The sequence below is a fragment of the Anabrus simplex genome, chromosome 13, assembly GCF_040414725.1.
Source record: "Anabrus simplex isolate iqAnaSimp1 chromosome 13, ASM4041472v1, whole genome shotgun sequence".
NCBI classification, from domain to species: domain Eukaryota; kingdom Metazoa; phylum Arthropoda; class Insecta; order Orthoptera; family Tettigoniidae; genus Anabrus; species Anabrus simplex.
The window spans coordinates 5545831-5617919 of record NC_090277.1 but is presented as its reverse complement, the minus strand read 5'-3'; the positions used below and the strand labels follow the sequence as shown (position 1 = coordinate 5617919).

The 72089-nt window shown below is 38.9% G+C and overlaps 1 protein-coding gene across 1 annotated transcript; it reads right to left on the bottom strand.

The window, feature by feature from the left end:
* Positions 1 to 33296: 33296 nt before the first annotated feature.
* LOC137502940 (uncharacterized) lies at positions 33297 to 70749 on the bottom strand. The gene is made up of 3 exons (XM_068230156.1): positions 70641 to 70749; positions 67452 to 67547; positions 33297 to 33554 (listed from the first exon to the last, which is right to left on the bottom strand). The coding sequence occupies exons 1-3, from the start codon at positions 70704 to 70706 to the stop codon at positions 33297 to 33299; spliced, it is 420 nt and encodes a 139-aa protein (XP_068086257.1). The 5' UTR covers positions 70707 to 70749.
* Positions 70750 to 72089: the final 1340 nt, after the last annotated feature.

Below are 72089 nucleotides of genomic sequence, written 5' to 3'. Positions count from 1 at the left end.
ATCATTAGACTATGTTTTTCTTGTTCCTGATACTGCGAACCTACGTATGAGGCGGAAAAATTTTGTCCGTTTTGCTCTACGATGCACCGTTTTCGAGATATTTAACATTTTGAATTTAAGCCCCGAATTTAATGAATCGAACCAGCACGGTACCTTATACTCTCTACCATAGCTAGACCTGATCATGTTACGAAGACTCGCTTCAATACAAACTAAAACAGAGCAAATGCCAAAGGGCGTAAGTAGGAACCGAACCGATGATCCCATCATTAGACTGTTTTCTTGTTCCTCATACTGCGTTCCTGGGTATTTGGGAGAAAAAATTTGTCCGTTTTGCTCTACGGTGCACCGTTTTTGAGATATTTAACATTTTGCATTTAAGCCCTAAATTTAATGAATCGAACTAGCACGACACGTTAGCCTCTAAGCTAGCTTTCTTCATAAGAGCGGCAGCCATCTTGCGCAAGCACCCTTAATTCGTCTCATAAGGAGTCGTGTATAGCCGCAATCTTTCGTCCGCCATCTTGCGCAAGCGTCCTTAGGCGTCTAAAGCCATCTTGTGCAAGGACCTTTAAGCCGCCTCATAAGAGCAAACGCCATCATGCGCAAGCATCCCAAGGGCCTCTCGTAAGAACCTATGTATAGTGGCCATATTGCATAAGCACTTTCAAGGAGTCATGTATAGCCACCATCTTGTGCAATCAGCGTCGAGAAATGGCTGCTGTAGAATTTTTCTTTTTAAATTATCCGCCAACATATTTCAACGATATCTAGCTAAAGAGGGCAGCACTGTGCTCTGTTGATTAAAGATGGCGGATGACAAAAAGCGCGTGAGTTTGTTTCCAAACAAGAGCACGTGGAATTTGCCACCGCCACAAAGAGGGCAGCACGGTGCTGTCTTGATTAAGGATGGCTGCTGTCACGTGGAATAGCCTGCCACCACATTTCATAGGTATCTAGCTAAAGAGGGCAGCACGGTGCTCTCTGGATTTAAGATGGCAGCTGTCAGAAAGCATTTTTCAAATTATCCGCCACCACATTTCAAAGGTGAGTAGCTAAAGAGGGCAGCACTGTGCTCTATAGATTAAAGATGGCGGATGACAATTGTAAAAAAAGCACGTGGGTTTGTTTACCGATTCAAACCTCGCGCTAGTGAGGTTAAGTTGGTAGCACTAAAGTTTAGGCCCGTTAAGATGGCAGCACTGCGGATGACAGGTGACGAATTTGCAGCTACTGCGATGAAGAGGGCAGCACGGTGCTCTGTTGATTAAAGATGGCGGATGTCAGCTGTCAAAAAACACGTGGATTTGTTTACCGATCAAATCTCGCGCTAGTTAGGTTGAGTTGGTACCACTAAGGTTTAGGCCCGTCAAGATGGTAGTACTGAGGTTTGCGATACGTTGTTGTCGATGATAGCTGTCAAAAAGCACGTGGCTTTGTTTACGAATTCAAATTTCCCGCGGGAGGAGGAGCAGGCCCCTGGGAAGTCTCCCGGGAGGAGGAGGCACGGGCCCCTGGGAAGGCCCCTTGGGAGGAGGAGTGGGCCCCTGGGAAGACCCTCGGGAGGAGGAGGCCGCAGAATCCCTGTATTATACTACTCACGACTACCCCTTTCATAGTAGCGGGGGAGGTGTATCTGAGGGTTCTTGGGTGATCCGGGGGACATCACCTGGGTATCGGCAGCGGCGGCCGCACTTGCGGTCAGATTTGAACTGTGTCTGTCAAACTTTTACGACTGCAAGAAGGCTTCAAACTACTTTTACAAGTTATTTTTCTAAGAATGGACCTTCAGGGAGTAATTTCTGATCTGTGAAATTCCAACATTCCTTCCTTTCAAAGTTCTGCTGTTTTACAGCTGGGAATAACCTTATGAGGAAGTCTGTACCGGGAGGTACGCTCTCTACACCGCACATTTAAAAGAAGCGCCTTAAAGAACGCTATCTACCGAACAAAACGTGAAACTGCTAATGCCAAGAAAATGTTACTACTGAAAAACTGAGTAATAGGTTATTTTAAAGTTTCCTAAACTGATTGGATTTATTTGTTTTGTTTTAGTGTACATCAAGAAGTTTGAACTTTTCTCCATAGATGTCTCTATAAAAACTGAGGTCTGGTTCAAGGTGGATTTAAAGATGTTTTGTGTTTATAGGTTTTCTCAAATAAATTAACTTTCATTTATTTTGGTACTTCCAGGTTTGCAACAGTTCCTTCCCATCCCGCCAGCTTATGAGTCTGGCCATTAAAAATTTTCTGTAATTATTTTTCAGCCAATCGTACGCTTCTTGTAGCTTCTTGTTTAGCCAATAAAAATGAGTGAGAGTGTCCGGATTTAATGCAGAGCCTCTGCGAACCCTCGTCTCGGGGATATAAGCTGCGGCTTTTCATGTTACCTTGTCTTATTGATCTTCGAATATCTGAGTGTGTGTGTTAAGAGAGGAGGCGGGGTGCCTCATTCTTCGGCAGGCAGAACATCAGCCCAGGTAATGGCCACCAATTTTCTATCTCTGCAGCTATCTCCGCAAATTACCCCGAGGAGAAGTTTCTAATTTTTTACTATGTAACCTTCTGGTTCCTAAAATGTAACCTTTTTCTTGCTAATGTAACATTTAATAAAGGCTTGAACTGTAAAACTGGGATAGAGAGTGCGTTACCCTCTGGAGTTCCCCTTCAATTTAACTTTAGGCGACTACGATTTTGTAACTGTTTCTCTTCCTGTAAAGCTTTAATTAACCTTTCTTTCTAGTCACCTCAGTGATGTGGGATTAGCCTCGGCATGATCGGGCCACAAGCTGTACTTAGCGCAATTAATTACATAATTACCCCAAGTGACAGCACAAATGCTCTGACCATACATGAAAAATATAAGTACAGATCAGAGTTGTGGAAACGTGTGAGACCAAACAAATATCAAATAAGGAAAATTAACAAGTACTCACCATTAAGTAAACCGATGACACAAGAGGGGGGGATAAAATGGAGACCTGGTCATGATTTTATAATACTTACCCACTTTCAAAAACAACAACCACAAAGGGAGATTTAATAATAGACTTTAAGAAGCTTACAATTTTAATAAAATAATCCTCACTGGAAATAAACCAAAAAATCTTAGTGCTCAAAGATTTAAAAAACTACGGTCGACCGTTTCATTAGAAAATAATTTAATTAATTAACAAAGACTACACGAAATTCTGAAACACCTATTTAACCTTTATATACTCTTTAAATACCAATAGATTTCATGGCAAGGTTCATACCACCATCATATACGTTATCAGATCGAGAAACAATTTTCACTTAATTGCTTTTTTAAATTCTGAAATGTTATTTGGAGTATATTCCAAGGAGCTTCTACCAGAAGGGTGGAATATCGCGATGAAGTTTCAAGAAAAGTTTACCCCAAAATAATAATAACCAGGTCCGCGACGCGGGTAGGAAAAAGTGCCATCAGGGAGAGGAAAAATGCCAAATTGAATTAAAAGAAAAGCAGGTTAAAGCAGCCACAGTACTAAATTACATCAACAATCAGCATCACCGCCAATCAACATTAGCATTCGCATGGCGACTCGGTCAGTCAAGGGAAAGAGCCAATCACAGGCCACCAATCAACAATACGCAAATACATATTAAGAGACAAAAGAAAACAGAACGCCGAATTACCACGAAAACACTAAGCACATAAATTTTCAAATATAATTAAGAAGGAAATGAAGTTAAAATTGAAATGGAATACGAACGTAAACCCCACACTCTTGTGGCAACTCGCTTGGTTAGTAACCTTGCCAAAACATTGTGTTAACTCCTACCTATTAGGCCTAGCAGGCCACAACCAAGTATTAAGTATTAAATATACCATTTCCAAGAAAAATAATTAATATTAATTTACAGTAAACAAAGGTGGTTTACATTATGTCTGGGTACGCACTTCACCTTTCGAAACATTCAGTTCACCACACGGAGAGTTGGAAAAACACTTACAGTGTACCATCTTGCCGTAGTCGAGAAGTAGCTTCAGCTTCATTTCCTTACTTACGTATGCTAGAGGAAATCCTTAGAAGGCAGTCAAAATTTCCAGGCGATGAAGATGAAATTATAATAAAAATTTAAAAAAACTTTCGAAGTTCACGAGGGCGTAAGCCTTATCAAACAAATTCACCCTGGGTCCATGATAATTACACTATCCATCCCGCCAAGCAGAGAAGCACGCCGCCCTTCCATCTCGCCTCACTCTCAGAACGATAATGGCGACTACCCAGAAGCCTGCAAGACAGTCCACAACCGCAATGATCACGTGCGCATACATGCCCAGTGGAGGGGAGCGAGTGGCGAGGTAGTTCATACGGACGAAAGTAGAATGCAGGAGAATACTGGAAAAAGGCACCGTCTGGCCATACACCACAGATGGGCACATTAATTACCTTTAAAGCCGGCGGAAATTCATGTTTATGAGTATTGAAAACCATGGTATGTGAGACCATGAATCACTTGATGAATAACGTAGCGGCAAACCAATTTAAAGACACAAATTTCAATAGCCATGCAGCCAGTACTCAAGTATTTACGGAGAGGGTATAAATTATTACGTCGGTAATAAGCCCAAATAGGGTTTTAAATCTTGGTTTTCCAGGAGCGCAAGTGTCGCATCCATACATTTTTGAGTTTGGGCCAGTAATTTAACCTGTTCTTCTTTTTCACGAAGGCCCGGTAGCATGGGTACTAGATACGCCTGTGTTAACTAAATTGTCAATAGTAGGTTGGGCCTAGAGAGGCCTAAAGTTGTAAGGTTTGTGTAAATTTCCCTTGAGTTGTCTGTAAGAAATTGGGAGCCTGGAGAGCACGTAAGCTCTTTTCTGAGATTTTTGTAATGATGAGTGGTGCCTTTGGAAGGCCGTAAATTGTAACGGTTGGAGCAAAGTGCTCTGGATAAAAATTATTTATTGGGATATATCCCGCCTTATATAACTAATCGCTGTATTAGTGACGTTGTAAAATTGTAAATTTGGAGCTTGAATCTCAATGAACCTGTAAATTATCTATTCTCGGGTTCTCTATTCTGGAGTCAAAATTGTCATTGTACCAGATTCCGTGTTCTTTCGCAAAGTGAAGAATTTTGTTTGTTAGCAATTCGATTTTCTGAAAAGAAATATAACCTTCATTCCTAAGTTTTAAAAGAATCTTTGACTTTCGTAGATAGACCCATTCAGCCCGCACCTTCTTTCACCTCTCAGATAACCCCGGAACAGGAAGATCCGACCCTGTAGGGTAAACGGGTTAGATAGGAGAAATAAATACATAAATAAATAAATAAAGAGAGAAAGAAAGAAAGAAAGAAAGAAAGAAAAGAAATAAATTTCGATTCTAATAAAGAAGAAATACAAATACTTGAAAAGAACCTGGCAGACTTTTGAACAGTAATGGAAAACACAGAACTGTAAAATGAAATGAAAAGTTTTCAGAAAAAACATTTGAGTTTAATTTATACCCAATGAAAGTAGCACATGGTTAGGTGAACATAAATACAGTCTTGAACACAGATATCTGAAAGGAAATCGCAAAGTAAGAGAACACATAGGGTACAATGTAGCAACTGTGTATATTAGATTATGTAGTGGCACCACAAGGGTGAAAGGTGTACACTCTTCAGTCTATGGCGACCAGTCACTGAACCGAACGGGGATTGTTCGAATTCAGAGGATATATGATAACTGTGCATAATACCTAAATATCTTACTAACAGTGTGATAGTGTTCTGGTACGTGGATAAACTGTGCTGTGGTTGATCGCCTTCAGCTAATCCTTGATTCTTTGGAAGTTAACTACCGACCACTGCCACAGATGTACATCAGGAAGTTTTTAGCCAATTCTTTAATCAGAATAATTCTACCTCTTCATATCCGGAAAACTCCATATTTGATGTATGCTACCGTGGTGCTTACACTTATCATAGGGTTATTCTATCTTTCCGGATAACTAATAACCGGATATTTTAAAACATCAACCCTTCCAAATTCTTGCGAGCACATATTGAACATTTTAACACACACATGAACAGGAAATGACGATTCCCTCCCTTAACGTGATTTATTTCTCCGTTCACAAACGAATATACTCAGGGCTACATTATTTTGTTCCAGGATGGTATTTGAATTTTACACGATAAGAATGGACAGATGATTGTGGAAGTAGTGAAACATCTCCAACATCTTGTACCCGCAATCATTCTCGCTACTTCTGTTACTTTTCGGGAAATAGAGGAGGCGGAGGAGGTAGGGGAGGAGGAGGAGGTACCCATAACAGCCACCGCCATCTTGGGTAGTAACCTCTAAGTAGTAATTAGCGTCAGGAGGGGCATCTTGTTGTAAACTAAGGATGGTCTCCTTCAAGATAGTAGATGAGAGGTTAGGTTCGCAAATGCATTAAAGTTAATAATAGCTAACGGAATACTTTTTTCAAATTATCCGCCACTACAATTCAAAAGTAGTGGCTAAAGATAGCATCACAGTACTCAGTGAATTAAAGATGGCAGCTAGATAGAATTTCAAATTGCCGCCACCACATGTTAAATGTAGCTAAAGATAGCAGCACGATGCTTTGTTGATTAAAGATGGCGGATGACAGCGGACGGAATTTTTTCAAATTACCCGCAGTGCCGTAAAGATAGCAGCACGGTGCTCTCGTGAATAATGATGGCGGATGATAGCTGTCAAAAAAGCACTGAGATTTTAAATTTCCCACCACCACCACGATAAGTTTTAGTACCGTAAAGATAGCAGCACTTAAGTAAGCGATGCAAGATGGCGGGTAACAGCTGACGGAATTTTTCAAATTATCCGCCACCACATTTCAAAGGTAATAGGTAAAGAGAGCAGTACTGAGGTTTGCGATGCAAAATGGAGGATAACAGCTGTACAGCGGAAAGGTAAGCGATGCAAGATGGCAGATGAGAGCTGTCACGTGGAAATTACCGCCACCACAGTTCAAAGGTAAGTAGCTAAAGAGGGCAGCACGATGCTCTGTTGACTAAAGATGGCTGCTGTCAAATAGAATTTTTCAACTTGCCCGCCATCACACTTCAAACGTAAGTAGCTAAAGAGGGCAGCACGATGCTCTGTTCATTAAAGATGGCTGCATGCCAAAAAAGTGCGTGGATTTGTTTCCAAACAAGAGAGATAAAGAGGGCAACACGATGCTCTGTTCATTAAAGATGGCTGCTGTCAGCTGTCAAAAAAGCACGTGGTTTTGTTTCCAAAGAAGAGCACGTGGAATTTTTCTAATTGCCGCCACCACTTTTGAAAGGTAGTAGCTAAAGAGTGCAGCACTGAGGTTTGCGAAGCAGGATGGCGGAAGACAGCTGTCAAAAAAGCACGTGGCTATGTTTATCGATTCAAATCTGGCGCTAGTAAGGTTTAGTTGGCAGCACTGGGGTTTAGGCCCGTCAAGATAGCAGCACTGAGGTTGGCGATGCGTTGTTTAAAGATAGCTGTCAAAAAGCACGTGGCTGTCAAAAAAGCACGTGGCTTTGTTTACCAATACAAATCTCGCGCTAGTGAAGTTTAGTTGCAGCAGTGTGGTTTAGGCCCGTCAAGATGGCAGCAGTGAGGTTAGCGATGCGTTGTTGTCGATGACAGCTGTCAAGAAGCACGTGGCTTTGTTTACAAATTCAAATCTCCCGCCAAAATTCAAATTTCCCACAGGAGGAGGAGGCATCTTCACTACATTAGACCAAGACATTGAAATTATCAGTACCCTAAACAAAGGCCCTCTTCTTGACATCATTGAAAATTGTTTAATACACCTTGATCAATATTTTAATCCTAACCAAAAACCTTAACGATTTGTCTGAGAAACCAAACATTCTTTTTGACTTCCTTATTTTAGTTTTCGAAAGCTTCAAGTTGACCAGTAGGCGTTCAATCTTCCACGTAATACACAACACATTCTCACGCTACTTGCTCTTACCACAACACCCCCCTGACCCACCTTAAACTACTCCCATTACTCCCTTACCCCCTCCAATCCCCTACCTATATTCAGTTTTCGGTGCTTACTTCCTCTTGTATTTCATGACAAGGCTAAATTAAATGTGAACCTCATAATAATACTTACCTTACCATTTTCACTTTTCTATTTCTTATTTTTATTTTCTTTCCTTTCCTTAGATATCAAAAAATCCATATCAGTACTAATAGTCTCATATTCTAAGAGTCTTTATATATACCACTATCCTCGTTTTGAAGTACTAAAACAAAATTATATCATTTGTTACCTAGCAACCAAAATTTTATTCCTTGAATAACAACAATTGTAAACTATACTACATCTTTTTAACCTCAAGATCAGCAAGAGTAGCAAGAGTGCTCAAGAACCTCTACATGAACAAGAAAAGTGTCATAAGTGCTACCATTGTGTTAACTTCTTGCCATTTTTTGTGTAGGCTGATGAGGACACGGACAGATGTCGAAACCAGTCCCTTAATACATTAAATTAAATATGTTGCTACATTGGTATTTTTCCTTTTTTAACATTGTTACTGGAGATCTCCCCAGTATGGCCACTCGCACAAAACGCAGCTTTGGAGTCAACATTGCCATTATATATTATTTATGTATGTGCTACAATTGCAAAATCTAGCAGGTAAAATGAGGTTTTTTCACTCAACATTTGTCTTTATCTAATAATAGTAATGGTGTATTGTTTTAGTGCCGGTAGTATCCGAGGACAAGTTCGGCTAGCCAGATGCAGGTCTTTTTGATTTGACCTGCATGTTATTATCTGGTAACCAGTGATAATTGAGTGGCTAAATATTAATTTCTAAGCATTATTTTATGACTACCAATGCGGTTTCCTACGTAATAAAAATATTATGAATGCAATGGTTGATATTTTGATTCAGCTGCAAGATGCCTTAAATAAAGATTATCTAGCCGTAGGCTTACTCACGAAAAGCTTGATACATTGAACCAGGAGTTGCTAATGGCATAACTGATCAAAATTGGTATATGTGGAACACCTGTAAGATGGTTTTTAAAACATAGGGCACAATATGTACATCTATAAAACCTATAAAGCTAGGAGTGTCCCAGGAATCTCTTCTGGACCTATACTAATTCTATAGGATAATTAGATCCAGGATGGAAGATGACACTAACCTCTTTCATACCTGAAAAATAGTGAGGTATTTACAGAATGATATCATGGATGGTTTTGGGATTTTTCTTCTTCTATCCCTCTATCCTTTACTCCTGAGCTCACCTAGGGTCGGTTCGTCCAATGCCATGGATTATTGTAATAATAATAGGCCCACTGTTTCTTAGAACTAATAGTTATCAAATTTCTGGAAACCAATCTTTACATCTGGTATGAAGTTGTGGTGATTGTTGATTTAAGAGGAAGTACAACTAGGCAACCATCCTATATATAACACTAATCAGTGGGGAAATGTGGAAGGTATCCAACATAACAAAAACGAAGACATCAGCCAATGAAAGGCAAGGGCCATGAAGGGCATGAAAATGAAAGAATTCATAGGCCTCGAGTGCTCTAATATGTCAGGCTTGTAGGAGAACAAGAATTGACCAAGGGAGGTCGGATAAGATAAATGAAAGTGAGGAGCCTGGCACAAGTGTGTGGAAGCAATGCCAGGACTCAGATCAGGACCCTGTGTCTGCCAACCCATGCTCCCAAGTTTAGAGCATCTGGGCCCCTTTTAATCGCTTTTTACAACAGGCAGGGAATACCATTGGTGTTATTCTATCGCCCATTCGCACAGAGGTATGAAATCTGGTAATAAAATCCACACAAAATTTTGTGTGATCTAAATCCCTTCAAAGCTTGTGACTGAACAAAAGAAATAATGGTTTGTCAAAATATAGCCTAAAGATGTGCAATTACTAGCACTTGTATAAACAAGGGTGGTGGTGAACTGGTCCGACCCCTGCTGTCGTACAAGACCACTAGCTTGTGGCAGCTTTCCTACCCAACCTTCACTATGTTCGCCGAGATGTCAGGATTTTGTCCCATAGAGGATCCTTTCTCTCTGACGTATGGGACTGGTGGTGGGGGTTGAGGTCCGCCACTTCCAAGAATGAAGATGTCGGCAAAACACCCTACGTTTCACAAACCGGACACTGTGAGTAGGTTGCAGTCTCAGCTACCCACAAAGTCTTCCAATGATGGTTGTGGACTCCTGGTACGTGATAACCCCTTTGCAACAGGACTTGTTTTATCTTCCGAGTAAGGCACCGCTGCGAAGTTAATCGTTGCCAGGCACAACGATCTCGTGAAAATTCAGTTCACTTCCACTGACGTGACCTTCATGAGAACCTACGGGCACTGAAATTGAACTTCAAATTTGCATTCAGAACAAGTCGACAGACACAACATTCTCGTACAAGAGCCGAAGACGAAGGTACAGTTTTGAGCCACTGGTCTACTTATAATTAACGGGACACACTAGTGAAATGTACTAAGCGGGAGCACAGGTGTGTTAAGTCTTCAGCAACAATTTATTATGACTTAATTCGGCACTTATTTATTCCCTTGAATTGTTTATTCTAACGTTTGAATATCTTTCTACTGCGTTTGTAGCCTTGTACCACTTACATTCATCTTTGTCGTATGATTCCTGTGTACATCCGGCTTACATTTTACCCTCGCATCTAGACGGCTCCTCAATAAGTGTTACTGACCACACTTCTACTAATGTCTGGAAGCAGAAAAGGGGTCGTCCTGGGCTGAGAAGAAGTGGATGTACATGATCAAGGATTGATCAGGAGAAAACTCAAGAAATGTCCTTTGCACTTTTCACAACACGGACCACGCATTTTTTCTGTCTGAAGATTCTACCGCAGAGAAAATACCTCGTAGGGACCAATCTCCGGTGTACATCATGCGGTGTGACGAGATGTTGCTGTCTGGCTGAAAAAAGAAATACTTCTACGCTGTGTGCGATCGCATGTACCTGGCTACATCTCTTGAGGTCTTGTGGGACTCAAAACCCTCGTATAGTAGTTAGTGATATATAAAAGAAAAAGAAAATTATTACATCGCGTGCGGCTTCAGCCTGGCATGAAGTGACGGTCGTGCGCACCGACAGCGTGGTGCTGCGGACAAACGATTTGCCACCAAATACGCAGCATTGCGGCATCCCTCCAGTGTGGTTCATACGTGCATGGTTAAGATACACGATGTTTTGAACATTTTGTCACATTACTGAGCCCTCGTTTACCATCACACGCATGTGCGTTCGGTAGTGCTCTGTTAGACTAACTTTCTAGCTTTAGACTTGCCACAGATATTTCAGCATTATGGCATCTCTTCTGCATGTGTTTCGAGAGTAGAATTCTCCCGCAAAATTGCTTACTACAGATAATACAGCGGTTAGGGTTATTACCCGTGTAGGTCAACATGTGACCTGCTAGAATGCCTTTCTCGTTGAAGGATTTGACACAGACAATGCACAGTGCGGCTTGTCGCACGCTTGAGTCCGTACGTGACGTACTAGGTGGGATTTTGTGCTAGCTTCTCGCCTTTGTGAGTGCGCAAGTTATTTCCTAGGTGTCCTCTCCAGCTGAAGGTTCTATCCTGTGTGAATCCGCCTATGAACTTTAAGACTGCCTGTACGGCCGAAGGATTTCCCACAGACATGGCAGCTGTATGGCTTCTCTCCTGTGTGAGTAAGGACGTGAAGTGAAAGATTGCCTTTTAGCCCGAAGCATTTGCCACAGACATTGCACCATAGCGACTTCTCGCCTGTGTGAATCTGCCTATGAACTTTAAGATTGAATGTATGGCTGAAGGATTTCTCACAAACATGGCAGCTGTATGGCTTATCCCCAGTGTGAGTACGCATGTGAACTGTAAGACTGCCTTTTTGCGCGAAGGATTTGCCACAGACGTTGCACCGTTGCGACTTCTCGCCTGTGTGATTCCGCCTATGAACACTAAGCCTGCCTGTACGGCTGAAGGATTTCCCACAAACATGGCACTTGTATGGCTTATCCCCAGTGTGAGTACGCATGTGAACTGTAAGACTGCCTTTTCGCCCGAAGGATTTCCCACAGACAACGCACCTGTATGGCTTCTCTCCAGTGTGAGTACGCATGTGATCTGTAAGATGGCGTTTTTGCCCGAAGGATTTGCCACAGACTATGCAACATAACTGCTTCTCGCCTGTGTGAATCCGCCAATGAACTGTAAGACTGCCCGTATGGCTGAAGGATTTCCCACAGACATGGCAGCTCTATGGCTTCTTGCCCGTGTGAGTACGCATGTGGCGTGCTAGACTGCCTTTCTGGCTGAAGTATTTGGCACAGACATCACATCTGAAAAAAGGTGCTCCGCCATCTGGAGGTCGATGATCCACGTAGCTCACGCCTGGTCTCGATCTACGGTAACAAATTAAAACGATGTAACCAATAGTTCCACTCCACTACAACTCTCACAGACTGGAAATGATACTGAACATTCCACTAACAGATATCCCATGCACAAAGCTCATTACACATCAACGTACTCAGCGAGATATGCTGAACAATGGGAACTCGTTTATAAATATTCAATACAGTCGCGCAAACATACGTATTGTATTTGTAATTTGTTATCATTTCAGTGTGGAATTCTATTACGTCACAGTTTGGTTATTTGTAATTACGTAGCTTTGATGTGGAAACAAACACAGCCGACCTATATATAGGACGGTAGGTTCATACAAGGAAGTTGATCCATACTACCATGTAATATATCAGTCTACGTCTTAATTGCTGTGTTTAACAGAGACCGTATGCAACACAGAAGCCACTAATCCTGATTATACCTTCGAAAAGCTGAAAGAGAGCATACAGATGACGGCACTTTCCATAACATAGATGCATTCATTTCACCTCCAAATACTGATGTCATAGACATTATGATGGCGACAAATAATATGGCTTGGTTTGAATCATGCTTATCGCATGTTTCACGATTTGTCATTTAATTATGCAAATGGCTTCCTTCAGCTTTGTCTTTCAATCTTTACATGTGTCAGTCTAATGACGTCCAGTAGGGAGCAGCACACGCTATGTTTTTATCTGTGAGGTCGTTCGTTTCGCTGGAGCGATAATTTGTACTCTGTGGAGTTCTTATGTTCTACGTGTGGCGGATACTAGCAATGGCTGCCGCTATGTTTGGAGTGGCATTTTTATGCTTTAAATATTCATTCAATGTGTTCAAGCCTGGACCTTTCACGTTAACTGCTATTCGATTTTACCATTGATAATCACAGGTATGTGATAGTTCGGTTTATATTTGGATTTGGTGACGAGTTATTCCCGTATGTTACGGTCGATGGCATACATCTTTCCGCTCCGTCGTACGATGTGCTTTGAATGAATGTGTTTGTGGTCTTGTTGTGATAATTGAAAAGGGTCTCTCTGGTTATGATTTGGTGCACTGCGTGCTTTAATACTGCGTGATCCTCATGATGTGCCCCTTGTCTCGACCGCAGGAGATACCAATCCATGTTGTACAAGGCGCTACATGCCAGTGGTGTGAATAAAGTAATGTTCAGTTCTGACCTTATGTGTAATTGCACGCCGCACGCAAACATTTGAGTACGTGAGACCCGCTGATAATGACCGAGGAGTCGTAATTTATGGTTTGTATTTGACTACGAAATCTGAACGGCCTTTCGTGTTTTATTTTCCCGATACCCTCATTGTGTGTGCGTGAATGTGGTACGCATGTGACTTTGGATGTGTGGGGGAGAAAAGGATGATATGTCGATCGACCTGTTGTATTTATCTTTCTAATTCTGCGCCTTGTTTGTTCTCAGCGCACAGCTATATATTTTATTTGTTATTCATGGCTGATGCTCAGCTTGAGTACCCGCCATGTTGGTTTCATATTTGCGCATGGGCGTACCTATTGTATTCTTTGATCTGTCTTGGCTTTGATTGGTCCATGGAGGCTGTGCTCAGTCTCATCTGTCGTTATTCTTATCTGCTTTTTGTTCTCCGGCGCGGCTTATTGTTGTGCTAACGTTTCACATTGTTAGTTGCCTGAGGTAATATGTGGTGCAGTGCCTTGGATATGTGAATCCTGGTAAAACGGGCGACCTGGTTGAATAGTTTATGATGAAAGGAAGCTGCTGGTAATGTAATAGCGATGTGTCGAGGGGCAGTGAGCATTTTAAATTACGTATCAATATTTTTTTGAAGAGTATCAGCTTGAGTTCACGCCATGTTTCATCTATGTGAAAAAGAACAAGGTATGTCCATGAGTATTACGATTAATTTCCTTATTTATTTTGTGTAATTTGTTTCTCTTGGTTGAAATTTTTCTCTCATATTTATTTAATAAAAACCCTGCTTTAAACCATTTCTTCTTTTATTTCATATAGATGTAGTCTTGCCCTTGTTACCTGATTACAAGGGGGGTTTACAGCTCAGGGTTATGTATGTGCCTCGCCCAGTCGACACGACCCGGGCCTCAAATATTGTTCCCCATGAATATTTCCCTAATGTAGTGATAGATGGGGTGGGTGTGGCTCAGTTTGTAATGTTTTATTACTATGTTTTGAAAACCTGAAATATCTGAACCGAAATGCAAGCTATCACGTTCTTGAATATTCGTACAAGTGTTCCTTTAACACTACAGCTAAAAGGAGCATGAAAATCAAGGTTTGAACGAAAATTCAACATAACAGGAGATTCAAACGCACTGTACCGGATTTCGCTGCTATATGAAGGAAGAAATGAGATAACGTTTATTACAAAACTTCAAGGAGCATGTGATAATGTTTAGGGATATGATAACATTGTTGGATATAATCGAAGTCTGTGTCTGTCTTCCCACCGCAAGGTGATTCTAGATACTAGGAAAGACGACCGAGAAATACAAATTTCATGGTTCAAGGTGAGATTCGCTTGCAATAGGAGCATCGGAAAACTCGATCAAGTAGGGAAAAATACATCATAATATGATGTGGTAATTTCCTATCGATGCTGTATGCACTGAATTCACATGGCCCGGTGGAATGCATGACTTCCTCACAATTAAAGTAGTGGGTTGCTCGACACCGTGTTGTTACTACACTCTTGGCACTAAATGAGTGGATAAGAAACGGAGATATTGATTCGAGATACAACAGGCTAGACCACTTTATCACCACACAAGATATTGATATTACCACCACAAAACAACAGACGGCAGAAAATAGGACACTTGCTTGTATACCATACGTTTCGTGGCATATCATGCTAAGCAAAGTTGCATTAGACTGTTGCAATTCTTCTTTATGGTATTACGTGATTTCTGTTAGAAGTGACTTAGCAGGTTCTCAATTAGTTTTCCAGTAAAATGGTATTTCGTTTTGTATTGATGAATATTTTCCAAGAACCAGTTACACTGCCGTAGTACGTGGCGTGTCCCAGGTGATGGATACGAGGTCCCCACCGCCGTGCCAGCAGACTTGAGCGGAATATAACTCTTGCGGACCAAACACGGCAGCTTGGCGGAGATGGAGACATCCGGTATGGAACAGTTGCTCTACCTTTCTGGAAGTTAATGCAGAAAAGAGCGTATCGTTCCTTCTCCAGAGGAGCGGTTACCAAATTCGTCTCTTCTTCGTGTCCGGAGCGTTGTAACTACCTGTTGTCACGAGCCCTAAAAGTCTTTTCAGGCCGGCCGTAAAAGAACACCGTCACATACTTACGGAAATATGTGTCAAGGAATCGGAACCAACGTTACGGCATCCTCTTGAAGGGAAGTGCGTTGGCAGGGTCCAGTCAGTATCAACAGTATGCAAGCGTTACCGTCGCACGAGGTTAGACGGCTAAGCAAACAAGTACCCCCATTCTCTATCGCATCACTGAAATACGTCTGGACGAAGTAGCGAAATAGGCATAGCACACGAGAGAAAGCACATAGGCATCTGTGAGGTGCAGGAAAAAATGCGAGTGGAGAAAATCAGCCGTATTGGGGTGCGGATACTAACTGAAATACTGCGGAAACATATGAAAAACTAATTGCGTTGGCATTGTTATATCAGCAAAATTTTGACCGTTGAGTCTCCGAGGTGCAAATGTATGACAATCACTTGATGTAACTTAGTAGTAGGGCTAGGTGCGCTCTAAATACGCTGAGTCAGCATTTTTGCTGCGTCAGCAACTGAGGTCATTGACCCCAGTCACCTGACCGTGACGTCACGACCACGTGCTTTTGTTTGTAAAAAAAGCCAAGTGGTTTCTTGACAGCGACGTGCTTCTTGACAGCTGTCAGCGGCCATCTTTAAACAACAGAGCTTTGCTAACCTTAGTGCTGCCAACTTTACGGCACTAAACCTCATAGTTGCCACCTTAGGCACGTAGTGGCTGGCAATCTGAAATTCCACGTGTTTTTGACAGCTGTCAGCGGCCATCTTTAAACAACAGAGCTTTGCTAACCTTAGTGCTGCCATCTTTACTGCACTAAACCTCATAGTTGCCATAGTGGCAGGTCAATTTGAAATTCCACGTGAATTTTGACAGCTCTCAGCTGCTGTAAACAAAGACACGTGCTTTTTGACAGCAGACGACTGCCATATTTAAACAACAGAGCATCGCTAACCTCAGTGCTGCCATCTTTACCACACTAAACCTCATTGTTGCCTCCTAAGCTACGTGGTGGCGGGCAATTTGAAATCATACATGGAATTTTGACGGCTGTCAGCGGCTATCTTTAAACAAGAGAGCATCATGCTGCTATAATGACGGGGCTAAATCCTCATGGGTGTCACCTTAGGCACATGGTGGCGGGCAATTTGAAACTGTACGTGCTCTTGTTTGTAAACAAAGCCAAGTGCTTTTTTACAGCTGCCATCTTTAAACAAGACTGTACCGTGCTGCAATATTTACGCCACTAAACATCTACGTTAGCCATGTGCTTTATGACAGCGGTCAGCGACCATCGTTAAAGAAGACACGATGTTCACATGGCCTACAGCTATCTTAGTAAACTTTATAGCGCGGAATTTAACGGGACAAGCAAGCAAGCTGCAACTTGTAGACACTCCGCCATCTTACAGCAAGGTGTCCTTCTCAACATACTATTATCTCAGAGAACGACCGGATACCCTTCCTGACGGTCCCCATCCGACAGAAAAATTTCTGACCTAGTAGGGATTCGAACTCACAGTACACGACGGGGGAGGCAAGCAGAAAACTAAACCTCTACAGCGACTGTTATTCTAGACTACTCGTATCCTCGAACTCGAGGTGTCTGGGACAAGTAGACATGCTTGCTTCTTGTGCGGCAACTGTAAGGATGCATTTTTGGTCTGCAAAATTTCTGACCTGGTAAGGAAACGAACTCAGGAGTCAAAGCATACACCCTAAACGACGGTAGATGCAAGTAAAAAACTAAACATCTACAGCCTTATACTTATATGTAAAAAGGAGTGGAGGTAAAAGGATAAATCATTATCATTTGCATGTAGTCCGCTACTAGTACTGCGAGTTTCTGCTACTGCTTGCCAAAACGTGAACGGAAGTAACATATCAAGTGAGCAAAATACACATTACTTTGTTCACACATACTCAAGTAAGACACTGGATACTGCAATTCACAATCCCAGTGACTTAATGTCCTGCTACGTGATTGACTTTAGGAAGGGCATCCGGCCGTAAACCAGATCCTTATGTTTCTAGTAATTACCTCTTATCGGTAAAACAGCATCTTTGATTTTGTTTTACGCTGCACCGACACAGATAGGTATTACGGCGACGATCGGGCTAGGGGCGGGATGGAAGCGGTCTTCGCCTTAATTAAGGTACAGTCCCTGGAGCTGGAAAGGTCTAGGAGCGGGAAGGAATCGGCCGTTAAAGTACAGCTCCAGCAATTGCCCGATGTAAAATAGGAAACTATTTTCAGGGCTGACGACAGAGTAGTTCGAACCAGCTATCTCCCGAATACTAGCCGCACTTAAGTGTAATGCATGCAGGTACAAACTTCTAGCTGTGTAAAAGACTACTGTACGCTTCTCCTAGGCTAATATAACAGAGCTTGTTGTTGATAGGAAAATTATCCAACGGTAAAACAGCATCTTTGGTGACTATGATCGTTAAGGCGCTGAAGTCTGACACCAAGGTTAGCCGGTTCGAGTCCCGCTAAATTTTCACCATCAGAATGTTAGCTGGCATGGTAGGCGAGGTGGAGGTATACAATTTATAAAAGTGTGCTTTAAATTCCAAACCTCTTCGTAGTGCTTGAGGGCATACGACGCTGTTTATGGTGATTCATCTGTTGGATGGGGATGTCAAGCCTTGTGCAGGCCCCTTGATGCTGGAGTAGGCTATGTCCCGGCATCGGGTTTTACCCTCTTTCTAAAGTGTTCTTAAGCGCCCCAAATCTTAAGTTCAGAAGAGACCTGGGGACTCTAGGCAGGGGGACACCGTCAACCGCCTCTAACCGCCTAGTTCAAGGCCCCAAGTGTCCATCCCAAGTTAACGGGCAGGGAACACGGTAGGCGTTGTTATACATGCTCTCTTAGAAGCCTCGTTTGATTCTACAAAACTAAGCGCTCAGCTCAAGGCCCCGAGGGTCGCTCCCAAGTTAACAGTGAGGTGTAGGCGTGGTTAAGAGACCCCAGATCCTCTCTTATACTAGGCTGGGTGATACCGACACGGGAAGCAAGAGCTAGGCGAAGGGCCTTAGTCTACGGCTGACCCTAAAGTCCTGTGCTTTAGTAGTTTTTAACTAGACATAGCACCGACCGCTTCCTTGAGGACACTTACCTGAAGGAAGTCAGTTCGTAAACATTTGTTACAACTGTAATGCAAACGTACGCACTTTCTGCCTTGCTCTCTAGCAACAAGTCCCAGTTCACCGGATGTACTCTGTGTGAAACGAACGGCAGTGTGTTAAGTACTGATTATATAAAATCGTATGTGCATATAAACGAATTGGCAATTTACTGTATTCCCTCACTTTCAACGAAGATCACCATCGTGATTGATATCTGCTAAAAAAGTAAGTTTAATTCTTTGATTATTATTATTATTTTGGATTTTTTACGGTTTCTTTTGTCCTTGTTTTTTTTAGAAAATCATCGTCTACTGTCAACATTATTCCAGTGAGATCTGCTAAAGCATTCTGCAGTTTTGCGGTCTTCATCTACATTGCACGTGCACATCCTAAGATGAGCTTAGTGTAAAACTGCTGCTTATTCGGTGGGTTAGTGCTTGCATTTATCGCAAGCAACTTCTACGCTAGCTGTTGACGATCCGACTAAATTTCGAGCCCTTTCCTATCCTATCGTCACTGTAAGACCTATGTGCGACGCAAGTAATTGCATTTTTCAGAAGCAGCCTCACTTTAGTAATAGCTGCTTCATAAAATAGCTACCTTTCTTTGTACGGCTAGGCTATCTTTCAAGATACAGACATACATTAATATTTCTTGTTTTCTAGGTACATCAAGAATTATCGCCGTCATCGTCATTCATTCGAGTCGCAGTTTGCAGTCTTCTCCTCCATTGCACGTGCACATCTCAAGGCATGTTTCGATCATTTTATCGATCTCATATGTTTAAATTTTTTTCTAAATTATAAAATATAGTATTTCGCCTTATTGTAGAACAATGGAGCACGTGGCTTTGTTTACAAACAAGAGCACGTGGTCAAGACGTCACGGTCACGCGACCGAGGTCAACGACCTCGGGTGCTGACGCAGCAAAAAATGCTGACTCAGCGTATTTAGAACGCACCTAGCCCTACTACATAACTTGTCTACATTGGTGATAGAAGGAAAATACAATTTTTCAGTGCAACTCTCCACAAACTGGCCTGGGCACAGAAACCGAAGATGCCTTCGGGGCATGGCATGACAAGAAACTGGACTATCTTATTGTTGCCGGCGATCTGAATGGACGTCGGACGGAGGAAGATAAGACCACAATGACACGTGGCTTCTGAATGACGATATTCAGGATGCAGTAACGTTGAAGAAACAGGTGATGTTTTGATGATTGGAGTAGATATAATGGACAGTTCGGCCGCCTCCGCCTCCGTCGGGCTCCCAGGAGCCTCCTACTCCGCCCACTCGCAAGGGGCCTTCCCACGGAGAGGCTCCTCCTCCCGCGGGAAATTTCAATTGGTAAACAAAGCCAGGTGCTTTTTGTCAGCTATCATCGACAACAACGCATCCCTAACCTCAGTGCTGCTATCTTAACGGGGCTAAACCTCAGTGCTGCCAACTTATCCTCACTAACGCGAGATTTGATTCGGTAAACAAATCCGCGTGCTTTTTGACAGCTGTCATCTACAACAACGCTTCGCTAACGTCAGTGCTGCTATCTTGACGGGCCTAAACCTCAATGGTGCCAACTTAACCTTACTGGCGCGAGATTTGAAGCAGCTACGTGCTTTTTGACAGCTGTCATCCGCCGTCTTTAATCAACAGAGCACCGTGCTGCTATCTTCCGAGCAATTTCGTCAGCTGTCATCCGTCATCTTTAATCAACAGAACACCGTGCTGCCCGCTTTATGGCTACTACCTTAAGCACGTAGTAGCGGGCAATTTGAAAAGTTCCATTAGCTATCATCCGCCATCTTGCATCACAAAACTCAGTGCTGCACACTTTAGCTTCTTACTTTTGAAATGTGGTGGCGGTAATTTCCACGCGACAGCTGCCATCCGCCATCTTTAATCAAGAGAGAACAGTGCTGCACTCCTTAGCTACTTACCTTTGAAATGTGGTGGCAGATAATTTGAAAAAATTCTACAGCAGCCATCTTTAATCAAGAGAACACCGTGCTGCACTCTTTACCTACATACCATTGAAATGTGGTGCCGGATAATTTGAAAAATTCTCCGTGTTCTTGTTTGGAAGCAAATCCACGTGCTCTTTTGACAGCTGTCATCCGCCATCTTTAATTAAGCGAGAGCCGTGCTATCTTTATCGTAGTAGTGGGCAATTTCTGTGTCACAGCTGTCATCCGCCACCTTGCATCGCTAACCTCTTTAGCTGCTTACCTTTGAAATATGGTGGAGGACAATTTGAAAAAATTCTACAGCAGCCAGCTTTAATCAAGAGAGCACCGTGCTGTTATCTTTATAACATTAAACTTTATTCTTTGACATGTGGTGATAGGTAATGTGCTTTTTTAACAGCTGTTATCCGTTATCTTTAATACCTTTGCAATGTGGTGGTAGGTAATTTTACAGCGACCATCAACGATGTGCTAGCTAAATCCGCATGTTTGCAACTTTACGCTAGTAATTTGTTAGACGCTTTGACGGTCCCTATCCAACAGATGTGTTTTAGGATTCGAGTTAAAGCTAATGCTGCTTAGCATGACTTGCACTTAACATGCTCTTGTACAGGAAGTGACTTAGCGAAAAAATAAATCCCGGTCCTCTTACGTCAGGAAGGGCAACTGGCTAAATCCCGGTCCATCGGCGTCAGAAAGGGCATTCAGCCGTAAAAGAATGGTTTATGATGTGAGACACTAGATGCTGTAATTTAAAATCCTAAACGAGTAACCGGCTGTAAAACAGATTATTGCTATTTAAAATCTTTGCATCAACAAGAGCTTCCGACGGTAAAACAGATCTTGCGATTTAAAATATTGCGTTAGGAAGGGCATCCGGCTGTAAAACAGGACTAAGAGTGGGGGAGCAGCAGCTAGCTGCTTCCTAGTGTAGTTCAGGTGTTATGCCTTGCGAGTAGGTATGTTTCGAATAAGCAGACTTTAGAGTTCCTGAACAAGAACAAATATCGGGGATGTGTTTTAGAGTAAGCTTGAAGCAAGCCTACACACACGAGCTACATCAGGCCGGCGAGCACATACACACTGCTAGAATGTGATGCTTCAGCTACTTTCGCTGAGTACGAAGTTCACAGCACACGTACAGTCCGCATCAGAATTATCAGCAGCAGCTTGTTAGACTGAGCTCAGAGGTGCAGGCCTTCTGGTTTAATACGCGGTACAAATACGTCTGCATGCAGAACGTCTATATTTCGGCACCTCAGTGTCTCGTGTTGTTCCTACCCTGGCTCAAAGGTCGCTAACAGGCAGGGGATACCGTAGATGTAGGCTTAGCTTAGTGCTCCCGAGGGTCCCTTCTCAGCCTAGCGCCTCTGTCTACCTACAGGTAAGGGATACCGTAGATGATGTTTTCTTATCTTCTTGCTTAGCTCAGCGCCCCATCAACTTACAGGGAGGGGATACCGTAAATGGCTCCTTCTCTTTTTGCTTAGCTCAGCACCCTGCTAGGTACAGGCAGGGGATACCGTAGATGTGGTCTTAGCTCAATGCCCCTGAGGATCGCTTCTCAGCCCAGCGCCCTTGTCTACTTATAGGCAAGGGATAACGTAGATGATGGCTCCTTCTCTTTTTGCTTAGCTTAGCACGCTGCGAAGTACAGGCAGGGGATACTGTAGATGTGGTCTTAGCTCAATGCTCCTGAGGATCGCTTCTCAGCCTAGCGCCCTATGTCTACCTACAGGCGAGGGATACCGTAGATGATGGCTCCTTCTCTTTTTACTCAGATCAGCGCTCCGTCTACTTACAGGCAGGGGATACCGTAGATGTTAGCTTAGCTCAGTGCCCCTGAGGATCACAACTCAGCTCAGCGCCCCTGTTTACCTACAGGTAGGGGATACCATAGATGATGGCTCTTTCTCTTTTTGCTTAGCTTAATGCCCCGTTTAAGTTCAGAGGTCGAGGATAGCGCGCTGGCCGTCCCAGGTTCGATCGGCTAGTATAATACATCAGCCTCCCGGAACTCCTAAATTCCGGCACCTCGGCATCTTCGAAAACAGCAGGTTCGATCCTGACTTAGTCCGATAGTGCTTATATAACGCTAGGCAATAAAGGTCTTTGACATAACTTAGTAACGAAGGCTAGGTTAGCTGACTTGCCCTTTCATATCATATCATCACTATGTATGAGGCAAGTTCTCCGTGTGTAAACATGAAAATGTGTTAACGCTACTTTTAGACAGTATCTGTTAACAAACTAACATACCCTTTCCTATATTATTATCACAACTGCTTCTATGCTAGGTAATAAACATCTTCAAGTTGCATGCCCCTTTCATATCCCATTATCACAAGTGCTTCAACGCTAGGCAATAAACATCTTTGAGTTGCACGTTTGTAAAGATAGCTAGGCTAGCTGACTACATTCATATATTCTTGTTCTTTTCTTAGGTACATCAAGAATATTATCGTCGACATTTCATCGAGCTACAGGCTTGAACGTGCACATTTTATTAATCCGAGTAACAGTTTGCATTCTGCAGCGCGTACATTTTAAGGTATGTTTCGAACTTTTTTATCGATCTTATAGTTTACATTGTTTTTAGCATTCTAGGATAGGAGGATTAGAAGGTATAGACATGGAAGAGGTTAATCTTGTAACTTCGAACTCACAACAATGTCTGACCTCTATTGGTTGAAACTTCGTTTCTTCCAAACATTGCAACTGTAGTCTAATCTCTACTGATAAATAGTTGTTCTCTTCAATCCTCATGCTGTTCGACCGTTATTAATTGAATTTTCGTTTTTTCTTTGCGACATGAGGGTAGGATATTGAGTTACTATATTTTCAACAACAAGAGTGCTACATTGTTAGGTATAGAACATTCATCTCTCTCTGCCTGCTTTTTAAATTTACGATAACATCTAACCTCTATAGGTTAAAACTTGTTTTTTCTGAACACTACAACTTTTGTCGAATCTCTATTGATAAATGGTTGTTCTCTTTTCAGAACATGAAGACAGCATGTTCCCCTACTCGCAGTGTGACATAACGTTCGCCAGACGGGATAACGTGACACGTCATTTAAAAATGAAATATAAACAGGTATCTGTTTTGTTCCCCTGCGAGCAGTGAGCTGTAACATTCGCAAGACAGGATACCCTCAAACGGCATTTAAAAACAAAGAACCCTAGCATAACATCTGCTTTATGTGAAGTTTGTGGGGTGTATTTCGCTAATGTACAGCAATACCAGGCTCACTTAGTAGAAGTACATCAGGTATCTACTTAAAACTATAACCCTCAGGTAGTAGGAAAAAAGCGTGTAAATACTGATGTAGCTGTAGAAAGTAGTAGTAGTAGTAGTAGTAGTAGTAGTAAAAACCAAGGAAAAATCAAGAACTTCAAACTATACACTGCAACACTAATGTACCATCTTCACATTTGCAGGGTCACTTATGGAGTACTGCGCATAAAAATATTGCCTGTAGAAGTGCTAGTAATAAAAACATCGAGGAAATTAATACTGCATTTAAAACTAGGATTTTTAGTTGCAGAATTCGTGCTAGTCAGAAGTCTCAAAGTACTGAAAACTTTGTAAATTGCGTTCAACCGGATGTGCAACAGCTTCTTGACAAAACTTTGTCTAATCATAATTTATTCAAAGTTAATTTCGAACTTTTTGCTTTGCATATTAAGAGCACAGATGCATCCGAAATAACGGAAATTAAACCATTTAATACAAAGAATTTTGTAGTAAGTGAGTCGACTAAATTTGGTGACGAATTTAGGGATGTCTCGAACATTATTTCAACTAAGAGCGAGGAATTTCAGGAAAAGGAATCAGGGTGGGCTTTAGTTGAATTTTTGTATCTAGAAGTTAACATCAATAAGTACAATCTCTTGCGAGGTTCATCGTACATTGAGCTGCCGACATGGACACAGCGAAAGGAAGCTGTTGTAAACATCCAAAACTATGACGAGGCTGTTTTGCATGCGCTGTGGTGTCGGCTTAAAATCCTGCGAAATCGAATGTAGCGAATAGAACATCATCGTATCCCCACTATTCAACACAACTAAATTTAGCTAGTATAGAATTTCCTATGCATAAAGGACATTAAGCGCTTTGAACAACTACATAATATTAGCATTAATGTGTATGGTGTAGACAAAAAGTCTGTATTAGGTCCTCTGATGTAATAAGAAGAGTAGTCATGTTAACTTACTCTATATCGAAAACAGTGAGAATAAACACTTTTGTTGGATTAAAAATTGGAGTAGACTTGTTGGTAGTCAGTTGTCAAAACATGATGGTAAAAAGTGGCTATATGATGGATGCTTGCAGTATTTTAGAACTGAAGATCAGTTAACAAACCATTCCAAGAATGACTGCAATCATGTATGTACAGAGATACCCGCTACAGGCAATAATGTTTTGAAATTTACAAATTATGACAAGCAGATGTGGGTGCCTTTCGTCATTTACGCAGACTTTGAAGCTATCCTCAAACCATGCAGCACATGCACGCCTAATCCTGACAACTCTTTCACTAATACTACACACATCCATGTCCCGTATAGTTTCGTGTATTATATCAAGTGTAGTTATGATAGTACCCGTAACAAGTTAGAGCTGTATCAAGGACCTGAAGCTGCTAAAGTATTTTTAGAAAGACTTGAAAGTGATGCAGTATGTCTTAGCAGTATTCTAAATACTAATATTCGTATGAAACCACTCACCAAAATTCAGTTACAAGAACATGAACGTGCTACAAAATGTAGTATGTGTGATGGGGAATTTTCCGAAAATGACCCTAAAGTTTTCGATCATGACCATTTAACTGGCTTGTATAGATGTCCTGCTCATAATAGCTGTAATCTTAAGTATAGAGTTCCAAAATTTACTCCTGTATTTTTTCATAACATATCTGGTTACGACTCGCATTTCATCATTTCACAATTTGGAGCATCAAATGAAAAAGTAGATATAATCCCTCAGAACAAAGAGCGGTACATTGCATTTACAAAGTGCGTAAAAGTAGATCAGAAGCATACTATAAAACTGAGATTTCTTGACTCGTTTCGCTTTATGGCGAGTAGCCTTGATAAACTTTCTAGTAATTTGCAGCCAGAACAATTTACAGAAATTCGACATGTTTTTCCTGAAGAAGCGCAGTTTAATTTACTTCGGCGTAAGGGTGTCTTTTGTTGTGAATAACTTGACTGCTTAGAACGCCTCGAAGAACGTGCCTTACCATCAAAACAATCATTTTACAGCTCGCTGAATTCAGCAGATATTAGTGATGATGACTATTTACATGCGCAACATATCTGGGAGCAGTTCCACATTCAAATGCTAGGTGAATACTCTGATTTGTATTTAAAGACGGATGTACTTCTGTTAGCTGATGTTTTCGAAAATTATCACTGTGTTTGCAAGAAAACCTACAGCCTTGATCCATGTCAGTATTTTACAGCACCTGGGTTAAGTTGGGATGCCATGTTAAAACACACGCGGGTGACTTTGGAACTGCTAACCGATATTGATATGTTGCACTTTATAAAAATCGTCGATTCGAGGTGGACTAAGTCAGCGTAGCGGGCGGTATTCTAAGGCAAATAATAAGTACATGCAGAGTTTTGACTAGTCAGGAATCTCAGTATATTGTTTATCTCGATGCAAACAATCAGTATGGATGGGTGATGAGTCAGCATCTACCAGTAAGTAGTTTCCACTGGCTAACGCAGTGCGAAATTGATGATTTACAACTGCACACCCTAGACGATGAAGCTAATAAAGGCTATTTCCTCAAAGTTGACTTACAGTATCCTAAAGAGTTACACACTTCTCATAATGACTTACCGTTCTGCCCTGAAAATATGAAGTCCCCGTACATCACATTAACAACAAAAATGCTAATTGCTCATTTGTGTGACAAATCTAAGTATGTCATTCATTATTGAAATTTAAAACAGTGTTTGCAGCATGTTTTGAAGTTAACCAAAATTCATCGCATACTAGAAAATAATCAGTCACCATGGCTAAAGCCATTTATCGATCTCAACAATAATTTAAGAACAAATACAGTTAACGAGTTTGAGAAAGATTTCTACAAGCTCATGAATAACAGTGTGTTTGGTAAGACTATGGAAAATGTTGACAAACGTGTTAATGTAAAACTGATTACAAACTGGGAAAATATTAAGGAAAGGTATGGTGCTAACCATTTAATAATTAAACCAAATTTCCATAGCTGTACTATCATACATGAAAATTTAGTTATTATACAGATGAATCGTGTTGAGGTTAAGTACGACAAACCTACCTACGTCGGCTTTGTAGTACTCGAATTAGCTAAAACACTCATGTATGAATTCCATTACGATTAGATGATGAAGAAGTACGCTCATAATGCGCAATTGCTCTACACAGATACCAATTCGTTTATTTACCAAATCAAAACTGATGACTATTACAATGATATAAAGCCAGACTTGGGTAGGTTTGATACTAGTAACTATCCCGAAAAAAATCAATATCATCGACCCCTACTGAACAAAAAGGTTCTAGGTAAAATGAAAGACGAATGTGGTGGAAATATTATCGATTCATTTGTAGGTACTAAATCCAAGTCATATTGCATAATGCTCTTAAATCAACTACAAATAAAGAAATTGAAAGGGATTAAAAAGATTGTAGTTCAGAATCAGTTAAGTTTAGAAAATTATAAAAATTGTATTAAGAGTAATCCACCTAGTTTACATAAGCAAATGTCTGTTATTAGAAGCAAGAAGCATCAGTTGTACACTCATTTAATTAGTAAGGTAGCCCTTAATAATGATGACCGCGAACTGTTTGTCATCAGAAATTCCACCAACACTCTAGCCTGGGGGCATAGTAGAATTGATAGGTACTACTTCACATAAAGCAGATATGTGTGTGTGTAAACATTATGCTAGAGGTGTGTACTTTGTAATATATATGTTAAGCTGTCTTACATCACAATTTACTGTACATATTGTATAAAGATAGAGTAGGAGGGAGAGGTACGCTGCGAGCGTAGTACAGCAAATGATTCAAGTTTGAACTTGTAAGATAAAGCATGACATACAAGAGATGTGTTGAGAAGGGAGAAGTACGCAAACATCACAACGGTAAAATGATTCGAGATAAAACTTTTACATACAAGATGTAAATAATGTAGAATTGGCATATTCTTTTATTTTAGATTAGGTATTACCTTGCCCCCTCACTCTCCTTTCTCTTGAAGATAAAGACGAGTAAGTATGTCAAGAAAGAAGGTGTTTAGCAGATTCGTATGTTATCGTCTAGCTCAGTAAGCATGTTGAGAAGAAATTTTTTTTCTAAGCAGTGTTTGATTCTGGTCTTGCAATGCAGTGTTCTACAACATCGGACTATAGTATGTATATGTTTTTGAATGGTAGTATGTGTTCACGTCTAATCATGCACACTCCTGCTTTTGCAATGCATGTTCGATAGAGATGTGCCGTGACAAAGAAGAGAGAGCTGCTTAGTAAGTATGTTGAGAAGGATTTTTTCTTTCTAAACAGTGTTTGATTTCAGGCTTGCAATGCAGTGTTCTACACCATTGAACTATAGTATGCAATTCTAGTTGTAATATGTCTTTAACAGCAGTGTGTGTTCAAGTCTAAACATGCATCACTGCAGCTATGCGATATGTGCACTGCCTTATGCATAAAATCGCGTTGTATGTTCGATAAAGCTATGCCTTGGCAGAGTAAGTAAAGGTAAAGGAAGTTAGAGTCGCTATCTTGCACAAGCTGTTCAGAATTCTAGTCTTTTTTCCTCTTAGAACATTTTTTTTTTTTTTTTTTGCTATTTGTTTTACGTCGCACCGACACAGATAGGTCTTTGGCGACGATGGGATAGGAAAGGCCTAGGAAGTGGAAGGAAGCGGCCGTGGCCTTAATTAAGGTACAGCCCCGGCATTTGCCTGCTGTGAAAATGGGAAACCACGGAAAACCATCTTCAGGGCTGCCGACAGTGGCCTCTTAGAACAAAGGTATACGCCAGATATGTTGTAATCACATCAATCATTGTTCTAATCACATGTTGTATCGAGTACAGTGTTCGATTATATTCATAATCACTTCTTTTGTAATATGATCTTAGAACAAAGGTATTCCTTGACATGTTCTTTTAAATTGTCCGCCACTACGATAAAGATAGTAGCACGGTGCTCTCTTCATTAAAGATAGCTGCTGTCAAAAAAGCACATTACTTACTACCACATCTCAAAGAATGAAGTTTAGTGTCATAAAGATGGCAGCACATTGCTCTGCTGATTAAAGATGACAGGTCATGAAATTGCTCGCAAGATAGCAGCACGGTGCTCTCTTGATTAAAGATGGCAGCTTGTCAAATAGAATGTTTCTAATTTTCTGCCACCACATTTCAAAGGTATGAAGGTAAAGAGGCCAGCACGGTGCTCTTTAGATTAAAGATAGCAGCTTGTCAAAAAGCATTTTTTAAATTGCCCAGAAGATAGCAGCATGGTGCTCTCTTGATTAAAGATGGCTGCTGTAGAAATTTTTTCAAATTGTCCGCCACCACATTTCAAAGGTGAGTAGCTAAAGAAGACAGCACTGAGGTTACCGATGCAAGATGGCGGATGACAGCTGTGACGTAGAAATCGCCTACTAATACGATAAAGATACCAGCACAGTGCTCTCTTGTTTAAAGAAGGCGGATGACAGCTGTCAAAAAAGCACGTGGATTCGCTTCCAAACAAGAGAACGTAGAATTTTTCAAATTATCCGCCACCACATTTCAAAGGTATGTAGGTAAAAAGGGCAGCACGGTGCTCTATTGATTAAAGATGGCTGCTGTAGAATTTTTTCAAATTGTCTGCCACCACATTTCAAAGGTAAGTAGCCAAAGAGTGCAGCACTGAGGTTAGTGAAGCAAGATGGCTGATAAAAAATCACGTGGCTTTGTTTACTGATTCAGCTAGTAGCTAAAGAGTGCAGCAGTGAGGTTTGTGATGCAAGATGGCGCATGACAGCTGTCAAAAAAGGACTTCGAATTTGCCGCCACACATTTCAAAGATAAGTAGCTAAGGTGTGCAGCACTGTGCTCTCTTGATTAAAGATGGCGGATGACAGCTAAGGGAACTTTCCAAATTGCCCGCTACCACGTGCTTAACATAGTATCCATAAAATGGGCAGCTCGGTGTTCTGTTGATTAAAGATGGCGGATGACAGCTGTCAAAAAAGCACGTAGCTTTGTTTACTGATTCAAATCTCGCGCTAGTGAGGTTAACTTGGCACCACTGAGGTTTAGGCCCGTCAAGATAGCAGCACTGGCGTTAGCAGTGCGTTGTTGTCGATGACAGCTGTAAAAAAGCATGTGGCTGTCAGAAAAGCACGTGGATTTATTTACCGATTTAAATCTCGCGCTAGTGAGGTCAAGTTGGCAGCAATGATGTTTAGGCCCGTTAAGATGGCAGCACTGAGGTTAGCGATGCGTTGTTGTCGATGATAGCTGTCAAAAAGCACATGGCTTTGTTTACCAATTCAAATTTCCCGCGGGAGGAGGAGCGGGCCCCTGGGAAGGCCTCCCGGGAGGAGGCGGAGGAGGCCCATGGGAGCCCGGCGGAGGCGGCCGAACTGTCCATTATATCTAATCATTCGAATGCCTAGAAAGCAGCCAGTAGTGAAGTGAAAGGGGTCAGTGTCATAACAAAACCAAACAGCTATGCAGCTCTACTATATATGAAACTTGAAATGCCACAAACAGGAGCAGGATATTTAACGGCTTGTCAAATCGGGGCATTGCTACATGGAAGAAAGCCAACGTATTTATGGCATCAATGAGGAAACACGATTTGCTACTCGACTGGTGGGAAGCGCGAAAGTGCTGGCGGAACTGCTTTGACAATTTCAATCTTGGAATTTCCGCATATACCGGTCCCTTTCCCCTGCGCAGTTGTCCCGTTCCATGGCTAAATGGTTGGCGTGCTGGACTTTCGTCACAGGGGTCCTGGATTCGATTCCTGGCAGATTCTGGAATTTTAACCATAATTGGTTAATTTCGCTGGCACGAGGGTTGGGTGTACGTGTTCTCTTCATCATCATTTCATTCTCATCATGACGCGCAGGTCACCTACGGGAGTCAAATAAAAAAGACCTGCATCTGGTGAGCCGAACATGTCCTTGGACACTCCCGGCACTAAAACCCATATGCCATTTCATTTTACCTCCGTTGTTGAAGGTCCCATGAAGCAAATTGACGGTACTGAAGTCCAGGCTCTGCTGAAGGAAATAAAACCAGGGAAAGCCATCGGTCCCGATGATTTCCGGCAAAGTTTTGTTTTGTGGAATGCAGGAGTTGCAGCTAAAACAAGCTTTTCAAGCGGATCTCAAAGAAGGCCAAAAACCAACAGATTGCCAAGGGTATCCATTAAAAAAAATAAAAAATAAGGGAAGACCTGCCGATTTTTATAATTACCGCCCGATTAGAATTTTGAGGTATAATATGTTAATTTTCGAACAAATCCTCGAAAACAGGACGAGGGATTTAGCCAAACATACAACAAAGCTGGATTTGTGTAAAATTGAGGCACAACAGGAGCAATCCTCGCTGCATGGCTGTTAGTTAAGAGACACTGAAAAGAATAAGAGGCTTCATCTCAGACTTTCTGGACCTTGAGAAAGCCTACCACGTGACCTTATCTGGCCAGAGCAACTTGCTGAGGGGGTAAAATAGCTCTACGTAGAACCAAGGAGCCCTGTTCAACCTGCGGCAGGAGCGCCTGAAAACTTCCATATAACTGTAGGAGTCCACCAAGGCCCTGCCTTATCACCACTGCTGTTCATTCTGGTGATGGACACCATTACATCAGCCCTCCACAAACCAATACCATGGACACTTCTCTATGCAAATGATGTCATACTGGCTGTAGAGAATAAGCTTGATCTCCAGCGCCAAACAGAAAAATGGAACAATCGACTAGGGCAATAATCCCCTCACTTCAACGAAAAGAAGACAGAATGCATGACATTACATCGTTGAGAAGTTGCGACCATGCATGTTGAGGTTGAAGATATAGCATGAGTAGATACATTTAGGTATCTTGGTTCCACAATATCTGGTGATGGCCTACTTACTGAAGAAGTCATCTTAAGGATATACAAAACCTGGTTGAAGTGGAGAATGACAAGGAGCGCCATTGCGATCGTCCAATGAAGGACTATCCCAAATCTAAGATACCGAAATATGATTCATCCTGTCGTTTTCTACCGCAACGAATGCTGGCCAGCTACAGGTAAAGTAAAACACCAACTAAGCGTCATGGATACGAAGATGCTAAGGTGGAAGGCTGGCATAACTAGACTGGATCACATTTCAAATTATGTTATTAGGAAATATTTAGGCGGTGCGACGTATCCAGAAAAAATTCAGGAAAGCCGTGTGTGCTGGCTTGGGAAAATCTTGCGTGCAGAGGGCGATATATTGTGAAAGTCAGCGTATGCACAGGAAGTCAGAAGAAAGAGGCGCAAAGGACGAACAATACAGCAAAGGGCAGATACAGAGGAAACCGACACGAAGGCTGTGAGACTACATACAGACATGGCCAGAGACCAATATAACTGGAGAGAACGTACCACAACACTGGACGCTACAAGAACATGCCATTCCAGAGCAACTTGCTGAGGGGGTAATACTGCTCTACGTAGAACCAAGGAGTCATGTTCAAGCTGCGGCAGGAGCGCCTGATGACTTCCACATAACAGTAGGAGTCCACCAAGGCCCTGCTGTTCATTTTTGTGGTGGACACCATTACATCACACGACATTTTAGCTTCAAAGATCTGCACAATCTCTGATGATCTGCAGCGCCAAACAGAAAATTGGAACAATCGACTAGCGCAATATTCCCGGGCCTCAATGGAAAGAAGAGAGAATGCATGACATTACATCGTTGAGAATTTGGAACCATGCATGTTGAGGTTGAAGATATAGCATGAGTAGAGAAATTTAGGTATCTTGGTTCCACATTCTCCGATGATGGCCAACTTACTGAAGAAGTCATCTTAAGGTTATACAAAACCTGGCTGAAGTGGAAAATGACAAGGAGTGCCGTTGCGACTGTCGGATGAAGGACCATCTCAAATCTACGATAGTGAAAACAACAAAGTACAAGCAATGACAATGAGCACTAAATTAAATAGTAGGAAATGGCAACAATCAGCAAGTGTGACCACAACACTGGAACAAGCATAAATTCAATACCATGATATTTTTATATGCTTATAACAATCTGGAAGTTTTATTAGAAAACTATGATATCAAAGATGTAGCACTAATGAACTGAACGTTTCCTTTCCATGACTCATTATCTGCTTTGGCGTTCACAAATAGAAAAATTCTACTTAACGCAATATAGGACTGCGGGCCCCGTGGTTGCTTAAAGTACTGTAAACAAAAACACTTCAGAAATATCTAGATCTACTGGAGATTTTTTGTAGATATATATTCAATAAAACTACATGAAGGAACAATGAATCTGATCTTAAAGTTTGTGAATATTTTAAGGCATTTTTAACCAATAGAATTTTAAAATATTAGTGTTTAAATGTAACCTTGTAAAGAAAGAATTAAACTGATAAAAATGGTCAGTTTCAGATGTCAAACAACCACTACTGAATACAACTGTATACAGGTACAAAATATTCCATATTGTACAGGCTTCACGGTGTACATACTTTGTTTCTTCCTTGATGTACGCCAGCAGCTGATCATCAGTATGTTGTTCTATGAATATTTCCTTCTTATTGTCTTTGGAAGGCTGTAAGCAAGAAATAAGAGAAGTAGAATAGAGAAGTAAAGGAATAAAAATATTAGTATATTGACCTAAACAAGAAACAGCTGAGAAAATGAACTTCAAAATCACTTTAATTACAAAAGAGGTGTCTACCTCGGTGGCAAATGGTACACAAAAATACATTATTATCAAGCACTATATTTTAAATTGACAAGAGCAGAAGACATTTTGCTAAAATAGAGTGTTATACAATTTACACTAACAATTTAATCACACAGCCCATCCTTAATGAATTTAAATTATTTACAAAATTCTACTCATAACATCTTGTGTACTTACAAACATAATCAACTCATATACAGTGTGTGGAATGACTTTAAATAATTCCATGCAAGTGCTAAAAGATTAAACTTTACATTGCATGTAAATTTTAGCATTGCATTTAAATTGCATTTATTTTCTTTTTTTAACCCTTTTTGTAACCTAAGAAGCATAACGACATGCTGCATATTAACCAGAGCCCTTTTGCACCATTTTTCAGAGAGTGATAAGAGAGACAAGAACATGAAAAGGTACATACAATAGGATGGCAGTAGACAAGGAAGTGATAGAAAAGGAGGAACATGAAAGGACAATTACTATCTCCAAATCCACACCCAATACTATTCCTTACTTCTCTTTCTCTATCTGTTGATCCCTGTTTCCACACTGACTAGCTATTTTATTTATCCTCTTTATTTCACATTCCCCTGTTCCCATCCTTCTATACATCACTTGACTTCTTATCTCTTTGTTAAATTCCCATGTTCCTATTGTCCCCTTCAAATTTGGCCCATACTATGCATTTTATTGTGTGTTCTTAACAGCTGATTACATTCTTTCATTGGGAGAGCAGTCTAAAGTTTTATTCGTGAATAGCTGTGTTCTCAGTCAAAAAGTGCTTCGACCGGTTTTGGGGAGTATGCAGACTATTGATTATTCCAGCCTGGCGATCGATAAACACATGGTAGTCATGTCTCGCTCGGAGCCCAGTAATTTCTAGAAGAATTACAGCCCATCGTGGAACGCCAGTGCCAAACGTCCACAGCTGAGGGAATATAAGCTCGGAAAAACGAATAAAATCTCTCTTTAACTCTGATTCTGTATTGCCACAGATTTTTGCGAGCTTCGCAGTTAAGTTTGTTCATCGAGCTATTTATTCGACGTGATCATACTCGATAAATTTTCTAAAGCTGTCTGTGTCCGCTTCAGCCACCATCGGAACTTCAAGAAAGAAGAGGACCTTTACAATTCAGAATAACCAGCTACACCAGGATGCCTCGCCTATCCTCAAGAGGAGCTAATCATTCACATATGGAAATGGACTTTGCTGTCATCATGCCGTGCTAAATGTAGGCACATTCTAACATGAGGGAGAAAACGACCAGGACGACCTGCGACATGTGAGCAGATTCAACCACCTGGGAAGGGATCGAGTCTCATCGCAAATTTAAGTAAACTTTTGTAACATAGTTACTGTCCATCTATGTGGAAGTAGTATGTGCCTCTTCATTTGCATTACTATTTCTATGAGATCAGTGCAATTTTGCAATAATTTCATACTTCATTCTTCTGGTGTCATGGTAGTGTTGGTACAGTGAGTGCAAATGTTATTTGGATTCTATTAGTGTAGTTGCCATTTAATGTCTTCCAAGATTATTTCTAATTCCCTTCAAATGTTTAAACTTAATATTTAAAATTAATGGAGCTCCCGGATAAAATATAATTTAATTAAACAATTCCAGATTTATGAACTTGTGTGGAAATAATTTTCGTTGTGCCTTATATGATAAATTTCACTGTGAATTTCATATTATGAATTTCTGTGTATTTGTCCAGGATAGTGTCATCAAATTCAGTATTATGTAGAATTAACAATCACCACTAATAATATTGATAATAATAGTCATAAATTTTAAAACCAGGTAAAGATTAATGGTCATGAGTGATAAATATTTGCTGGTCTTGTGAGATATTTGATGTGTGCCCTGTTGATGAATTATGAGCATGGAATACGGCAATCCTGTGGGATTAATTCGTGGATTATTTGGAGAAGTATGTGTCTTGCATTACAATGCGTTCTGCGAATTTCATGTGGCTATTTCTAGATGAGTACAGACCTTGCAAGGCAGACCCTCCGATGAGGGTGGGCAGCATCTGCCATGTGTAGGTAACTGCGTGTTATTGTGGTGGAGGATAGTATTATATGCGGTGTGTGAGTTGCAGGGATGTTGGGGACAGCACAAACACCCAGTCCCCAGGCCATTGGAATTAACCAATGAAGGTTAAAATCCCCGACCCGACTGGAATCAAACCCGGGACCCTCTGAACCGAAGGCCAGTACGCTGACCATTCAGCCAATGAGTCGGACGTTTCTAATAATAATTTATCGTGACTCAATGACCACATGTCCGGTGACATTGATGTTTAAGCTTAATAATGTGCATGATAATTGTCATCCATTTTATTCTGAATATCAATTTGCTTAATATCTGTGCTCGACGTTGTATTAATCCTGCTATTATCTCTTTAAACATGATTACCAATATTCAATCACGTGTCACTGATTGTCGGACGTAATGATTTACCAGGAACTGTCGTCTCACTATTCTATTTATAGGATTATGATAATCAGAATCTAAAATTAAATTCTAGAATTTGTTTGTAAATAATATAAATGAAATTTGTGTATCATATGTGTGAATGTGGAGAGAATGAATTAGTTAGGAATATTTTCTCTTGTGATTTATTAAAATGTGGTTTTGACCTGACCGCGTGTTCACCACGGTGGGCTCAGGTAATTCCGGCGTTGTTTGTGCTCATTTATCTTGTTGAAATAATTATGTTTAGTGAATCTCATTATGTATTTAAGTAATGTTCTACAATGACGTGCCATTAAAAATGAATAGGCCCGTACTATTTTAACCTCGCCCGAACAAAGTTTACAAAATTTTAGATATTGTAAAAAGTCATAAATTAATTTCAATCACATTTTGAAGGATTTTCAGGAAAAGAATGCTTCTCTAAGGTCATAATAATGCTTGTGAAGTCTTAAATCAAAATAATTATTTGAAATTATATTAATTAAAATAATTCTCGAGAATGCAATTTATTCAAGTTTTGGTCAGAAATTATTTCAATATTAGTGGAGTTTATCCATAATTAAGATAAAATTATGATGTAAAAATTCTCAGTGTTATTTTTGAGATTTTCACGACGCTATTATCATTTATTGTTTTATTAATATAAAATTTCTTCTTTTTCTAAGTTGAAAACATGCTGTCGCGATAGCCACTTTCTGTTAAGTTCATGGTTCAAAGAAGTTAAGAAGATTTTCACCCTCAACAATTTTGTTTTTTTCAAGCCAGATGAGGCTAATTTTCATTTTTTTTACATTTCAGTGTAATTCAGGTTTCGATGAGGAAGGACCAGAGAGTCCGAATTGTATAAAAGTGTCCTATGAGAAGAAAATGCATTACGACCTCAAGATTTTGTTGTTAAATTATGTTTAATTTTTGTTTAAAAGAGTGCTATTAACAATAAATGTCAAACCATGTTTTTAAATTGTTTGTTTTTTCCATTTTTGTCAGTCCATTTCCTATTAACCGCCCCTAAAAATCAGCCGACGCCAGTTAACGAACGGTCCACCTCTGGGACTCTCGTTCACCGGCTTAGCCTATCTGGGAAATAGAGGGCACTATATACCTTCATTCCCAAAACACTTCACTGTAATATCAAGTAATCCTACATTATTCCTACCTTTTTACCAACAATTGGACAATACTTAAATCATAACTACAGAAATATCCATCATCCTTCTCTGTACATCATATTAAGACCAAAAATTCACTCAATGTTTCAATCAATCAACCATAAAACGCATCAACACCCACTGGTGAGCACTTTGATTGTGTATCAGATGTTTATGTAGAAAAATATTGTGGAAATTTATGAAACAACTCACTTGGTAAATTATGTCTTCCTGTAAGTAAATATTAGCCAAAATTTGTCCCCTTGAATTCCAACTTATCTTCATGTTGTGACCTTTCCTACATATAAAGATGATGACTTAAATTTATTCATCAACTAATGTCATTCCACGCCATCCCTCGATGACATTTCAGAATATACTGCTTAGTCGAACAGCTTGTCTCATTTCTCCAAGCCTTTCCATCCCAAACTTTCCAACATCTCTGTAACACAACTCTTTTGTCAGAAATCACCCACAAGAAATGGAGCTGTTTCTGTAGATTATTTCCTGTTCTCTAATCAAGTAATCCTGGTGACGTTCCCATACTTTAATTGTGGCCTTGCTGGAGATTTACGTGCCCTCTCCTCTACAACCCCTCAATAACCTCAAAATCATATTAAGAGATATGTAAATTTTATTTTCCATCCTGTTTATCTGATTACCACAATGAAGATCTATCCTTATTATGAATGCCTAGGTACTTACATAGGAACTTTCACCCCTTCAACAGAATAATAAAACAGAGAAGACTATCTATTTGTGAAACACACAACCTCACAATATTGTCAAGGTCTTTCTGCAGTCACTCACAATCCATATCTCTGATTCCAGTTAATTATTCATATTGTGTACATATGAAAATAAACGTCCCATCATACTACCCTATGGGACCCAATCCCATAGTTTTTATAGGATCAAATAAAGCTTCACATACTCTAATGCTCTGAGTCCTATTTTCTAAAATTATAGCCACCCATACAGTCACTATTTTACCTTGACCAACTGCACTTATATTTGCCAGTAGTCTACCAAGATCTATCGTATCAAAAGCCTTAGATAAGTACATCATGACACACTTGACCTCCTGAATCTAAAATATCAGCTATATCTTGCAGGAATCTACAAGATGAGCTTCAGTGGAATAATGTTTTCTAAAACTAAACAACCTTCTATCGAACCTGTTAGTAATTTTTGTAATATGTGTATAATATAATCAGAAAGAATGAATTCCGAGAGCTTCCATGAAACACCAGCCAAGATGAAGTGTGTAATTATAGGCATTATGCTTATCACATTTCTTTATACACAGGGTCTACTACACCAATTCTTCATTCATTCGGTATAGCTGCTTCATACATACACTACACTAATCAATACATAAACATACAAACACTAGTCAATTAAGCACTAAAGATCTGGTTCTATATCTCAACCAACAGACTTTAGTATATCCCCAGAAATTTTACCAATCGCAGCAGCATTTCTAGTTTCAAATCTTCTGCTTTGAATCATCCTTAGCTATACTGCTAACAATAAGAGTTGGCGCATTACATTTCTTAGAGGGAGGTCCGTTCACTGCCTGCCGAGGAGGGATAAAGGGAGTGGCTGTGTGGTTGCCATGGAAACGAGTGTGGGGCGACTATGGTTGCCATGGAGATAAAACTTAAGGGCAGCTCGTCTTGCTGGGAGTGCCAAACCTGTCACTGTCACTGATAAGAACCTGATTGTTTGTATGAGAGTGATCGCAAATGGGACAACACCGCCTGGCCAGGTACTCTACAACAGATCACAGCGGTCAGAATGAGGGAGGGAACAAGTGAGCTGGAAGTGACGGGTAAGAGCATGTAGAAAGGAATGCTGGAATGTGGCAACACGTGCAGTGCTCCTCCCTCCAACCTTACCTGTCAGACGCCAACTTTAGTTAAGTCTTATGACGTCTTAAGCACAGGTACTTAGTGTCCCATAACCAAAATGAATAGAAATAAACATTTGAGAATTGCAATATTTCCTTAACGCTAAATGCGAATTTTGCCCTATTTTGAATTATGTGAAATCGAATATACAAATGCAATGCTCTTATCGAATAATTTTCGGGACTGGAAATTTCATCTGTTACTTGCGTGTTTATGCTAAATCGGGGTCACGCAAAATCGGGGTGGTACTGTAATATGAACTATGTTATTGCTTCGCTTACATCAGGAACAACGTATATCAATAGGCCTATAAGCTCTTCAAGATGTCAGAAGGTTATATTTGTAATACTTCAGCAAAATGCAAATTTCAATTATGTGTATTCCAGATTGGGTAACGCAATGAGAATTGCTCATGGACACACGAGATGCTCTTCAGAGGACAGGTGATTTCCAGATGTTGACAAGGAAGTTATTTGTCACTGATTAAGTGCTGGAAACCACTTTATAGGAACCAAATTGTGAAATGGAGACGGTTTTTGTACATAAAGAGAAAACCCACAAGCCCAATTCTCCAATAGAGCTTGAAGCATTTTCAGGTGCGGTATGTACAATTTACGCAATTTTATAACAGCAGCAGTTTCTGTTTGAGAATTATGGAATGAAGCAGATGGTCGTCCTATCCTTCGAGCTACAGTATCTCTTCAAGAGTTCCAAATAACCCAGTTTTGAGGTTTGTAATATGTAAGACAGACCAGCCCTAAGAAGTAATAACAAGTTAGCAGCAACAAGGAATGTCTTTGACATGTTCATTTCACAACTACCTGAAGTGTTTGTTCCATACGAAAATACTACTGTGGATGAACAGAAAGTTCGCTTTAGGGGAGAATGCCCTTAGGCAGTATTTATCTACCAAATGAAGAGGAAATTATGGTTACTCTTGGATTTGGACACGCTTATGTATGCGCCGCTGAAGTTTACAATGGCAAACCAGTAACCAGACAGAGAGAAGTGAACCCAGGAATGAATGTTTTATTGAGACTTGTCAAGCATACTGAGGGAACAGGGAGAAACGTCACTACAGACAATTTCTTCACCAACTTCACCCTCGCTAGCGAGATTCTGAAAAAGAACCAGTTTTAACTTTTACTGCATTGTTCTTTCTAAAATAACTGATCGTTACCTTTCCTAATGGAACATCCCTAGAGACTTGCTGATCCCATTTTCCACACTCCTCAATCAGACCAATTCCCAGGGACTCAACCTTTCATGCAGCATAAAATAATGGTTTGGAAAACTCAGGAAAACTAACCAGTTGTCCAAAACATAAAATTGAGATCACTCTGTGCTGGATAGGTTAGTATAATTAGTAACGATAGATAAAAGGTGACCGTCGAAGAGACATATGCAAGTGCTGGCCAACAAGGGATATACCGTGGATGGTACACAGGCGGAAGAAATAAATAATATACAAGAAGTCAGGAAGATACAAGGACACTAGTGGATGAACAAGAATTGGCTACTTATTGAAAGACAAGACACAACAAGTTACAAAGAGTACAGCACAAAAAATATCAAAACATATATCACAACAAATCACAAAGAAAATATTACAGAGATCAGTGAGAGTGACACTAATATTTAAAACTGGATTAATGAAAGAGCACAGACGTGCAATATCGTAGAAAACAAAGAGTAGGAGAAGGAATTAATGATCAGCATTTTCAATTACAAAATCTTGGCATACCGTAGGTAAGACTATTACACAGTTCAGGAATGTAAAGAAGTTTTTGAGAGAAATGACACACACAAAGTTCATGTATATAAATAAAATCTTAACGACAGTGTGTCTGTACATTGAATATTTTGGCAAAATTTCGGTACAGTTATCCGTTTCAGGTGTAATAATGACCATCTGCATATATTTTAGCTTTGGTGTCTGTTTGTTTGTTTATCCGTTTGTTTGCTTGTGTGTCTTTCTATAACTTGAAAACTACTGGATATATTTCCACCAAACTTCATATTTAGAATCCACTTGTCCTTGGGTAGGTTTTAGTTTAAATATTGTTTCTAAATCCCTGAACTGACTGGGGGTTTATACGAAACCGGAACCGTGATTATGCACTCCCTCGAAATATACACAACCAAACTTAATGGAAATCTACCTGCCTTCACGGAAATTAATTCTTAACCTTTTTCCTCATATGCATCATTTTGATACAAGGATTAATAAGGGAGATATCATTAATGGACCATGTTTCAGTGCAAGTCCCACCGGACTTAACGCAGGAGCGGATGCGTGTAAAGCGTATTTCTTACAACTTGAAAACTACTGAAGAAATTCGAACCAAATTTTATATTTAGCATCCACCTGTCCACGGTTAGGTTTTAAGGTGAATACCATTTCAAATTTCCGGAATGGACTGGGGTTTTATAGGGAACTGAAATGGTGATTTTACTCTCCCAAAATATATACAGTACAAGACCAACCTGACTGGAAATAGAACAAAATTGATGGAAATCAATTACAAAAATTTATTATCTCTTGTGCATTTTTTCAACAGGAGGATTAATAAAGGAGATATCATGAAAGGTCGGTTTCTCAGGCCAAGTCCGGCGGACATAGCCCAAAAGTAGTTGTACATGGAACAGATTCCTTATCTATCTATAAAAATCAAATCGTAATGACTGTGTGTCTGTTCACTGACTATTTCGGCGAAATTTTCGTACAGCTTTCCGTTTAAGGGGAAATAATGACCATCTACATACTTTTTAGCTACAGTTTCCTGAAAGCCCTAACTTTCATCCCCCTCGCCCAAAATCAGGATTGCCTCACAATCTGCCACACCAGCTGAAAAATTGAAATTAAGCAAATTTATATGTTTTAGCAAGTAACCTACGAAAACTTCAAAGATCTTTAAATTTTTCACTTTTCTGGCAAGGAATATCGAAATATGAGGCAATTTAAAGACAGTGCAGACCTTTGTTTCGAGGTATCTAGCGGCTAAACGGTAATTCCTATCACAAAACGGATGGCACAACCTATGTTCAATTTGGAGTGATCTACAACTTTGGTCCTGTAATATTTTGCCATCTTTCTCCCCACCCCCTACCCTCTCTCTCTCCCCCACCCTTATAGGGTAGATATGTCTGTATGTTTCGATTGTTCGTAAATGTTGTGCTTTTTACACGTACGTTACATAGTTTGACACACTTATAGGAACGATAGAGCTATTGAATTCGGCACGCACATTGACATGACCAATTGCTATATGAGCACCAAATTTCATGATTCTATCTTCCACATAAGTATGTGAAAAATAATGTAAAATGTTAAAAATGTACCCAAATTTCAACCCATTCAAATATCGTAACTCAATCCAACCCATAAATATGGGAAATATGAGAAAAGGTTTTAACACCAACATGTAGAGCGACAAAAGGGACATCTGAGGGTGTAAACTGTTTGTTGATATGTTTTACCGTTTAGGAGCAGTAAATCTCGAAATGAAGGTTTGCACTGACAAATATGCCCATGCTTATCTGTCAACTATATAAATATAATCCTAACCACCATGTGCCTGTACATTTACTATTTTGGCAGAATTTCCGTATAGTTATCTGTTTCAGGTATAATAATGACCATCTGCATATTTCTTAGCTTTGATGTCTGTGTGTCTGATCGTCTGTTTGATTGTATGTGTTCTTATAAATTGAGAACTACTGAATAAATTTCTACCAACCCTGATATTTAGAATCCACCTGTCCTTGAGTAGGTTTTAGGGCCAATATTATTTCTGAATACCTAAATTTACTGGGGGTCTATCTGAAACCGAAGTTTTGAACTCCCTCAGAATATGCACATCCGAAATTAATGGAAATCCATTTCTAAAACTTTCTTCTCATCTGCATTTTTCGACAGGAGGATTAACAGGTGAGATACCATGAATGGTCAATTTTGCAGGTTTAGTCCAGCGGACAATGCATAAAAGGTGTTGTACGTGGAGCAGATTTCATCTATCTACATACGAGTAAACAAAACCGTAATGACTGTGTGTGTCTGTACATTGACTATTTTGGTGAAATTTTCGAACAGCTACCCGTTTGAGGCGTAATAATGACCATATGCATATTTTTGGGGGTAGTTTCCTGAAATTCCTCATTTTTGACACACTCACCCAAATTCCAGATTGCGGCATAATCTGCCAGACGAGCAAGAAAATTAAATTTGTAAAAATTATATGTTTTAGCCTGTAACGGATGGAAAACTTCCAAGATCTTTAAATTTTTCACTTTTTATCCCCGAATAATATCGTTACATGGAGGCAATTTTAATGATGGTGCAAACCTTCGTTTTGAGGTATTTCGTGGGATAAATGGGAAGTCCTATCACATAACGGATGGCACCATCTCCTGTCAATTTGGAGTGATCTTCAACCTTGGTCTTATGATTTTTTGTTGTATCTGTACCCCTTATACGTTAGATTTGTCTCCATTTCTCGATTTTAATTAAATTTGAACTTTTACATGCATAATTCATACTTTCAATCACTTACTGGAAAGATAGAAACATTAAACTCTACACGAATATTGGCCCACCTAGTATCCATATGCGAGTCAAATGCTATGTCACATAATTATACGAAAAGCAATACAATGTAAGATACGAGGTAATCTTACACAAATTTCACCCTATTCAATGTTTCTAACTCAGTCTGATCCATGAATAGATGAGATGCGAGAAAATATAATAGGACCAGCCATTAGGCCACAAAATACTGCGGTTATGTTACAATCCTTTGACCATATACGTACCGTTTAGCAGCAGTTAATCTGATAATGAAGGTCTGCAATATTGCAACCATGCATATACTTCCGTATGTCGATCTATACATATTCATTGATGTCAATTTGTAGCGAACGAGAAAGTGTGCGTCAGCTATTGTAATCAGTACTGCCCACACCAAATTTGACTGGCAGTAGGAATGGTGTCCTTCTCCAATTCCTGTATAACTGGCATTAGTAAGGAGGGCCTACCATTATAATGAATAATTCACTTCTCGAGTTGACTTGTAGAAGGCAAGGGAGCGTACAATTTTGTTCAGAACTCCCGTATCTGATGGTGTTTGGCTGTAGGCCAGGGTGCCCTCCATTATAAACTAATGTAGCCATATAAAGTGTGACTAGCATTAGGCATAGTGGCCTGCTATTTTGCTGGAAACTCACCAACTGTGTATGACGGGCAGTAAGCTGGCATCGGCAGGAAAAAGGGCTTGTCATTATAATGATAACTGCACAACTCAATTTTGACTGGTAGTAGGAAAGTTGCCTGCGATTATAATAGTAACTCCTCAACTGTAATAGGTCTGGAAGTAGGAAAGGGGGCCTGGCATTGTAACAAAAACTCTCCAAATAGATTGTGACCGCGCAGTAGGCAATGGAGCCTGATATTATAACATAAACTTCCCAACTTGATTGCGAATGGCAGTAGGCAAGAGAGCCTGCCGTTATCACCAGAACTCTGCAACCCACACTTTACATTGGAAACAACGTATGGGGACCTCCCAATGCTATTTCTTGGATAACGCTAAGCGACATGCAATTTTAAAAAATCTTGTTTACTGCACGTACAGTATTTACTTCAATATCCACATACAATGTAGAATACCGTAACGAAGCACATTGTGCTCCATATTTGCTAACATCGAGTGAAATCATAATTATTTTGTATTCAGCGCTTTAAAGAACGCCACATCATTACGTATCAGGCAGTGTGCGGAGAAGCAGGATCCGCAAACACTGACGATGCCCACAATTGGCGAAAAAGCATGGTTCATATAATCAACTTGTACACAGCGAACAAAATTGTCAATGCCAATGAAACTGCATTTTTTATGCTGAGCTCAAACTGACTTACCGTTTAACAGGAGAGAGAAATTGTACAAAGGTGGGAGTCACTGTAATGTGTTGCAATGCACACGGAATCGAGAGACTTCATGGGAAAGTTCGGTAAGGCGAGGAGTTTTAAGGGCGTCGGGCACTTTCCTTGCACGTACAAAGCATCTAAAAATGGAAACAGTAGAGTAATCCAGAAAAGTGCTTTTTCTGCCTTTGCGTGAGGTTTTGTTTGCCAGTGATTTATTCAGGTGCATTATTTGAATAATGTAAATGCACCTTCGAAACAAACTTTCAATGTTTTAGGTCCTGTTACGTACATGTAGTCCGTGTTGAAGAAATGTTAAGTACAGAACAAAAATGGCCAGCCAGACACCAGTGGGATCCGAACCCACAACCTCCCGATTTCACGTCGGTTGCTCTACTAACTGAGCTATGGTGGCCTAGGCCATCTTTGTTCTGTTTGAAAGGATCTGAGCTACAGGTCTGGCACTACTGCTAGCACACTGTAGAGTGCGTTTAAGTCGCCCGTTGTGGGGAAATTCAATATTCATTAAATGCACCTTATTGGATACATTTCGGAAATAGTTTTTTCTATGACATTTGAAAGGTTTGAACTCTCCTTTAAACTCATGGATAAATGGGTCTTAGAATACCTCGTGACGGGCACGGGTTGGCATTTCTGAATTATGAGAGAAGTGCCATGGTGGGAAATTGTACAAGGATAGTTACTGTACGGTGTTGTAATGTAAACGGAAGCAAGAGGCTTTCTCTCAACGTCATAGGAAAGTTTGATAAGCCATGAAATTCTGAAGCGGATAATTTATTTTCTGTGCAAGTACAGGGCATCTAAAATGGAACAATACACTAATCCAGTGAATAAAGGGCTTGCACAGGCAAGCCAACATAGATTTCTCTTCGTCTTTGGATCATGCTTTTTTTTATTTCATTGCGGGAGTTTGTTTGTCAGCGAGTTATCCAAGTGCATTATTTGAATACTACATATGCACCTTGAATACATTTTTGGAATAGCTTAATCGATGGCATCTAAAAGGTTTAAATTGTGAATCATGGTTAATTCCATGCAGTAACGGGTCTTAGAATATTTTTTGACGCGTCAAGTGTTGGCATTTCTGAATTACGAGTTGACGGTAAATTCAAAATCACGTAATTTGAAGACAGATATTTGTGTCTCAACAACTTCGAATTAACGAGGTTTTACTGTAATTATGTAGAACAGCCAAAGAGGGGAGGTACAGGAGAAGACATGACATATGGCACTAGAACTGCTGAGAGCATCCATGAAGAGTGTACAATCTAAAATCGATGATGTCATCCATGTTTGACGCAGATAATCAGCTAACTGTAGTCCCGTAACTGTGGCAGTGTGCGCATATCAAATGCGGAGAAGAATGCAGCAGTAAATGACGAATGCGATGAAGGTGAGTTCACAATGTTAAAAAGTAGTCAGTTGTAGCTACATACTAACAAGAAAGGAAGATAAAAACTAAGGCTTATCAATTTCTATTCTTACGCCACCTATATAACGAAATTCAACTATTTTGGACAATAAAAGAGGAGGACAACACCAACGTAAAAAGAGTGTGAAGCAGACTTCCAGCAACACATGACGACAGACACGTCAGGCAGATACACTGTAGAACTCCCTATTAAGAAATACTTTGAACTTTGTTAATCTAAACAAATGGCAATGCAGCATGGTGAAAAACATAGGAAGTACTAGGCCATGAGTCTTCATATGACCGAATATAAACACAGTCTACATCAATAGAAAGGCAATTGACCATTCTATGAATATTACACAAAGGCAAATTAATGAATATAATTGAAAATATCTATATTGAGATTGATCAGAAACGAAATCAAAGCCAGAATATTAATGAAATCATGGAAAATATCAATATATTATTTAAAAAGGCTACCAAATTAGACTCATCTAGAAAAACCATCAAAAAGGAACCCAAGAAATAACCGATTAGCTCCACCCTACACAACATTCCCCCTACTTTCCCTTCCGTTTCCCCTAGCCTATCACAGCGCCACTCCTCAGTTAGTTCCACCCTACACAACATTTCACCCGCTTTCCTCACTTCACCTACCTCTCCTTCCGATATTCCCCACCCACCGCAAGTGCTCACACACATACACAGAACTCAGTCAACGACACGGTGTAAGGGAGGACGTCAAATACATCACGATCGACTATAAGGTAATCAACTCCATGAACATACATTTTTTCAAGGTTTTCTCCTTTAAAATACCCTCCTTTTCACTCATTCCCTTCTCGTCTTAGACTCATTTTAATACTCCAACAGCAACTCAACTTCAACTACAGTTGTTTTATCAAGAGTTTCCCAATAACTATACGTTAAGAAAATCTTGTATATCTCTAATTTTATCTTCAAGACTAACAAATATACACATCTCCAACATAAAAGAAGAACCCTATCGCCGATTTTACTTCGTCACTTGGACACTGACTTGTTGAAATTTTAACCAGCATGAATGAACATTTTATTTTATCATCATAACTATCACATGTGTTTTAAACGTCTTGCCATTTTGTCAAATCTTTCAGCTGAAGATGTTCCATAATCAGAACAAAATATGTCCTAGAGATTAAGCTGGTTTATATCATGTAATTAATAAAACTATTACATAGAACTGATGAGTATTGGAAGGTGGGAACCTACTTATAAATTAACCTTAGTTGTGTTGAGCCAATACGGGATAAAATATGAGATTATAAGTCACAATCAAGACTGTGGCACAATTTGCTAGACGAGCTAGAAAATTGAAAATGGGAACAATTAAACATTTCAGCCTGTAACTGATGGAAAACTTCCAAGATCTATAAATTTTTGACTTTTTATTAGCAAAGAATATCAAAATATGGAGGCAATTTTAAGAACGGGGGTAGACAACCGTTTCGAGAAATTTCACGGCTAAATGGTAAATCATATAACAAACCGAATGGCACAATCTCAGTTCAATTTGGAGTGATCTACAACTTTGGTCCTATGACTTATTGTCGTAATTCTATCCCTTATGTGTTAAATTTGGCTCTATTTCTGGATTTTCCTAAATTTTACACTTTGTACACATATAATTAATGGTTTGATTCACTTATAGGAAAGATGGGATCATCAAATTCTACATGAATATTGGCCTACTCAGTAGCCATATGTGAGCCAAATTCTATGTTTGAACCTGTCGCATAAGTATCTGAAAATAATTCACTGTGTGTAAACCTCACACAAATTTCCCCCCATCGAACGTTTCTAAAACAATCTTACCTTTAAATAGATGAGATACGATGAAATATCATAGGGTCAGCCATTTTGATCGCTAAATGAGGCCGGAAGCGTCTTATCGTACAATCCGTTTTTCGATATGAGGCACCGTTTAGAAGCAGTTGTTCTGTAAATACAGGTGAACATGCATATACTTCCGTATGTCGATCTACATTTAAGTCGATCTAGAATGGGTGTGTCTGACATTGTAAAGAATACTTTACAAATCAATAGTGACTGTCAGCAGGAGCGCGTCTGCTGTTGTAATCAGTACTCCCCACATCGCCTTTAACTGGCAGTAGGAACGGGGTCCTCCTCCAACGCCTGTGTACCAATGTTATGAATAATTCCCTTCACGATTTGACTAGCAGAAGGCAAGGGGGTGTGCATTTCATTCAAAACTCTTTTTACCTGATTCTCTTTATCATCAGGTATAGGTGCCCCCTTGCAAGGGTGCCCCCGATTATAAAAAAATTTACCCATCAAAATGCAACTTACATTACGCATAGTGAATTGCGGTAGACAAGTGGACCTGTCATTATCATGACAACTCTGCAACTGGCACCTTACATTGGAAAAAATGTCTGCGGATCTCCCTGTGCTTTTTCTTGGATAACGCCAAGAGACATGCAATTTAAAAAAATATACCCGTATACAACGTATAATACCGTAGCGAAGCACGGGTACATTTGCTAGTTATAACTGAAAGCGAGCTATACTAGGGTTGAATCCATACTTTTCGGGACTACAGGAGAGAGATCAACCAAACTTGGTACACTTATGACTTACTATCAGGCGACAAATTCCGTGGAGGTATGACGAGCGTAGCACCCCTACCAGGAGGTGAGATGTAGATATAAGTGAAAATAGTGTCAAATCCATTCTTTTGGAGGTCCCTGAAATGAACAGTGATGGTCTAGAATTTTTTTAAGTCCAAGTTCAGCCTCCTTACACACAGGGGTGAGAAAAAGTGAAAAGAAAAATATCCAAAATGACCGACATAATGGACGTATGTGTGTATGTTCCAGCAAAAGTCTCAACCAAAATTGGACTTATTGTCTGGAAAAAATTATTTAGAGGTTGGAGACCCCTAGCCCCCAAAAGACTGATATTTCCATAGCAGTGATTTTACTCTCCTACAATAGATACAAGACCAACCTCACTGGAAACTGAATACACTTGATGGAAATCCATTCTTAAAACTTTTTTCCTCATGGGCATTTTTTCAACAAGAGAATGGTCATAGCTCAAAATGTGTTGTACAAGGAGCAGATCCTTATCTATCTATATAAATAAAATCATAACGACCGTGCGTCTGGGCATTGATTATTTTTGCAAAATTTTCACGCACCTATCCGTTTAACAGGTACTAATGACCATCTGCACAATATTTAGCTTTAGTTTCCTGAAAGTCCTAAGTTTCCCCCTTCACCCAAATTCAAGATTCCGGCACAATCTGCCATACGAGCTAGAAAATTGAAATTAAAAGTTTTAGCTGGTAACCGACGGAAAACTTCCAAGATCTTTAAATGTTTCACTTGTTATCCCTGAAGAATGTCGAAATATACAGACAATTTAAATAACAGAGCAGACCTTTGTTTCGAGTATTTCACAGCTAAGTGGAAAGTCCTATCACAAAAGGGATGGCACAATCTTGGTTCAATTTGGAGTGATCTACAACTTTGGGCCTATGACATTTTGTCAAATTTCTCTCTCCCTTATATGTTGGATTTGGCTGCATTTCTAGACTGTTAGTAAGTTTTGTGCATTTTACAATATATTACATAGTTTGACACACTCAGAAGAAAGATAGAGTGACTGAATTTGGCGCACATATGGACACGACCAACGGCTGTATGTGAACAAAATTTCATGATCCTAGCTTCCACACAAGTATGTGAAAAATAATATAAAATGTTAAAAATGTACCCAAATTCACCGCATTCAAACAACACAACTCCATCGAACCCATAAATAAGGCAGATACGAGAAAGTGTTTTCAGACCAAACACATAGACCAGTGCAAACCGTTTGTTGATATCATCAACTGTTCAGGAGCAGTAAATCACTAAATGAAGGGCTGCACGTACAAACTTGCCCGTGCTCACCTGTCATCTATTGTAATGACCGTGTGCCACCACATTGACCATCTTGGCGAAATTTCCCTACAGTTATGTGTTTCAGGTGTAAACATGACCATCTGCATATCTTTTAGCTATGGTGTCTGTTTGTCTATAACTTGAAAACTACTGGACATATTTACACGACACATCATATTTAGAATTCACCTGTCCTTGGGTAGGTTTTAGGGCCAATATTGTTTCTAAATTCCTAAACTGACTGGGGGTTTATACGAAACCAAAACCATGATTTTGCACTCTCGCAAAATATACTCAGCCAAACTTAATGGAAATCTACCTGCTTCAATGGAAAACAATTTGTAAACCTATATTTTTTCTCACGTGAATCATTTCAATACGAGGATTAATAAAGGAGATATTGTTAACGAACTGTTTTTTGGTGCAAATCCCACTGGACTTACCTCAAGAGTGGGTGCGTGTAAAGCGTATTTCTTATAACTTTAAAACTAATGAAGATATTTCAACCTAATTTTTTATTTAGCTTCCACCTGTCCAAAGGTTGGTTTTAAGGTCCATACCATTTAAAATTCCCAGATTGGACTGAGGGTTTATAGGGAACCAAAAAGGTGATTTTATTCTCCCACAACATATACAAGACCAGCCTGACTGGAAATTGACAAAACTTGATGGAAATCCATTTATGAAACTTTTTTTCAGATGGGCATTCTTTGACAGGAGGATTAATAAGTGATTCTGCAGGCTAGTTCCAGGCGACATAGCCCAAATTTTGTTATATGTGGAGCAAATTCCTTATCTATCTATATAATAAAATTGTAATGACCCTGTGTCTGTGCATTGACTACTTCAGTGAAATTTACGTACAGCTATCTCTTAAAGGGGTAATAAAGACCATCTGCACAATTTTTAGGTTTAATTTGCTTAGAGTCCTAAGTTCCCTGCCTCGCCCAAAATCAAGATAGCGGCACCACCTGCCAGACGAGCTAGAAAACACAAATCAGGCAAAATTATGCATATTAGCTGCTAACCAACAGAAAAATTCCACGAGCTTTAAATTTTTCACCTTTTATACCTGAAGAATATCGAAATATGGTGCCAATTGTGATGACAGGAGCAGACCCTCGTTTCAAGCTATTTGGTGCCTAAATCGTCAAGTCCTTTCACAAAACAGATGGCACAATCTTGGTTCAATTTGGAGTGATCTACAATTTTGGTCCTATGAACTTTGTAGTCTCTCCCCCCCTCATATGTTAGATTTGGCTGTATTTCTCGATTCTTCCTAAATTTTGTGCTTTTTACATGTATATTACATAGTCTGACACACTTAAAGGAAATATAGAGTCATCGAATTTGGCAAGCACATTGACAAGACCAATGGCTATATGCGAACCAGATTTCATGACTCTAGCTTCCACATAAGTTTGTGAAAAATAATGTAAATTGTTAAAAATGTACCCAAATTCACCCCATTCCTATATCGTAACTCGATTGAACCCATAGGGTAAATATGGCTAAATATCTACACAAATAAAATCATAATGACCATGTGCCTGTATATTCACCACATTGGCCAAATTTCCCTACAGTTGTCCATTTTATTTTTATTATTTTTTGGCTTTGATGACTGATTGTCTGTTTGTCTATAACTAGAAAACTACTGGATATATTTCCAACAAACTTCATACTTAGAATACGCCTGACGTTGGGTAGGTTATAGGGCCAATACAGTTTCACAATCCCTGAACTGACTGGGGAGTTTATAAGAAACTGAAACCGTGATTTTGCGTTCCCAAAAACATACTCAACCAAACTTAATAGGAATCTACCTGCCTTCACGGAAATCAATTTTTAAAACACTTTTATCATGTGCATCATTTCAATATGGGGATTAATAAGGGAGATATTGTTAATGGACCATTTTTTGGTGCGAGTCCCACCAGACTTAACTCAAGAGCGGGTGCAAGTAAGACATATTTTTTATTACTTGAAAACTGCTGATGATATTTCAACCAAACTTTATATTTAGCATCCACCTGTCCAAAGATAGGTTTTAAGGTCCATATCATTTCCATGTGACCTTGCCGCGGTGGGGAGGCTTGCGAGTCCCAATAACGCCAATAGCCGAGCTGCAGGTGCAACCATATCGGATGGGTATCTGTTGAGAGACCAGACTAACGAATGGTTCATCGAAAGGGGGGTAGCAGCCTTTCAGAAGTTTCAAGGGCAGCAGCCTGGATGATTGACTGATATGGCCTTGTAATAATACTCAACATGGCTTAGCTGTGTTGATAATGCTACACGGCTGAAAGCAATGGGAAACTACAGCCGTAACTAACTCCCGAGGACATGCAGCTCTCTCTGTGTGAATGATGTACTGATGATGGCTTCCTCCCGGGTAAAATATTCCGGAGGTAAACTAGTCCCCCATTCGGGTCTCCGGGTAGGGATTACACGAGAGGGGGCGATCATCAGGAACATGGATACTGACATTCTGCGAGTCGGAGCGTGGAATGTTAGAAGTTTGAATCGTTGTGGTAGCTTAGAGAATCTGAAAATGGAGATGGATAGACTAAAGTTAGATGTAGTTGGTATAAGTGAAGTACGTTGGCAGGAAGAACAGGATTTTTGATCAAGTGACTACCGAATTATAACACAAAATCAAACAAGGGAAATGCAGGAGTTGGCTTAATAATGAATAAGAAAATAGGGCAGCGGGTAAGCTACTACGACCAGCATAGTGAAAGAATTATTGTTGTCAAGATAGACACCAAACCAATGCCCACCACAATAGTGCAGGTCTATATGCCTACTAGTTCAGCGGATGACCAGGAAATCGAAAAAATATATGAAGAGATAGAAGATTTAATACAATATGCAAAAGTGACGAGAATCTAATTGTGATGGGAGAGTGGAATGCAGTGGTAGGCCAAGGAAGAGAAGGTAATACAGTAGGAGAATTAGGACTGGGACAAAGGAACGAAAGAGGAACTCGGCTGATTGAATTCTGCACTGATCATAATTTAGTCCTTGCCAATACTTGGTTCAAACACCACAAACGACGTCTGTATAAGTGGACGACACCTGGAGACACTGGATGATATCAAATAGACTTCATTATGATTAGGCAGAGATTCAGAAACCAGCGTTGGATTGCAAAACTTTCCCAGGAGCAGACGTGGACTCGACCACAACTTGTTGGTCATGAAATGCCATCTGAAGTTGAAGAAATTGAAGAAAGGAAAGATTGCAAAAAGATGGGATCTAGACAAGTTGAAAGAAAAGAGTGTTAGTGATTGATTCAAGGAACATGTGGCACAAAGGCTAAATTAAAAGGCTGAAGGAAACACAATAGAGGAAGAGTGGATAGTCTTGAAAAATGAAGTTAGTAGGGCTGCTGAAGAAATGTTAGGAAGGAAGAAAAGATCAACTAAGAATCAGTGGATAACTCAGGAGATACCAGACCTGACTGATGAACGACGAAAATACAAGAATGCTAGAAATGAAGAGGGCAGAAAAGAATACAGGTGATTAAAGAATCAAGTGGATAGAAAGTGCAAGGTAGCTAAGGAAGAATGGCTGAAAGAGAAGTGCAAAGATGTCAAAGGTTGTATAGTCCTGGGAAAGGTAGATGCTGCATACAGGAAAATCAAGGAAACCTTTGGAGAAATGAAATCTAGGTGTATGAATATTAAGAGCTCAGATGGAAACCACTTCTAGGGAAAGAAGACAAAGCAGAAAGATGGCAGGAACATATCCAACAGTTGTATCATGGTAAAGATGTAGATAATTTGGTTCTGGAACAAGAAGAGGCTGTCGATGCTGATGAAATGGAAGACCCAATTTTGAGATCAGAGTTTGACAGAGCTGTGAGAGACCTAAATAGGAACAAGGCACCTGGAATTGATGACATTCCTTCTGAATTACTGACTGCCTTAGGGGAAAGCAGCATGGCAAGGTCATTCCATTTAGTGTGTAAGATGTATGAGACAGGACATGTCCCATCCGATTTTCGGCAGAATGTTGTTATACCTATTTCCAAGAAAGCTGGTGCTGACAGGTGTGAAAACTACCGCACCATTAGTTTAGTATCACATGCCTGCAAAATTTTAACACGTATTATTTACAGAAGAATGGAAAAACAAGTTGAAGCTGAGTTGGGAGAACATCAATATGGCTTCAGAAGAAATGTAGGAACACGTGAAGTAATCCTGACTTTATGTCTGATCTTAGAGGATCGAATCAAGAAGGACAAGCCCAAGTACATGGCATTTGTAGATCTAGAGAAGGCATTCGATAATCTTGATTGGACCAAGCTATTTACGATTCTGAAGGTGATTGGGATCAGATCCCAAGAACAAAGAATTATCTACAATCTGTATAAAAATCAGTCTGCAGTGATAAGAATCAAGGGCTTTGAAAAAGAAGCAGCAATCCAGAAAGGAGTGAGGCAAGTCTGCAGTTTGTCCCCCTTCCTCTTCAATGTTTACATAGAACAGGCGGTAAAGGAAATCAAAGAGGAATTTGGAAAGGGAATCACAATCCAAGGAGAGGAAACCAAAACCTTCAGATTTGCCAATAATATTGTTATTTTATCTGAGACTGCAGAATATTACAAGACATTAATCTCATTTTTTGGTCCGTATTGATAACAGTGAATACATACAATTTCCAGAATATTCGTTTAATGTCAACCTAGTCAATACTTACAATACCACGTTTTGTGGTTAAATAATTACAAAATGTAGACAGATCGTGAACATGTTTCGCCCTTCTTAATGGGCATCATCAGCACAATGGATAACCTTAAAACAAATAATTACAAATTCGACTGTTTACTACTATTAGTCATATAAAATTGGAAGGAGATGTTGTGATATTAAAAGTTATTTTCGATATCATGATTAAAAAGTTTGATGTGAATACTACAAACACAAGTTAAAACAATTGTAGTACAATTTTACAATATTGTCTAAAAAAATATATGTATATATTGGTGAGAAGATTGTCAATCAGCATTCGCCTGGAATTGCAATGGATCCTTTCCTTTTAACTTTTGGTGAAAGTCATTATTATAGTCGTGTTCACCAGCAAGTAGAATTTGCAGAATAAAATAGATGAAAACATATGTTCCTATAGTAGAAAATTATATCAGTAATGATCATTTGGTGTTTCTTCTTGAGTTAAATTGAGTACACACATGAAGGAAATGGGCCACCATTTTAACTCAATAGAAAAAGATCTGACAATAATAAGGAATACTAGCAAGGGAAAATTACTAAATGAATTAGAAAATATTTATATTTATCTGGACAAAACATTTAATAAAGATCAAAACCTTAATGACGACACGGAGATTAAGAGTTCTATATACACATTAATACCTAGGTTACTGAAAACAGTTATCCCAAATCAGAAGAAAATTCCGCATATATTAAAAGTTGCCAATTCAACAACTCCATCTACCCCCTCGAATACTAAACCTACAATTCCCCCTCCGAATAATCCCCCTCCCGTGCTGATACCAATATGTGTTAATCTGCCCAATTCCTCCCTCCCTCAACCCGTCCCCCTCCCTCCGCCACACCCATACAACACGTGCAGCAGAAACGCCAGTCAGACTAACGCTAATAACAGAACAAGATAGGCACTCTATGGCATTCGAGTAAGTATACATTTTTACGTAACCCATAACACTATACAACAACATCCATTTTATACATACACATTAAATGCGTTTTTATATTTCTTTGCAGGTTATCAACATTCTAACCACAGAGACTTACACAACAAATGGAAGACTACTGTCAAAGTGATAGATATTTCAACCAGTACATCGGATAAAATTTTCAACGTATATTCCATTTTAACGTACTCTTACCTGAATGGATTTTAACCAATTTAACTCAAAAAGAAACACCAAATGATCATTCCTGACCCAATTTTCTACCATAGGAACATATGTTTTTCATTTATTTTATTCTGTAAATTCTACTTGCTGGTGAACAGACTATAATATTGACTTTCACCAAAAGTTAAAAGAAAAGGATCCATTTCAACTCCAGACGAATGCCTATTGACAATCTTCTCACCAATATAAACATATATTTTATAGACAATATTGTAAAATTTTACTACTATTGTTTTAACTTGTGTTTGTAATATTCACATCAAACTTTTTAATCATGATATCGAAAATAACTTTTAATATCATGACATCTCATTCCAATTTTATATGACTAATAGTTGTAAACAGTCATATATGTAATTATTTGTTTTAAGGTTAACCATTGTACTGATGATGCCCATTAAGAAGGGCGAAACATGTTCATGATCTGTCTATTTTTTATAATTATTTAACCACAAAATGTGGTATTGTAAGTATTGACTAGGTTGACATTAAACAAATATTCTGGAAATTGTATGTATTCACTGCAGAAGATCTCGAGAAGCTGCTGAATTACAAGTAACAACTCTCATTATTGTTCCGTATTAAAGATGATGTTAGGCATAGATATCAAGGATAATTTAATAAAAAACCACCTATTCAATACTTTCTACGTTTAATGTGGTTATTATCTACATGATTTTATGTAGATTTATTTAGATCAGGTACATGTTTCACCCATTATTTTGGGCATCTTCAGCCTGTATACAAACTTTAGGCCAAGGTTTGGGACCTTTTTAACCAATATAAACATACCAATATATACAAACATTAGTGAACTCTTAAGACGGGTAACATAAGTTAATACAGCTAAGTATTTTTGGTCCTAATCTATTTAATTTGAAAAATGTCCAAATCTAAAATGGATCTTCTTTTGGTAAAGAGGATTACATACCGGGGTTTATGTGACCCCTATATCATATCATGTTCTTGACGTACCGTGTCTGTTGACAGGATGTGTCGTCAACAATAATTGGAGACTTGAACTGATTGTTAATTGTAGGTTGGAAATATAAATTTAAATTAAATGTGTTTTAACTTGGCAGTTCTATCCTGGTTAACTTAAAATGTTCAGAAATAAAATGAAATGGATCTTCTTTTTTATCATAAGTCTTGAGAAAGGATGATATTAAAACTGGGGCTTATTTGACCCACAATTTTCATTTTCATGTTCTTGACGTAACTAATATTTAAATGTGTTGTCATGCACAAGTGGAGATTTAAAAAAACGATTGTTATAGGTAGACTGGTCAAGAACGTTGCTGTGAATGAAACTGTTCACGTCTTGACTTTGGGTCTCATGTAACGTCAAGGAATTGACAAGAGTACAATATTAAGCTGTTTCTTAGTTTTAGGCTGCTGCTTAATTAAGAAGGAACATCCTAGACACTTAATACAGTCTTGTATGAATATTGTTCCCGTTGATGTGTTGCTTGGTCTTTGGGAGGGATCTTAAGAGTATCTGTAATGAAGTAGAAAATTAATAATGAATTAGAAATTTAGAGCACGCGTTGTGATAAAATGTATTAAACTAACACCTCTTAACTGTAAAATGACTTACTTGTTCAATTCATACTAGATGGACCTGTCTGTTCCGGCAGCGCCTGTCTTATCAACATTTCTACTCCTGGTGTTGTACTGGTGCGGTAATGGAGGGGCGGGGCATGGAGGGAGAGTGGGCGCAGGCTGGTCTATGGGCGCATGTGCTATTGCTGGAGGAGAGTTTCTAGAAGCGATATGGGCGGGTTTAACTGTTGGCATGGTGGATGAAGCATTTGAGTGTGGAGATTTAAAAAATTGAGGGATTTTGTTTTGATTTGAATTCACGATGTTAATTAATCTAGGTGTTAATTCGTACAAAGGATTTTTAATTTCATTGACATCGTTGAGATTTTTATTTTTATTGTAGGTTTGGTCTAAAACGATGTGTAGATTTTCCAGTTCATTCATTAATTTCCCTTTACCTATGCTTCTAATGATGATAAGATCTTTCTCTATGGATGTAAAGTGATGGCCCGTTTCTCTCATATGTTGGCTCATCGCTGAATACTTATTGTGTTTTTGAGCGTTATAATGTTCCAGATATCTCATGTTAAAGCTCCGGCCAGTTTGGCCGAAATAAGAGAAATTACATTGTGTACATGTTAGTTCATATATGCCGGACCTTGAATAATGGTTGCTATTGTGATTGACCTTGTTATGGTTAAAAAATATGTTTCGATTGGTGTTAACTGTCCCGAAGCCAATATTAATAGTGTGCTTCTTCAAAGTATTTGCGATCTGATGGACAGCTGGGTTGTTATATGTAAATGTGGCAAAACTAGTTTTTTTAGGTTTTTCTGGACTAGATTAGTGGACAATTTAATTTTGATTTTATTAATCAAACAGTTGACCATATCTATTTTAAACCCGTTGAGTTGAGCACGATTCCTTATGCACTTCAGTTCAATTTTTCAATTGTTGGGAGAAAGAGGAATTTTAAAAGCTCTATAAATTAAATTATAGAAAGAGGCTTGTTTTGGTGACTTGGGGTGTAGGGATGAATTCATAATAGTTAAGGGAGAGTGTGTAGGTTTCCTGTATATTCGAAAATCGAATGTATTATGTCCGCGTGTAACAAAAAGTTTAATGAGTTCCTAACCTCATCCACTTTAGTAAACTTAACACTGGGATGAATTTTGTTTAGGGACTCCAGGATCTCGTCACTATTAGTGACATTTTTGTCGAAAATTACGAAAGTATCGTTTGCAAATCTGAGCCATGAACATACGCCTTTTATTTGTGTTATAATTTTTGTGTGTTCAATTGTGTCCATATAAATGTCTGCTAAGATGCCAGAAAGAGGGTCGCCCATTGCTAAGCCCTTTTTGTTGGTAAAACTTTCCATTGAAAAAGTTATTGCTTGAGACAAAATTTAATATCTTCATGAATTCATCAATTTCCATCTTACTAAGGCCGCTGTGTTTATTAATATTATCATTGATGAATCTTACACTTTCTTTGGTAGGGATGTTTGGGTACATATTTAAGACATCATAGGAGCACATTGAGTGATTGGGTCGCAGCTTAAACTTGTTTCGAATTTCGCAAAAAGTAACTGAATTTTTTAAAGGATGTTTATTATTGAATACGTAATGTTTTTTTTAGGAAGCCGTGAATGAATTTTGATACTTTATAGGTGGGGCTATTTCTACAGTTTATCATAGGGCGTATTGGAATGTCCCTCTTATGAATCTTTGGTAAGGCTCTGGCTGTGGGAATACTAGGGTTCATGTTAAAAAGTTTTTGTTGTTCTTGTTCATTGAAAAGAAAGTTAGAACTTCTTATTAGAGTTTTTAGATTTTGTTGATTTCTCGTGGTTGGATCTTTGTTGATTATTGTGTATATTTTGTCCTTAAAAAAGTCTTCTGTTTTTTGAATATATGTGTTTTGATCTAGGAGAACTATGGAACCTCCTTTGTCCGCTTTTGTGACAATGATGTTGTCGTCTATTTTCTTTTTTACGTTCTGGATCAATTTTTTGTGGTTGAAATTTGAATTTGCGTTTATTTCTTCCGCTAATTTTGGTAGTTTCTTTTTTACCTGAAATCTGGTATCATTTTGTGCTTCCAAAGGGAGTTTAGAAATGTTAGCCTCGATCTCACCTACTGTATTGATAATATCCGTTTCATTTTTCCTTGCTAGGCCAGTTATGTTTTAAGCCTTTATTCAAGATCCCCATTTCTTCTTCAGAGAAGAGTACGTCTGTCAAATTAAATACTGTGGGTGTATTGTTCTGTGAGGGAGCCGCTTTTTGCATGTCTAAACTATGTTTTGGTAACCGTGATTGGGATGCTTTTAATAGAGATAGTTTCTTGTCAAGAGTAAATTGCTTCCTATCCAACAAAACAATCAGTTTATTGTCCACATGTAGTTGGAAAGAGTTCCATTCTAACGGATGTAAAGTCTGAGCTAACGCTAAATGAACTTTATATAACTGCAGATTTAAAAGTGACTTCTTTATATATGACTTTTTAATTTCATTTCTTAACCAAATGTCGTTGAACTTGTTTTGGACTCTATTCAAACTTTGGTTAGTAAAGTTTTTTCACTGTGTAGGCTTCAAAAATTTTGGGATCAATTTTAGTTCTAGACACTGTTTTAGAAAGGCTATGTCTTTTGTTAGTTTACAAATCTTGACCTTAAGGTTGAAGTACCTATTTAAATGGTATTTTGCCTGGTTGGCTACCAAATTACAAGTAACAACTCTCATTATTGTTCCGTACTGAAGATGACGTTAGGCATAGATATCAAGGACAATTTAATAAAAAACCACCTATTCAATACTTTCCACGTTTAATGTGGTTATTATCTACATGATTTTATGTAGATTTATTTAGATCAGGTACATGTTTCACCCATTATTTTGGGCATCTTCAGCCTGTATACAAACTTTAGGCCAAGGTTTGGGACCTTTTTAACCAATATAAACATACCAATATATACAAACATTAGTGAACTCTTAAGACGGGTAACATAAGTTAATACAGCTAAGTATTTTTGGTCCTAATCTATTTAATTTGAAAAATGTCCAAATCTAAAATGGATCTTCTTTTGGTAAAGAGGATTACATACCGGGGTTTATGTGACCCCTATATCATATCATGTTCTTGAAGTACCGTGTCTGTTGACAGGATGTGTCCTCAACAATAAGTGGAGACTTGAACTGATTGTTGATTGTAGGTTAGAAACATAAATTTAAATTAAATGTGTTTTAACCTGGCAGTTCTATTCTGGTTAACTTAAAATGTTCAGAAATAAAATGAAATGGATCTTCTTTTTTATCATACGTCTTGAGAAAGGATGATATTAAAACTGGGGCTTATTTGACCCACAATTTTCATTTTCATGTTCTTGATGTAACTAATATTTTAATGTGTTGTCATGCACAAGTGGAGATTTAAAAAAACGATTGTTATAGGTAGATTGGACAAGAACGTTGTTGTGAACGAAACTGTTAGCGTCTTGACTTTGGGTCTCATGTAACGTCAAGGAATTGACAAGAGTACAATATTAAGCTGTTTCTTAGTTTTAGGCTGCTGCTTAATTAAGAAGGAACATCCTAGACACTTAATACAGTCTTGTATGAATATTGTTCCCGTTGATGTGTTGCTTGGTCTTTGGGAGGGATCTTAAGAGTATCTGTAATGAAGTAGAAAATTAATATTGAATTAGAAATTTAGAGCACGCGTTGTGATAAAATGTATTAAACTAACACCTCTTAACTGTAAAACGACTTACTTGTTCAATTCATACTAGATGGACCTGTCTGTTCCGGCAGCGCCTGTCTTATCAACATTTCTACTCCTGGTGTTGTACTGGTGCGGTAATGGAGGGGCGGGGCATGGAGGGAGAGTGGGGGCAGGCTGGTCTATGGGCGCATGTGCTATTGCTGGAGGGGAGTTTCTAGAAGTGATATGGGCGGGTTTAACTCTTGGCATGGTGGATGAAGCATTTGAGTGATATGATATAGCGGTCACATAAACCCCGGTATGTAATCGTCTTTACCAAAAGAAGAACCATTTTAGTTTTGGACATTTTTCAAATTAAATAGATTAGGACCAAAAATACTTAGCTGTATTATGTTACCTGTCTTAAGAGTTCACTAATGTTTGTATATATTGTATATATTGGTATGTTTATATTGGTTAAAAAGGTCCCAAACCTTGACCTAAAGGTTGTATACAGGCTGAAGATGCCCAAAATAATAACCACATTAAACGTGGAAAGTATTGAATAGGTGGTTTTTTATTAAATTATCCTTGTATCTATGCTTAAGCTGCTGAATGGTATGGACGAAGTCTTGGGTAAGGAGTACAAGATGAAAATAAATAAGTCCAAAACAAAATTAATGGAGAGCAGTCGAACGAAGGCAGGTGATGCAGGAAATATTAGATTAGGAAATGAAGTCTTAAAGGAAGTAGATGAATATTGTTACTTGGGTAGTAAAATAAACAATGGCAAAAGTAAGGAGGACATAAAATGCAGACTAGCACAAGCAAGGAAGAGCTTTCTTAAGAAAAGAAATTTGCTCACTTCAAACATTGATATAGAAATTAGAAAGATGTTTTTGAAGACTTTCATGTGGAGTGGGGCATTGTATGGAAGTGAAACATGGACGATAACTAGCTCAGAAAGAAAGAGAATAGAAGCTCTTGAAATGTGGTGTTACAGAAGAATACTGAAGGTGAGATGGATAGATCGAATCACAAATGAAGAGATACTGAACTGAATTGGTGAGAGGAGATCGATTTAGGTAAATTTGACAAGAAGAGATAGAATGATAGGACACATCATAAGACACCTGGGACTTGTGCAGTTGGTTCTTGAAGGAAGTGTAGGTGGTAAGAACAGTAGGGGTAGACCAAGGTTTAAATATGACAAGCAGATTAGAGCACATGTAGGATGCAAAAGTTACATAGAAATGAAAAGGTTAGCACATGATAGGGTGGCATGGAGGGCTACATCAAACCAGTCTATGGACTGATGACTCACACACATATCATTTCAAATTCCTGAAATGGTCTGGGCGTTTATAGGGAAACAAAATGGTGCTTTTACTTTGCCACAATATATACAAGACCAACCTGACCAGAAATTGAACAAACATGATGAAAATCCATTTCTAAAACATTTACTTCTTGGACATTTTTTGGCAGGATGATTAAAAAGTGAGATATCATGAACAGTCGCTTTTGCAGGCTAAGTTCAGTGGACAAAACCCAAAAGGCATTGTACATGGAGCAGATTCCTCATATATATATAAATAAAACTGTAATGACCGTGTGTCTGTACATTTACTATTTTGGCGATATTTCTGTACAGTTATCTATTCAAGGTGTAACAATAACCATCTACATATTTTTTAGCTTTGGTGTCTGTCTATAACTTAAAACTACTAGATATATTTCTACCAAATTTCATATTTAGTATCCACCTGCACTTGAGTAGGTTTTAGGACCAATATTGTTTCTAAATCCCTGATTTGACTGGGGATTTCTATGAAACTGAAACCATAATTTTGCACCCTCACAAAATACACACAGCCTAACTGAAAATCTACCTGCCTTATTGGAAATAAATTTCTAAACCTTTTTTCTCCTGTGCATTATTTCGATATGAGGTTTAATAAGGCAGATATCATTAAAGGACTGTTTTTCAGTACAAGTCACACCAGACTTAACTCAAGAGCGGGTGCATGTAAAGCGTCACTTCTTTCAAGTTGAAAACTTCTGCACATACTTCAAATATACTTTATATTTACCATCCAAGTGTTCAATGTTAGGTTTTAACATCCGTACTATTTCAAATTACCGGAAAAGATTGGGGGTTTATAGGGAACCGGGACAGTGATTTTACTCCGACAATTTTTACAAGACCAGCCTGACTGGAAATTGACAAACCTGGATGGAAATCCATTTATAAAATTTTCCTCATGTGCATTCTTTCAACAGGAGGATTACTAAATATCATGAACTGCTGGTTTTGCAGGCAAAGTCCAGCGGACAAAGCCCAAAAGGTGTTGTACTATCATGATCCCAAGTATTTCGGGTGGAAAAGGAAACAAGTAATGTCTGGGCGAAGATTTTGGTCAACCCTGGGGATGAAGGAGAAATATCCAAGGCAACATCACATATGTTCGTCTTCCAGGAGGTGGGGCTTGTGACATTGCACACCCAGAGGTCACTCCCAACTCCATGATTCTTGGTACCTGATTAAGATAAACATTCTGGCTACATTAGCTTTTCCTGAACAAGGAAAACTATTAATTAACTGTAATTTAATTGCGATGAACTGTTCATGATGTAATCCCACCCCAACACATGGCATTTAATTGTTTGATCAGCGCTGAACAATTTTCCAAATGCCCTTGCATCTCTGATAATCATAATTATTTAATACTTACTTTGGTTTTTGAGGAAAGCAATGATTATTATTATGATTATTATTATTAGTAGTAGTAGTAGCAATAGTACTTGACAGGGCACATATTGACAAAAATAAGGTCATTCCTTCTTACAGTTATTGAGCATGAAGCCATTTGATAATGAAGTCATAGTCGAGAACGCTTAAATTTCAGCCAGACTTCCTACACAAGAATTAAAAAGAAACTGGAGAATTTGACCCTCAATGAGTTGACATACACATCATGTCTGTTGCTATGAAGGAGCCATGTGGTTCCTCTCCTCATCCCCTCTGCCTTCATTGTCGAGCGTGTGTTTCGTTCATACCAGATACGCTCATACTTCGTTTCCTCCACCTCCCCTCACTCTTCAGATGTGTGCATGTGTTAACGCATCTAGTGGATATGACCAATGAGAGAGAGAGAGTGTAAGAAGGTACCGGGTGGTACTCAAAGCTGTACTGATTTCTTACCTGAAATGAATATTTCTGGCCATGAGATACTACAGAATTAGAGTTTACGTACAGCAGATTCATTTACATAGAAATAAAATCATAATGACAGTGTGTCTGTACATTGACTATTTTGGCAAAATTTTCATACAGTTTCCATTTCAGGTGTAATAATGGTTATCTGCAAAATTTTAGCTACAGTTTCCTGAAAGTCCTAAATATTACCCCCTCGGCCACAACCAAGACTGTGGCACAATATTCTAGACGAGCTAGAAAATTGAAATTAGGTGAAATTATACATTTCAGCCCGTAACTGATGCAAAATATCAAAGATCTTGAAACTTTTGACTTTTTATTACCAAAGAATATTGAAATATGGAGGCAATTTTAACAACGGAGTAGATAATCGTTTTCAGCCATTTCACGGCTAAACGTTACGTTGTATCACCAAACGGTTGGGACAATCTCAGTTCAATTTGTAGTGATCTACAACTTCGGTCCTATGATGTTTCATCGTATCTCTATTCCTTATATGTTACAATTTTATGTATTTCTCGAATATACCTATATTTTCTTCTTTGTGCACGTAGTTTGTAGTTCGAATGACTTAAACGAAAGATAGAATCACATAATTCAACACGAACATTGGCCCACCCAGTATTCACAACTGAGCCAATTTCTATAATTATAGCTGTCACATTAGTACCCAAAGATGAGAAAACCTTATCCAATTTCACCTTATTCAATGTTTCTAACTCAATTTTACAACTAAATAGATGAGACAGAAGAAAATGTCTTAAGACAGCCATTTTGACCACTAAATGAGGCATCTTATTGTACAATCCCTTTGTCGATATGATGTATTGTATAACAGCAGTTAATCTGTAAATGAAAGTTTGCAATATTGTTAACATGCAATCGATGTGTATATTCATTAACATCTGTTTTTAGGGATGTAGAAAGGGTGTCTGTCATAATTAATTAACAGTAGCATCTGCTACTGTAATCATTACTCTCCATATAGACTTTAAATGGCAGTAGGAATGGAATCCTTTCCAACCCCTGTGTAACTGGCATTAGTAAGTAGGAACTACCATTCTAATGAATAACTCCCTTTTTTATTTGACTGGCAGAGGTCCAGGGAGCATTCAATTTTGGTAAAAACTCCCTTAATTGATTGTGTTTGGGAGTAGGCAAGTGTGCCTGCCATTATAAAAAAATTTACCCATCTAAAATGTGACTGGCATTAGGCATAGTGGCCTTGCTATTACAAAGGAAATTCACAAACTCAGTGTGACTTTCATTAAGAAAAGGGTGCTGTCATTATGATAACAGTGCAACTCAATTCTGACAAGCAGTAGGAAAGGTGCCTGCTATTATAATAAAAACTCCTCAACTGTAATGTGTCTGGAAGTAGGAACGGGCACCTGCCATTGTAATGAGAACTCATCAAATCTATTGTGACCATGGAGTAGGTAGAGGTGCCAGCCATCGAAGTGCATAAACATTAATCACTCTCCTCAGAATATGTTAAAGTCCAAAGCATGTCCTCCATTCTCGATAATAATACCCCACATCTTCCTTCCTAATGCAATCTATTCTTAAGTATATCACATGACACAATAACTTTTGCACACTAACTGTTAATTCAATGATAAAACATTCTTTGTAACCTGTTTCGCATCTGGCAGATGATTTTCAGTGTCATTATTCTTGAAACATCCTTCCCCGTGATGACATTTTCATCCTTTTAACCAAAAACAATTCCAGTGTACATGTGCTTAATGTGGCCCTCAATTCTGTAAATACATTACTTAAGGATTTGTACCGGAAAACAGCAGATAAACTCCTCCATTAGCACAATGAATTTGACAATGCTTAAGACCGAATAAAACCTGTTGCCAACTTGCAAATAATGAAACAAGAGGCATTTACATTGGAAACAAAATATGGGAACCTCACCCTGTTGCTTCTGGATAAGCTGAGAGACATGCAATTTCTAAAACTCTTATTCACTGCACGTACAGTAATTTACTTCAATATCCGTATACAATGTAGAATGCCTTAGAGAGGCATGGGTACATTTGCTGAGGATGATGATGCTTGTTGTTTTAAGGGGCCTAAAATCGAAGGTCATCAGCCCCGGTACATTTGCTAGTAATGAATGTAATCAATAATATAACAAGTTTATTTTTATATCGCTTGCCAAAAACTAGTAAAATATCCAGCAACAGTAACAAAAGAATGAATCTTATAGCAACTCTGTGCTCAAAAACACTTACAAAGTCAAAAGAATTAGTAGGAATGACACCAGCACCGAAATGATATAACATAAAGGTCTTTGCACCTTTGCACCAATCGTAATTGCTACACGATACTTTATGCAAGTTCATGAAACAACTTGAAATAAAAGTGAAAATTAGGTATGTAAACAGGCAATCTCAGAGAAAATTATATTTTCCATAGGACTATCAATCGTATGCATTGAAATGAAGGGTCAACCACTGATGTCTGTTCAGCCATTTTCTAACTATTTTCATTGCGTGATGATGGCTTATAAAATTATGTACATTACCTCAAGAGAGTTTTCCTGTGTTGACTCTGGCTCTGTTAACTCTGACTTGGCTTCTTTTTTCAGAGCTATCACTTCTGATACACGTTCAATATTTTCCTGAGGAAAATAATATATATTAGGTATGCACATAACACACATCTACAAATATAGTCAAAAACAAATTACCTGCCAGTATTATAGTTACTTTCAAAATGTCCCTAATGTTTATGGAAGATTTCTACCAGCAGAGGATTCGGAAAACCACAGGCTCTACTAAGAAACGTGTTATTATCCTTGCTCACTCCTTACATCAGAGAAAGGATGAGACTGAGAATGAGAAAGATTTTCTAGCCATATCAGAAGATATCCTTGGTGGAATGATGTTGAGGCCATCTTACCCAGAATTTGGAAGGAAGCTGTCATAGACATAAACACTGAATCTTATGAACTGTTTCATATGTCCAAATATATCAATCAAATCTTAGAGGTTGTTTGACCGATTTAAGTGTTGAAACTGTTCTAAATCTTTTTTTATTCTCAGCATAGAGTTTGTTTACAGACATTAAAATACCTTGAAATATTTTGATCACATTCTCTACTCTGGTTTTGCCGAGCTCACAGGGACTACATACTGCATTGAGACAGTCCTGTTTCAAGTACCATATTTCAATGCTTCCAGATGTAAATATTAAAAACTATCATGAAAGAAGCAGGCTTATCACAGTCAGTTACCAGGGAAAGATGAGATGAAGTCCAAACCCAAAGCAACTACTGTACAAATGAGAATGTTTTACCACTACAAAGATGTTATGTAGTGTTCTGTGAAGAACTGTGGGGATAAGAACGCCATCAGTGGAGAGTTGGAGTGTACATCCACAGTTTCAGAAGCTCTTTCATGATCTACTACAAGACCATCAAATTTCTCACTTGGATTCATAAAATCTTGTTGGCACTGAAGATGTGGGGGAGGGAATGCAATCAAAAGCTTACATGCTAATATAAGTTCATTTACTAATAAAAGTGAATTGAAGTATAAAAGTCTAGAATATACTGACGTGACCCATTCAATACAGAAGAAAGAGAACAGTAGCCATACAAAGGATGAAAAAAGATGCACAAGACAGAGAAGGAAATAATGATAAATAGGAAAGAAAAGTTCATCTTTAATGTGCCTTAAGTTCCCAAGGCATCAGAGCTCACTATGAAGGGGCAGATTTTCTCAGAAATAATGAATTCTATAGTCCTTAGACATGGTTCTCTATGTAACATAGACACTGACATGTATTAGAGGAAAAAAATGAGCTTACCACAAATCTGCCCTTCTAAATGAATTCAACGTCTGAGCAAAATACTAATTTTGAGAGAAAATACATTTGAATTTTGAGCTATTTGATCTCTCATTTGCCACAGGCAAATCTGCTCTTTCCTTAACACACACATCTCCCAGCAGATTGTGGATGTGAGGGTAACCGTGAGTAATCAATTGTAAAATAATAGATAATTGATTTATTAAAGGATTTCCACTAAATGACAAGTAAATGTTAAATTCAGACAAGAAGAAATAATAATTTTTTCATATGTAAATAAGGACATAAATTAACTTATAGAGGTTAATTTAATAGATTACATTAGTTAGGAAATTTCCAGTAAAATCTGCAACAAATGACATAGTAAATAGGAAAGGTGAAACTAACAGAAATTGTTCTAAAAATTTTCAAAATTCATAGATACTTGTTATATTTGGCACCGCTGAAGAAGAAACATGTATGGTAATTAAATAAAATAAAATGTATAAGTATTGACAAGGCGGTGAAAATATTTTACAGAAATTTGAGTACGCTCACATCTCGGATATGTTCAGAAACCGTTCTCTTCTGTAGCACCTGTAACTTAGAACTCAACAAGCACACATTAATTCTGAGAATAGTGTTCATTTATTGCAGAATTTTAGCTTTAAGCAACTCTTGGGCAATATCTCATTCATAAATTAGCATTTCATACTATTTGCAATAGATTATTACTGTCAAGTCACAGTTATTCATTGAACATCCCTCTACCAACTTTCAAGATTTTTAAAGATTCTAAGGTGCCATACTGAAGTTCATCCTGGTATCACTACAAATATATGCCGGGATAATTCATAATTCGCCGATGTGAAATTAGCATGTCACCAGTTTACCCTCTGAGCTATCAAAAGAAGTCACTGAACTGAAAGATACACACTCAGAGGATTGCAACGGACTGTGTATACAGCAGCAACAAAGAGCAAGGAAAGATGATGAAAATATCTTCCTTCTACCCTAAATATTCCACTGCATCTCCGCCTTTATCAGGGTGTTTGTCTTGGGCGAGTTATACTCACAATAAACTGCCAAGGCAGAATTTTATTACATGCTCACCCAACATTACTAACATTGTAAAAAAGTTTGAATGATGCAAATCTTACCTGGAATTTCTTTCTGAGGAAAAATATATTGAGACCTATTGTCCATAACCTAAATCAATTTAGCACCCACCATTTTCTACCACCTCAGTAATTACTAGCACTGCATTTGGCTAACATATGATAGGAAATTATGTCAATCACACAAGGATTCCATTACCAAACCATGCAGAATAAATTCATAACCACGCAGCCCCCAGAAATCCATTTCAATAACCAACAGAGGTAATCAATTAAAAACAGCCAGTCAGTCAATCGGTACTTAATACAGGAAATGCCCTGAAGCCTCGAACTTGAGACACTGCCTTCACAACTTTGTCACAAGCTGCACCTAACCAAAGCCCCATCACTATCAAGCCCACAACATAATTTCAGCTTTTTGCCATTACAAAACATAGAATGCACTGCCATCTCCCTAGCAAAGGCTTCAGGCCAATTGTCCACTAAGCGGCCCTTATCTGGGGGTTTATGCCATCAGAACCTCTTTCCTATTCCCATGAACAATGCTCTGTCTCTAGCTGGACCCATAGATGTACATCAATAGTGTCGTTTATAGTTCCTAGCAGTTGGAAGCTTTGTTTAGCACAGTATGGCATATTCCCAGACAAAGAAACAAAAGACAAACCATGCCTAGAAGCCAATGCAGCGAATGGTGACTGCTGGTGTTAATATTGGGTAAGCGCACAGTAAATTTTGCCCCTGCCAAACTTATTCAGCTACTAAGGATTAAATTCTGATCTCTATAAAGTTAACTGGATCAGACTTACAAGTGATGCATTTGTTGTTTCTTCAAGCCAGGCTGGTTCCTCCTTGATGTTCACTTCCAGGTCCATTTCACACTGCAACCAAAGTAGTTAGAACGTACTGGGGTTGTTGGTTACTCCCAAAGTCTTTACACTGTAACACATGCCTGAAATATATATTACCTTATTGCTGTCATTGCTACATAGCTTATTTGTCAATAGACTAAACAACAAGCTTGTAATTTGACATGACTGTCAATATTATGATAAGACAGAAAAGACAACAGATATGGAAACCAAGGAGGCATAGTAAGATGACAAAGTAATATGGAGAGAAGGTGAAATAGAAGTACAAAAACTATTTACTGTATGGAATCAGGAAATAGAGGAATATGGAATCAAAATAAGTGTGCAAAAAAAGTCTACGATAGCAGTGGTGCGCTGCAAGAGTACCGAAATGAGCACACACAAGTAATAACACAGAATGATAACAATAACAGAAATAAAACACCAGGCAAAAAAAAAAAAAAAAAAAAGGAAAGTTAGCCTAAAACCCAGAGAGAGATCTGGAAGGAGTGGATCAGGAAACATACCTATACGGTACCAGTCTAATACCCATTAAAAGAAAAACACCTCTTAAAACTGAACAACTAAATTTAATTTAGGAAAAAATTAAGCTTTCAAACTGAATTAGCAAAGAGCAAAACTAGGGTTTAAAATTAAATTAACAGAAAGAAAATTTAAGGTCATCATAAATTAAAATACAAAAAAGGTATAAAATAATAACAAGTTTTAAATGAGAACAAGATTAACAACTAGGAGACTAACCCTACTTGAAGCGCGATCGGCCGATGCAAAACGAAAATAGCTGAAAGGAAATGGACATAGCTGAAATGGAAATCACATAACTTGTTAGCAAGCTTAAGTTTTAGATTTTAAATTACACCAGAAATAAATTTAAGAAGAAAATATCTTCAAAGATTCGCAACATAGATGTAATATTCACAAGCTCTGCGATATAGTTCAAAATGATGACTACGAGAAGCTGTCTTGCCCCAAAAGGATTTTTTAATTCAATGCCAAAACACACCAATATTTAATTCAAGGTATTACTTACAGCATATGGGTCAGCCATACCATGATACGCAAGTCACTTCCACAAGATACAGACATGAAGGCGTGCATTCCCGGAAACACAAATTAACATAAATTCAAATAAATTCAGGTACACTCTTATTTTCCTTCTTTTAACAAATTCTCAGCCTTAGTTAAGTTCTGCTGGTTCCTAGACGTCCTACTGGGTTTCCGTAAGGAACATCACTAAAATAAACCACTAGTTTGAGTTTATATCAGTTACATTAAAATGTAAATAAACCAGAAACATATCTCCATGAAGAAGCAAAAGAAAGAGCGCAAGCATCACTTGGAGTTGAGTTAAATACGCCACTACACTGTGTATATCCACAAACAAAT

What these genes read in the sequence shown, in the direction of transcription:
- LOC137502940 (XM_068230156.1), bottom strand. Translation starts at nt 70,706, where the DNA reads ATGGACCTGGAAGTGAACATCAAGGAGGAACCAGCCTGGCTTGAAGAA. An exon ending in AAACAACAAATGCATCACTT is followed by an intron (nt 67,548 to 70,640) that starts GTAAGTCTGATC and finishes TATTTTCCTCAG; the next exon opens with GAAAATATTGAACGTGTATC. An exon ending in CACAGGAAAACTCTCTTGAG is followed by an intron (nt 33,555 to 67,451) that starts GTAATGTACATA and finishes TCTTGCTTACAG; the next exon opens with CCTTCCAAAGACAATAAGAA.